This window comes from Camelina sativa, chromosome 9, assembly GCF_030686135.1.
Source record: "Camelina sativa cultivar CO46 ecotype springtype chromosome 9, ASM3068613v1".
Taxonomy (NCBI): domain Eukaryota; kingdom Viridiplantae; phylum Streptophyta; class Magnoliopsida; order Brassicales; family Brassicaceae; genus Camelina; species Camelina sativa.
The window spans coordinates 721,109-782,876 of NC_141888.1; the positions used below are offsets into that span (position 1 = coordinate 721,109).

The 61,768-nt window shown below is 36.3% G+C and overlaps 7 protein-coding genes, 1 long non-coding RNA gene and 2 pseudogenes across 11 annotated transcripts; 5 read left to right on the forward strand and 5 right to left on the reverse strand.

Moving 5' to 3' along the window:
* Window positions 1-11,572: 11,572 nt before the first annotated feature.
* LOC147937535 (uncharacterized) lies at window positions 11,573-11,920 on the reverse strand. Its single transcript, XR_015566627.1, has 3 exons — window positions 11,865-11,920; window positions 11,705-11,772; window positions 11,573-11,640 (listed from the first exon to the last, which is right to left on the reverse strand). It is a non-coding gene; the product is annotated as an uncharacterized LOC147937535 (long non-coding RNA).
* A 623-nt stretch (window positions 11,921-12,543) lies between these two features.
* LOC104714870 (putative clathrin assembly protein At2g01600) lies at window positions 12,544-17,012 on the reverse strand (annotated as a pseudogene). The gene is made up of 22 exons (XR_015565569.1): window positions 16,923-17,012; window positions 16,757-16,821; window positions 16,579-16,676; window positions 16,355-16,493; window positions 16,121-16,248; window positions 15,939-16,022; window positions 15,790-15,840; window positions 15,629-15,694; window positions 15,469-15,534; window positions 15,303-15,383; window positions 15,130-15,210; window positions 14,847-15,023; window positions 14,669-14,747; window positions 14,454-14,569; window positions 14,125-14,215; window positions 13,930-13,994; window positions 13,724-13,806; window positions 13,591-13,628; window positions 13,288-13,343; window positions 13,131-13,205; window positions 12,954-13,046; window positions 12,544-12,804 (listed from the first exon to the last, which is right to left on the reverse strand). The product of XR_015565569.1 is annotated as a putative clathrin assembly protein At2g01600 (transcript).
* A 2,293-nt stretch (window positions 17,013-19,305) lies between these two features.
* On the reverse strand, window positions 19,306-20,298 carry LOC104710083 (uncharacterized). The gene has a single exon (XM_010426626.2). It carries the CDS (start codon window positions 20,041-20,043, stop codon window positions 19,468-19,470), a length of 576 nt encoding a protein of 191 aa, XP_010424928.1. The 5' UTR covers window positions 20,044-20,298; the 3' UTR covers window positions 19,306-19,467.
* Window positions 20,299-20,453: 155 nt separating this feature from the next.
* Window positions 20,454-21,527, forward strand: LOC104710084 (putative NAD(P)H dehydrogenase subunit CRR3, chloroplastic). 2 transcript variants are annotated; one of them, XM_010426628.2, is made up of 3 exons: window positions 20,454-20,929; window positions 21,019-21,159; window positions 21,274-21,527. In XM_010426628.2, exons 1-3 carry the CDS (start codon window positions 20,667-20,669, stop codon window positions 21,353-21,355), a joined length of 486 nt encoding a protein of 161 aa, XP_010424930.1. In that variant the 5' UTR covers window positions 20,454-20,666; the 3' UTR covers window positions 21,356-21,527. The 2 variants fall into 2 exon arrangements, with proteins under 2 accessions (XP_010424930.1, XP_010424929.1); XM_010426627.3 differs by having other exon boundaries at window positions 20,485-20,929; window positions 21,019-21,155.
* Window positions 21,528-21,920: 393 nt separating this feature from the next.
* Window positions 21,921-26,079, forward strand: LOC104710086 (putative clathrin assembly protein At2g01600). The gene is made up of 15 exons (XM_087466682.1): window positions 21,921-22,609; window positions 22,713-22,782; window positions 22,881-22,978; window positions 23,088-23,226; window positions 23,352-23,479; window positions 23,578-23,670; window positions 23,768-23,818; window positions 23,914-23,979; window positions 24,076-24,141; window positions 24,226-24,306; window positions 24,405-24,485; window positions 24,594-24,770; window positions 24,870-24,948; window positions 25,051-25,166; window positions 25,488-26,079. Exons 1-15 carry the CDS (start codon window positions 22,520-22,522, stop codon window positions 25,872-25,874), a joined length of 1,722 nt encoding a protein of 573 aa, XP_087322808.1. The 5' UTR covers window positions 21,921-22,519; the 3' UTR covers window positions 25,875-26,079.
* A 265-nt stretch (window positions 26,080-26,344) lies between these two features.
* On the forward strand, window positions 26,345-27,625 carry LOC104714871 (uncharacterized). Its single transcript, XM_087466683.1, has 2 exons — window positions 26,345-26,726; window positions 26,835-27,625. Exons 1-2 carry the CDS (start codon window positions 26,652-26,654, stop codon window positions 27,354-27,356), a joined length of 597 nt encoding a protein of 198 aa, XP_087322809.1. The 5' UTR covers window positions 26,345-26,651; the 3' UTR covers window positions 27,357-27,625.
* A 1,813-nt stretch (window positions 27,626-29,438) lies between these two features.
* LOC104710087 (pectinesterase inhibitor 11 pseudogene) lies at window positions 29,439-30,537 on the reverse strand (annotated as a pseudogene). Its single transcript, XR_015566628.1, has one exon. The product of XR_015566628.1 is annotated as a pectinesterase inhibitor 11 pseudogene (transcript).
* Window positions 30,538-37,572: 7,035 nt separating this feature from the next.
* On the forward strand, window positions 37,573-39,276 carry LOC147937536 (uncharacterized). The gene is made up of 5 exons (XM_087464213.1): window positions 37,573-37,961; window positions 38,069-38,416; window positions 38,538-38,559; window positions 38,630-38,729; window positions 38,819-39,276. Exons 1-5 carry the CDS (start codon window positions 37,573-37,575, stop codon window positions 39,274-39,276), a joined length of 1,317 nt encoding a protein of 438 aa, XP_087320339.1.
* A 711-nt stretch (window positions 39,277-39,987) lies between these two features.
* LOC147937537 (uncharacterized) lies at window positions 39,988-41,601 on the forward strand. Its single transcript, XM_087464215.1, has 4 exons — window positions 39,988-40,156; window positions 40,243-40,485; window positions 40,951-41,168; window positions 41,254-41,601. The coding sequence occupies exons 1-4, from the start codon at window positions 39,988-39,990 to the stop codon at window positions 41,599-41,601; spliced, it is 978 nt and encodes a 325-aa protein (XP_087320341.1).
* Window positions 41,602-42,059: 458 nt separating this feature from the next.
* Window positions 42,060-44,686, reverse strand: LOC147937538 (uncharacterized). Its single transcript, XM_087464216.1, has 7 exons — window positions 44,290-44,686; window positions 44,029-44,107; window positions 43,442-43,571; window positions 43,101-43,356; window positions 42,717-42,853; window positions 42,200-42,518; window positions 42,060-42,064 (listed from the first exon to the last, which is right to left on the reverse strand). The coding sequence occupies exons 1-7, from the start codon at window positions 44,684-44,686 to the stop codon at window positions 42,060-42,062; spliced, it is 1,323 nt and encodes a 440-aa protein (XP_087320342.1).
* Window positions 44,687-61,768: the final 17,082 nt, after the last annotated feature.

Sequence of the window (61,768 nt, forward strand, 5' to 3'; positions counted from 1 at the left end):
TTGTGATTTGCCCCTAATCTCAGTCACAAAGACTAAGATTTCTTTGTGATTTGTCCCTAGTCTCAGTCACAAAGACTGAAATTTCTATGTGATTTGTCCCTAATCTAAGTCACAAAGACTGAGATTTCATTGTTATTTGTCCCTAATCTCAGTCAAAAAGACTGAGATTTCATTGTGATTTGTCCCTATTCTCAGTCACAAAGACTGAGATTTCATTGTGATTTGACCCTAAACTCAGTCACAAAGACTGAGATTTCTTTGTGATTTTTCCCTAATCTCAGTCACAAAGACTGAGATTTATTTGTGATTTGTCCCTAATCTTAGTCACAAAGACTGAGATTTCATTGTGATTTGCCCCTAATCTTTTGCCCCTAATCTCAGTCACAAAGACTAAGATTTCTTTGTGATTTGTCCCTATTCTCAGTCACAAAGACTGAAATTTCTATGTGATTTGTCCCTAATCTAAGTCACAAAGACTGAGATTTTATTGTGATTTGTCCCTAATCTCAGTTAAAAAGACTGAGATTTCATTGTGATTTGTCCCTATTCTCAAACACAAAGACTGAGATTTCATTGTGATTTGTCCCTAATCTCAGTCATAAAGACTGAGATTTCATTGTGATTTGTCCCTATTCTCAGTCACAAAGACTGAGATTTCATTGTGATTTGTCCCTAAACTCAGTCACATAGACTGAGATTTCATTGTGATTTGTCCCTATTCCCAGTCACAAAGACTGAGATTTCTCTATGATTTGTCCCTAATCTTAGTCACAAAGAATAAGATTTCTTTGTGATTTGTCCCTAATCTTAGTCACAAAGACTAAGATTTCTTTGTGAATTGTCCCGAATCTCAGTCACAAAGACTGAGATTTCATTGTGGTTTGTCCCTATTCTCAGTCACAAAGACTGAGATTTATTTGTGATTTGTCTCTAATCTTAGTCACAAGACTGAGATTTCATTGTGATTTGCCCCTAATCTCAGTCACAAAGACTAAGATTTCTTTGTGATTTGTCCCTAGTCTCAGTCACAAAGACTGAAATTTCTATGTGATTTGTCCCTAATCTAAGTCACAAAGACTGAGATTTCATTGTGATTTGTCCCTAATCTCAGTCAAAAAGACTGAGATTTCATTGTGATTTGTCCCTATTCTCAGTCACAAAGACTGAGATTTCATTGTGATTTGACCCTAAACTCAGTCACAAAGACTGAGATTTCTTTGTGATTTTTCCCTAATCTCAGTCACAAAGACTGAGATTTATGTGTGATTTGTCCCTAATCTTAGTCACAAAGACTGAGATTTCATTGTGATTTGCCCCTAATCTCAGTCACAAAGACTAAGATTTCTTTGTGATTTGTCCCTAGTCTCAGTCACAAAGACTTAAATTTCTATGTCATTTGTCCCTAATCTAAGTCACAAAAACTGAGATTTCATTGTGATTTGTCCCTAATCTCAGTCAAAAAGACTGGGATTTCATTGTGATTTGTCCCTATTCTCGGTCACAAAGACTGAGATTTCTTTATGATTTGTCCCTAATCTCAGTCACAAAGACTGAGATTTCTTTGTGATTTGTCCCTAATCTTAGTCACAAAGACTAAGATTTCTTTGTGAATTGTCCCGAATCTCAGTCACAAAGACTGAGATTTCATTGTGGTTTGTCCCTATTCTCAGTCACAAAGACTGAGATTTATTTGTGATTTGTCTCTAATCTTAGTCACAAGACTGAGATTTCATTGTGATTTGCCCCTAATCTCAGTCACAAAGACTAAGATTTCTTTGTGATTTGTCCCTAGTCTCAGTCACAAAGACTGAAATTTCTATGTGATTTGTCCCTAATCTAAGTCACAAAGACTGAGATTTCATTGTGATTTGTCCCTAATCTCAGTCAAAAAGACTGAGATTTCATTGTGATTTGTCCCTATTCTCAGTCACAAAGACTGAGATTTCATTGTGATTTGACCCTAAACTCAGTCACAAAGACTGAGATTTCTTTGTGATTTTTCCCTAATCTCAGTCACAAAGACTGAGATTTATGTGTGATTTGTCCCTAATCTTAGTCACAAAGACTGAGATTTCATTGTGATTTGCCCCTAATCTCAGTCACAAAGACTAAGATTTCTTTGTGATTTGTCCCTAGTCTCAGTCACAAAGACTTAAATTTCTATGTCATTTGTCCCTAATCTAAGTCACAAAAACTGAGATTTCATTGTGATTTGTCCCTAATCTCAGTCAAAAGGACTGAGATTTCATTGTGATTTGTCCCTATTCTCGGTCACAAAGACTGAGATTTCTTTATGATTTGTCCCTAATCTCAGTCACAAAGACTGAGATTTCTTTGTGATTTGTCCCTAATCTTAGTCACAAAGACTAAGATTTCTTTGTGAATTGTCCCGAATCTCAGTCACAAAGACTGAGATTTCATTGTGGTTTGTCCCTATTCTCAGTCACAAAGACTGAGATTTATTTGTGATTTGTCTCTAATCTTAGTCACAAGACTGAGATTTCATTGTGATTTGCCCCTAATCTCAGTCACAAAGACTAAGATTTCTTTGTGATTTGTCCCTAGTCTCAGTCACAAAGACTGAAATTTCTATGTGATTTGTCCCTAATCTAAGTCACAAAGACTGAGATTTCATTGTGATTTGTCCCTAATCTCAGTCAAAAAGACTGAGATTTCATTGTGATTTGTCCCTATTCTCAGTCACAAAGACTGAGATTTCATTGTGATTTGACCCTAAACTCAGTCACAAAGACTGAGATTTCTTTGTGATTTTTCCCTAATCTCAGTCACAAAGACTGAGATTTATGTGTGATTTGTCCCTAATCTTAGTCACAAAGACTGAGATTTCATTGTGATTTGCCCCTAATCTCAGTCACAAAGACTAAGATTTCTTTGTGATTTGTCCCTAGTCTCAGTCACAAAGACTTAAATTTCTATGTCATTTGTCCCTAATCTAAGTCACAAAAACTGAGATTTCATTGTGATTTGTCCCTAATCTCAGTCAAAAGGACTGAGATTTCACAGTGATTTGTCCCTATTCTCAGTCACTAAGACTGAGATTTCATTGTGATTTGTCCCTAATGTCAGTCACAAAGACTGAGATTTCATTGTAAGACTGAGATTTCATTGTGATTTGACCCTAAACTCAGTCACAAAGACTGAGATTTCTTTGTGATTTTTCCCTAATCTCAGTCACAAAGACTGAGATTTATGTGTGATTTGTCCCTAATCTTAGTCACAAAGACTGAGATTTCATTGTGATTTGTCCCTAATCTCAGTCACAAAGACTAAGATTTCTTTGTGATTTGTCCCTAGTCTCAGTCACAAAGACTTAAATTTCTATGTCATTTGTCCCTAATCTAAGTCACAAAAACTGAGATTTCATTGTGATTTGTCCCTAATCTCAGTCAAAAGGACTGAGATTTCATTGTGATTTGTCCCTATTCTTGGTCACAAAGACTGAGATTTCTTTATGATTTGTCCCTAATCTCAGTCACAAAGACTGAGATTTCTTTGTGATTTGTGTCTAATCTTAGTCACAAAGACTAAGATTTCTTTGTGAATTGTCCCGAATCTCAGTCACAAAGACTGAGATTTCATTGTGGTTTGTCCCTATTCTCAGTCACAAAGACTGAGATTTATTTGTGATTTGTCTCTAATCTTAGTCACAAGACTGAGATTTCATTGTGATTTGCCCCTAATCTCAGTCACAAAGACTAAGATTTCTTTGTGATTTGTCCCTAGTCTCAGTCACAAAGACTGAAATTTCTATGTGATTTGTCCCTAATCTAAGTCACAAAGACTGAGATTTCATTGTGATTTGTCCCTAATCTCAGTCAAAAAGACTGAGATTTCATTGTGATTTGTCCCTATTCTCAGTCACAAAGACTGAGATTTCATTGTGATTTGACCCTAAACTCAGTCACAAAGACTGAGATTTCTTTGTGATTTTTCCCTAATCTCAGTCACAAAGACTGAGATTTATGTGTGATTTGTCCCTAATCTTAGTCACAAAGACTGAGATTTCATTGTGATTTGCCCCTAATCTCAGTCACAAAGACTAAGATTTCTTTGTGATTTGTCCCTAGTCTCAGTCACAAAGACTTAAATTTCTATGTCATTTGTCCCTAATCTAAGTCACAAAAACTGAGATTTCATTGTGATTTGTCCCTAATCTCAGTCAAAAGGACTGAGATTTCATTGTGATTTGTCCCTATTCTCGGTCACAAAGACTGAGATTTCTTTATGATTTGTCCCTAATCTCAGTCACAAAGACTGAGATTTCTTTGTGATTTGTCCCTAATCTTAGTCACAAAGACTAAGATTTCTTTGTGAATTGTCCCGAATCTCAGTCACAAAGACTGAGATTTCATTGTGGTTTGTCCCTATTCTCAGTCACAAAGACTGAGATTTATTTGTGATTTGTCTCTAATCTTAGTCACAAGACTGAGATTTCATTGTGATTTGCCCCTAATCTCAGTCACAAAGACTAAGATTTCTTTGTGATTTGTCCCTAGTCTCAGTCACAAAGACTGAAATTTCTATGTGATTTGTCCCTAATCTAAGTCACAAAGACTGAGATTTCATTGTGATTTGTCCCTAATCTCAGTCAAAAAGACTGAGATTTCATTGTGATTTGTCCCTATTCTCAGTCACAAAGACTGAGATTTCATTGTGATTTGACCCTAAACTCAGTCACAAAGACTGAGATTTCTTTGTGATTTTTCCCTAATCTCAGTCACAAAGACTGAGATTTATGTGTGATTTGTCCCTAATCTTAGTCACAAAGACTGAGATTTCGTTGTGATTTGCCCCTAATCTCAGTCACAAAGACTAAGATTTCTTTGTGATTTGTCCCTAGTCTCAGTCACAAAGACTTAAATTTCTATGTCATTTGTCCCTAATCTAAGTCACAAAAACTGAGATTTCATTGTGATTTGTCCCTAATCTCAGTCACAAAGACTCAGATTTCATTGTGATTTGTCCCTATTCTCAGTCACTAAGACTGAGATTTCATTGTGATTTGTCCCTAATGTCAGTCACAAAGACTGAGATTTCATTGTAAGACCAACTCAGTCACAAAGACTGAGATTTCATTGTTATTTGTCCCTATTCCCGGTCACAAAGACTGAGATTTCTCTGTGATTTGTCCCTAATCTTAGTCACAAAGACTAAGATTTCTTTGTGATTTGTTCCTATTCTCAATCACAAAGACTAAGATTTCATTGTGATTTGTCCCTATTCTCAATCACAAAGACTCAGATTCATTGTGATTTGTCCCTATTCTCAGTCACAAATACTGAGATTCATTGTGATTTGTCCCTATTCTCAGTCACAAAAACTGAGATTTCATTGTGATTTGTCCCTATTCTCAGTCACAAAGACTGAGATTTCTTTATTATTTGTCCCTAATCTCAGTCACAAAGACAGAGATTTCTTTGTGATTTGTCCCTAATCTTAGTAACAAAGACTAAGATTTCTTTGTGAATTGTCCCGAATCTCAGTCACAAAGACTGAGATTTCATTGTGGTTTGTCCCTATTCTCAGTCACAAAGACTGAGATTTCATTGTGATTTGTCCCTATTCTCAGTCACAAAGACTGAGATTTCATTGTGAATTGTCCCGAATCTCAGTCACAAAGACTGAGATTTCAATGTGATTTGTCCCTAATCTCAGTCACAAAGACTTAGATTTCATTGTGATTTGTCCCTAATCTCAGTCACAAAGACTGAGATTTCATTGTGATTTGTCCCTATTCTCAGTCACAAAGACTGAGATTTCATTGTGATTTGTCCCTTAACTCAGTCACAAAGACTGACATTTCATTGTGATTTGTCCCTAAACTCAGTCACAAAGACTGAGATTTCATTGTGATTTGTCCCTATTCCCAGTCACAAAGACTGAGATTTCTCTGTGATTTGTCCCTAATCTTAGTCACAAAGACTAAGATTTCTTTGTGATTTGTCCCTATTCTCAATCACAAAGACTGAGATTTCATTGTGATTTGTCCCTATTCTCAGCACAAAGACTGAGATTTCATTGTGATTTGTCCCTAATCTCAGTCACAAAGACTTAGATTTCATTGTTATTTGTCCCTATTCTCAGTCACAAAGACTGAGATTTCATTGTGATTTGTCCCTAAACTCAGTCACAAAGACTAAGATTTCATTGTGATTTGTCCCTATTCCCCGTCACAAAGACTGAGATTTCTCTGTGATTTGTCCGTAATCTTAGTCAAAAAGACTAAGATTTCTTTGTGATTTGTCCCTATTCTCAATCACAAAGACTGAGATATCATTGTGATTTGTCCCTATTCTCAGTCACAAAGACTGAAATTCATTGTGATTTGTCCCTATTCTCAGTCACAAAGACTGAGATTCATTGTGATTTGTCCCTATTCTCAGTCACAAAAACTGAGATTTCATTGTGATTTGTCCCTATTCTCATTCACAAAGACTGAGATTTCTTTATGATTTGCCCCTAATCTCAGTCACAAAGACTGAGATTTCTTTGTGATTTGTCCCCAATCTTAGTCTTAAAGACTAAGATTTCTTTGTGAATTGTCCCGAATCTCAGTCACAAAGACTGAGATTTCATTGTGATTTGTCCCTATTCTCAGTCACAAAGACTGAGATTTCATTGTGATTTGTCCCTAATCTCAGTCACAAAGACTGAGATTTCATTGTAAGACTGAGATTTCATTGTGATTTGTCCCTAAACTCAGTCACAAAGACTGAGATTTCATTGTTATTTGTCCCTATTCCCAGTCACAAAGACAGAGATTTCTCTGTGATTTGTCCCTAATCTTAGTCACAAAGACTAAGATTTCTTTGTGATTTGTTCCTATTCTCAATCACAAAGACTGAGATTTCATTGTGATTTGTCTCTATTCTCAGTCACAAAGACTGAGATTCATTGTGATTTGTCCCTATTCTCAGTCACAAATACTAAGATTCATTGTGATTTGTCCCTATTCTCAGTCACAAAGACTGAGATTTCATTGTGATTTGTCCCTATTCCAAGTCACAAAGACTGAGATTTCTCTGTGATTTGTCGGTAATCTTAGTCAAAAAGACTAAGATTTCTTTGTGATTTGTCCCTATTCTCAATCACAAAGACTGAGATATCATTGTGATTTGTCCCTATTCTCAGTCACAAAGACTGAAATTCATTGTGATTTGTCTCTATTCTCAGTCACAAACACTGAGATTCATTGTGATTTGTCCCTATTCTCAGTCACAAAAACTGAGATTTCATTGTGATTTGTCCCTATTCTCAGTCACAAAGACTGAGATTTCATTATGATTTGTCCCTAATCTCAGTCACAAAGACTGAGATTTCTTTGTGATTTGTCCCTAATCTTAGTCACAAAGACTAAGATTTCTTTGTGAATTGTCCCGAATCTCAGTCACATAGACTGAGATTTCATTGTGGTTTGTCCCAATTCTCAGTCACAAAGACTGAGATTTCATTGTGATTTGTCCATATTCTCAGTCACAAAGACTCAGATTTCATTGTGAATTGTCCCGAATCTCAGTCACAAAGACTGAGATTTCAATGTGATTATTCCTAATCTCAGTCACAAAGACTGAGATTTCATTGTGATTTATCCCTAATCTCAGTCACAAAGACTAAGATTTCATTGTGATTTGTCCCTATTCTCAGTCACAAAGACTGAGATTTCATTGTGATTTGTCCCTAAACTCAGTCACAAAGACTGAGATTTCATTGTGATTTGTCCCTATTCCCAGTCACAAAGACTGAGATTTCTCTGTGATTTGTCCCTAATCTTAGTCACAAAGACTAAGATTTCTTTGTGATTTGTCCCTATTCTCAGTCACAAAAACTGAGATTCATTGTGATTTGTCCCTATTCTCAGTCACAAAGACTTAGATTCATTATGAATAGTCCCTATTCTCAGTCACAAAAACTGAGATTTCATTGTGATTTGCCCCTATTCTCAGTCACAAAGACTGAGATTTCTTTATAATTTGTCCCTAATCTCAGTCACAAAGACTGTGATTTCTTTGTGATTTGTCCCTAATCTTAGTCACAAAGACTAAGATTTCTTTGTGAATTGTCCCGAATCTCAGTCACAAAGACTGAGATTTCATTGTGGTTTGTCCCTATTCTCAGTCACAAAGACTGAAATTTCTTTGTGCTTTGCCCCTAATCTCAGTCATAAAGACTAAGATTTTTTTGTGAATTGTCCCAAGTCTCAATCACAAAGACTGAGATTTCATTGTGAATTGTCCCGAATCTCAGTCACAAAGTCTGAGATTTCATTGTGATTTGTCCCTAATCTCAGTCACAAAGACGGAGATTTCATTGTGATTTGTCCCTATTCTCAGTCACAAAGACTGAGATTTCATTGTGATTTGTCCCTTAACTCAGTCACAAAGACTGAGATTTCATTGTGATTAGTCCCTAATCTTAGTTACAAAGATTGAGATTTCATTGTGATTTGTCCCTAATCTCAGTCACAAAGACTGAGATTTCATTGTGATTTATCCCTATTCTCAGTCACAAAGACTGAGATTTCTTTGTGATTTATCCCTAAACTCAGTCACAAAGACTGAGATTTCATTGTGATTTGCCCCTAATCTCAATCACAAAGACTAAGATTTCTTTGAGATTTATCCCTAGTCTCAGTCACAAAGACTTAGATTTCTTTATGATTTGTCCCTAATCTCAGTCACAAAGACTGAGATTTCATTGTGATTTGACCCTAAACTCAGTCACAAAGACTAAGATTTCTTTGTGATTTTTCCCTAATCTCAGTCAGAAAGACTGAGATTTATTTGTGATTTGTCCCTAATCTTAGTCACAAAGACTGAGATTTCATTGTGATTTGCCCGTAATCTCAGTCACAAAGACTAAGATTTCTTTGTGATTTGTCCCTAGTCTCAGTCACAAAGACTGAAATTTCTATATGATTTGTCCCTAATCTAAGTCACAAAGACTGAGATTTCATTGTGATTTGTCCCTAATCTCAGTCAAAAAGACTGAGATTTCATTGTGATTTGTCCCTATTCTCAGTCACAAAGAATGAGATTTCATTGTGATTTCTCCCTAATCTCAGTCCCAAAGACTGAGATTTCATTGTGATTTGTCCCTATTCTCAGTCACAAAGACTGAGATTTCATTGTGATTTGTCCCTAATCTTAGTCACAAAGACTGAGATTTCATTGTGGTTTGTCCCTATTCTCAGTCACAATGACTGAGATTTCATTGTGATTTGTCCCTATTCTCAGTCACAAAAACTGAGATTTAATTGTGATTTGTCCCTAAACTCAGTCACAAAGACTGAGATTTCATTGTGATTTGTCCCTATTCCCAGTCACAAAAACTGAGATTTCTCTGTGATTTGTCCCTAATCTTAGTCAAAAAGACTAAGATTTCTTTGTGATTTGTCCCTATTCTCAGTCACAAAGACTGAGATTCATTGTGATTTGTCCCTATTCTCAGTCACAAAGACTTAGTTTCATTGTGAATTGTCCCTATTCTCAGTCACAAAAACTGAGATTTCATTGTGATTTGTCCCTATTCTCAGTCACAAAGGCTGAGATTTTTTTATGATTTGTCCCTAATCTCAGTCACAAAGACTGAGCTTTCTTTCTTATTTGTCCCTAATCTCAGTCACAAAGACTGGGATTTCATTGTGATTTGTCCCTATTCTCAGTCACAAAGACTGAGATTTCATTGTAATTTGTCCCTAGTCTCAGTCACAAAGACTGAGATTTCATTGTGATTTGTCCCTATTCCCAGTCACAAAGACTGAGATTTCTCTATGATTTGTCCCTAATCTTAGTCACAAAGACTAAGATTTCTTTGTGAATTGTCCTGAATCTCAGTCACAAAGACTGAGATTTCATTTTTGTTTGTCCCTATTCTCAGTCATAAAGACTGAGATTTCTTTGTGATTTGTCCCTAAACTCAGTCACAAAGACTGAAATTTCTTTGTGATTTGACCCTAAACTCAGTCACGAAGACTGAAATTTCTTTGTGATTTGTCTTTAGTCTCAGTCACAAAGACTGAGATTTCTATGTGATTTGTCCCTAGTCTCAGTCACAAAGACTGAGATTTCTATGTGATTTGTCCCTAATCTCAGTCACAAAGACTGGGATTTTATTGTTATTTGTCCCTGGTCTCAGTCACAAAGACTGAGATTTCTTTGTGATTTGTCCTTAAACTCAGTCACAAAGACTAAGATTTCTTTGTGATTTGTCCCTAGTCTCAATCACAAAGACTGAGATTTCTTTGTGATTTGTCCCTAGTTTCAGTCACAAAGATTGAGATTTCTTTGTGATGTTTCCCTAGTCTCAATCACAAAGACTGAGATTTATATGTGATTTGTCCCTAATCTCAGTTACAAAGACTGAGATTTCTATGTGATTTGTCCCTACTCTCAGTCACAAAGACTGAGATTTCTATATGATTTGTCCTTAGTCTCAGTCAGGGAGACTGAGATTTTTATGTGATTTGTCCTTAGTCTCAGTCACAAAGACTGAGATTTCTATGTGATTTGTCCCTAGTCTCAGTCAGGAGACTGAGATTTCTATGTGATTTGTCCCTAGTCTCAGTCAGGAGACTGAGATTTTCTTTGTGATTTGTCCCTTGTTACAGTCATAAAGACTGAGATTTCTATGTGATTCGTCCCTAGTCTCAGTCAGAAAGACTGAGATTTCTATGTGATTTGTCCCTAGTCTCAGTCAGGAGACTGAGATTTTTATGTGATTTGTCCCTAGTCTCAGTCAGGAGACTGAGATTTTTATGTGATTTGTCCCTAGTCTCTGTCACGAGACTGAAATTTTTATGTGATTTGTGCCTAGTCTCAGTCAGGAGATTGAGATTTCTATGTGATTTGTCCCTAGTCTCAGTCACAAAGACTGAGATTTCTATGTGATTTGTCCCTGGTCTCAGTCAGGAGACTGAAATTTTTATGTGATTTGTCCCTAGTTTCAGTCAGGAGACTGAGATTTTTATGTGATTTGTCCCTAGTCTCAGTCACAAAGACTGAGATTTCTATTTGATTTGTCCCAGTCTCAGTCACAAAGACTGAGATTTCTATGTGATTTATCCCTAGTCTCAGTCAGGAGACTGAGATTTTTTTGTGATTTGTCTCTAGTCTCAGATACAAAAACTGAGATTTCTTTGAGATTTGTATCTAGTTTCAGTCACAAAAACTCTGTTCTACAGTGTGAGAGAGAGAAGAGCATACCGGATCCAATTGCTAGAATTGCTGCTTGTGGTGGAGTAACGACTGCACAGAATTCCTTGATGCCAAACGGTCCTCCCAAGTTAGAAACCGTAAATGTTCCTCCCTGAGAAAGCGAGATTATTAGCCTGTTTATTGAAAGATATGACTAGTGAGTTAAGCTAATAAAATTCTCTCACCTCATAATCTTCTGGCTTTAAGCTGTTCTCTCTTGCTTTTTGAGCCAATTACCGAACTTCTTCTCCAATTGTGGACAGACCCTTCTTGTCTGCATCCTGGAATCAAGAATTTGATATAATTCAGCAATATGAAGTTCGTGCTACAGCGACGGGTTCCACACTATATTGCACACACCTTCACAACAGGGACATATAGCCCGTTTTCTGTCTGCACTGCGACGTTGATGTTCACATTTTTAAACCTGTAGAGAAAGGTTAAGCTGTTTGCTAACCCATTCATATTCAAAAGGTTGTCGATGTACTTACTGGCGGATGTAATCATCAGTCCATGAACTATTGCACTGAGGAACTTTCCTGAGAGCTAATGCAGCAGCCTAAAAAGCATGATGACGGTATGGTTTATTAGAAGATCTGTTGGCTTGCATGTAAAGTATACACATGTAAAGTATACACAAGCAAGATGTACCTTAACAACAAGATCATTGACAGATATCCGTTTCCCACCAGAAGCCTCTTGGAAAGAATTAAGCTGACTCCTCAAACTGCATATACAAAACTCGGTTTGTCTAGCTTACCAATTGACAGCGACTCAAAATATATCATTCAAAACTTTATACTTACCCCATAAGTTTGTCAACACATGTATCTACGGTCAAATAATAGTGAGGGATAGTTTGCTTTGATAATGTCAAACGTGAGGCTGTGACCTGTCAAAATTATAAAGTTAAAGAGGTTTCAGAATCCTTGAACCTTTTGAAACTGGCGTAACAAGGCTGCAAGGGTTATATAGGTTTTGCCTTTCGTATCTGAGAATGAGGGATGTCAACATAGTCCAAAGCTGGGGCCTTAGAATCAGTAGATTTAGATGGCTTCGCAGTAGCTCCTTTACCACCTGAAGCTGCACCATTGGAAGATGTAGTAGGACACAAGGATGAGTGATATACTGTAAACAGAGGCAAGAAAGGTCTGAAAGAGAAAGAAAGGAAACGAAGAGTCAAGGAGTGACTGATACCTAAGTATTCATCGATATCTGCCTTCACTGTGCGTCCTTCAGGACCTGTGCCCTTAATGTGAGGCACCTGATTTTTTTTTAAAGTAAACGAGAAGAAAGTATAAGCTGGAAGATTAGGTAAAAAAAAGAATTCCTAGAACAATGTGATACTGACATTATTATCTTCAGCCAACTTTCTCGCAAGAGGACTAGCAAAAACACGATCTCCTGTGGGAGGTGCGCTAGGCTTGGAAGCCTTCGGTTCAGGAGGCGTTGATGACTGTTCAACCTTCTCTTCCTTTGGTGGGGTAGGAGCTGGTTCTGCTTTAGTAGGAGCGGCATCAGCAGTAGATGATGGGGTGTAATCTTTGAACTTTCCAATGTCCTCTTCATCTTCAACTGTAATAGCAATCACCTACTTGAAGGCAAAAGAAATTTGACATGATCCAAATAATTCCATTAAACATTTCCACAAATGAACTGTGGATCCTAAAACAAATACCCCGAGTCCCATGAGAAACCACGGTAATACATAACTCTACAGAAACCAGACAATTTTCATACCTCGCCGACTTGAATTTCTTTTGAACCCTGCTCCTTTACAATCTTGGCGAGATAGCCCTCTTCCATGCATTCCATTTCGACGGTTGCTTTGTCCTACAGAAGATAACCTAGTTAGAATTATTTCCAAAACATGAACATAAAAATACGGAGAGTAGAATCAATCAAGATCGACATTACAGTTTCAACTTCACAGAATACTTCCCCAGGAGCAACTTTATCACCTTCTTTTTTCAGCCACCTGGCAATGTTACCCTGGAAATTAGGAAAACAGCTTATTAGAACGTAAAGATAAACGAAAGTAAGTTTTGATCAAGAGGTAAACAAAGGTCCATACCTCAGTCATTGTTGGCGAGAGAGAAGGCATCCCGATCTCTTGATGAGGAGGCAGATCTAAAACACGTTTTCAGAAATTCTAGGTAAATTGAACCAATGTAAAGCTCATACCATTTAGAATTCTCAATTACACAATTGTTTAAGCAATGCAACTGTCTTAGCAGGGATTTTGCAATAAAGCCCTTAAACCGTTTCCAAGATACAGAATTAGTATATACAAGCTGACTGTGTATGTAAGAGCAAGGTGGAAACTACAAGAGTAAAGTGAAGAAAAGCTCATAAAACAAATTTAAAGGCTGACTACCTGAACCCGATGAAAATCCTCTAGCTGATTGCGTTGAACTGGTATGCAGAAAAAAGTAAGCTTATAGTTAGGAATAAAAAGAATCTATACAAGCAGACAGCTAAGGCCACATAGTAAGAGAATGAGACTGAACCATGAAAAATCTTTTCCAAACATTGGCCTTCCCATTGCACTGCTTAGATTAGTTGTCGCAGTTGAAAAACTGGACACTGGTACCTACACAATGAAAATAACGACATCAAGGCCACATAAAACTCGTAAGGTTTCTGCTAACTAGTAAACATGATTCAATGAGAAGAGACACTGCAACACAGCTACATAGAAGAGCAACAAACTTACAGTGCTGGTGATACATTTGGTAATCCTCTCCAGTGGGGAATGGCCAAGAAGGGCATTAACGGTATCTGAAGACCATAACAAAAAAAAAAAGAAAAAAAGCTGAAGCAACAAGCAGAGAGTCTCACAGATACTAACCAAAGAACCATACAAAAGAGCAATACGAAAAATTTCTACATCAGGAGGATCAAAAGTTACCTTCTCTGTTCAGAGGAGCTCGATTAGTGTTAGAGAAATAGCGAACTGTTGAAGCATGTTCCCGGCGCAGTAAAATCGAAACATCCTTCAACTGTTCAAAGAAAAAAAACAAGTGGCGGCGTTACAGATCTCAATCATCTCGCAGAAGCAAGGTTACAATTTTAATAATAAAATGCATGTGATGACTCTTTCATTACTAATTTGCTTGTAACAGGGTTCCTAGTCTAAAGATTTATAAACTGAGCTACCAACTACTAACTGGTGTTCATTTTTGTGATCTACTGTTTTAGCATATGGCATTATGAATAACAAAAGGGAATAATGCTTACCAATTTCCTCTCAGTGGCTGCAGAGATATCACTGCTAGGTGCTATCACCAAGGCAAGCTCCCATCCTGTAGGATCGTAATCAATTGCTTGACCAAAACGAGGCATTGAAGGATTAGCTGGAAATAGAGAGAACAAAAATGAATTAGCGAAATAAAGAAAAAAAAAGACAGTTACACCCTCTCCAGACTGGCAGATGGTCTAACAAGAAAGCTCACCATCAGTTGAAATAATGGCTAACGCAAGTGCATTTCTGTCTTCGATCACAGATGCATCAGGAGCAGCACTGTTCAGACCCTATGGTAAAAGTTGAACAAAGAGAAGTTGAGAATAAGAATCGCAGTAAGAAACAGAATTGAAACTAAAATTATAAAGCCATCATGATAGAAATTTCACCAGTAGATCATCAGTATCAATGAAGTTATGAGTGCTGGCTGAAGGAGGAGGCGGGGGAGAAGGTTCTGTCTCTTCAGATACAACAACCACATCATCTGAAGGTAACATTTCACGTTCTTCATGTGACGGTTCAGTATCTTCGGCAGTCAGTCCATCATCCGGCCTATACGTTAGAAGCTGAATGTAGAAAACTCCATTAGCACATAAGACACAGAAAGAAAAGAAAAAAAGGCGAAAAGACCAAAAATATTGAATCACTAATATGAGAAATACGAATACATACCAGTGGTTCGGCTGGGACATCAACAACCCATGGTGCTTCTTTAATATACTTCTCCATTGTTGTCAGAAAAGATTGTGGAGGCTGAGAAAATAACATAAAATAATGTATTAAGTAATAGAAACAAGCAATGGCTGTCAACTAACTTTATCAGAAGTTATCTCATTCGGTAGTACCTCTCTTAGAACAGGAAACTGAAAAGTCCTCGCAAGTTCCAATCCTTTGCAGGCTTCATAGAAATCAGAAAGGCTTCGTGCCTGAAAAAAAAAAACATGTATCCTGTCATACAAAAAAGTGTGACAAGTGAAAATATATACCAACAAATACAGTCCAACAACACACCTGCTGACCCGCACGCTTGTATATATCAAGGGAATTGATGGCTTCATGTTTTGGCATTTCAAAGAACTGTAATATATATATATACATACAAAGTAAGCAGGGAAAAAGGAAGGCAGATAGAGAGACGTAATAACTATGATGGTAGACAAACTAGACCTACCTTGTCAATGAGATTGATGATTCCATCATTGATAGCACAATAGACTTTAAAACTCTCTTTCAACACCTATCATACGATAAAATAAAAAGTTTAGAAATTTTCAAGTGTTATTTTTCTATATGGAACAGAAAGCTTTTGCAGAGCAAGACATTGTTACGTACCAGAGCAAGTGCATATTGTATAACATGATTGTGGTTAGCAGCGCCTTCTGGCTGAAAAAAAAAGAAACAAAGGGACAAGACAGTCCATTGATCATCAAGTGCCGCAACATAATATCAACAACAGAAACAAATAAGATCAGAAACAGTACCCTGCAACCAATGAGACGATATAGAAGCTACTGCAAAGCTGGCAAGAGTTCTTCACCGTCTAAATCCTTGGTTCTACTGTACCCCTGGCCATCTTGCAATATGCAAAACCGAAACCATCAGAAAAGAAAAGGAGGTAGGAACACAAATGATAAAAAAGAGAGAGTTAACGAAAGATTGATACCTTATCCTGGCCTGGGGTAGATTTAGGAAGACGTTCTGCTTCAGTATCATATTTTAAAACCCTGAAGCATTCAAGCCGTTCCTCGAGGAATAATGCATAAGTACGTACCCAAGCTGAACAATCCCAGGCTGTAAAAGAAACCTTCCAATTAACCTTAACACTCTATTAGGAACCACTTATGATTCCAACACATATACACACAAACGAAGCAGAAACGCTAAAATTTTAGTTTACCAATAGGGCTTGAATCATCCTTGAAGTTAGAAAGCTGCAGAATTCGTCCTCTCTACGAAAAGTTTAATAGCTCCTCTCTGAATGTTGGATCACCTTCCCTTAGAAGCCGATGAATAACAATTAGTGTTTTCAGGGCAACCTGATGCCCAAACAACCCAATAGAGATCAGTTCATGAACTTAAGCCAAATCACACGATTTCAAGAACTAAGGATGAAATAAGTACCGTCCAATTTCTGGTTTTATGTAAACGGCAAGAAAGGGCGTGAATGCAATAAGCAACATCTGCTCGAGCACGAGTCACTGATGTTGCCGCGAAGATTTCTGAAACAATCAATCATTCTCAGAGAAGAATTCCCAATTGGAAAAAAATCAGATCTAAGAAATTATTCCCAATAACTCACTTCTGAGATGGCGATCTTTGGGAGGACACTCGATTCGTAGCTTTAACTATGGCAACATCTAATTCCTTAATTCAAGAAACCAAAAACCGAATCCGTCAGAGACTGAAAACAAAATCAATAGTTTAGAGAAGAAGAAGAAAGAGACAAAATCGGAAAGGGAGCGAACGGCGTAATCGCTGTTGACTCGGACTAAGCCGACTTTGGTGGAGTCTTTTAGGGCTCCATAAGCTTTTCTCCATGACTGAAGCGTTCCCATCGAAAGAAAGACGTTAGGAGGAAGACTCGTTCAGATCTCTCTCTCTACGAAACTCGGAAATGACGTGTCGCAATCTAGAACCACCTTCTTAGATAGATTTATATAATTTTTCCCGAGAAAAGCTCCGGGAAAAATCACGAGACTAACCGATGACAGAGAGAAAGAAAGAAAAACAAAGTGAAGAAAGCAAATTAAAAAAAAAGGGGATGCGAGGTTCCGTTCGCGTTTTAATTTTTTTTTCTTTATTTCTTGAATATTAAAAGTCAATTTATTCAGACTTGATAAAATAAAAATAGAGTCAAATTTTGAATTTTCTCTATGTTTATAAAATTTATTGAATATTATTTAACTAGAGGATATAAAATATAACTACTGTAGAAAATCGGAATAATATTGTGTTTGATGAAATGGGGGAATCATAATAAAAGGTCACGCAAAAGCATAAAACGGTAATGATATGTGTATATCTGGAAAAATCTGATAGTACTAATGACCTAACTTCTACTCATCAATAAAACAATTCGAATCTGCTCCTTTGGATTATCCCATCTGTTAATATCAACCCTTTTTTATACATAAAATCCCAAAGCCATGTGTTCTATACTTTTATTTAGTTATTTCAATAATACATATATAGTCTAAATATGTTTAATATAATACAGTCATCGGTCATCAGTTTTAAAGATTATTAGATTACTGGATTACAGATGTGAGAGTGAGAAATATTGGCCACCTACCGCTAACTATCTAAAATGGCCAGCTTCATATTCTAAATTTGTTTGACTCAAACGTTCACAAACGTATAGCTGATGGTGTAGAAATGGAAATTCATAAAAAGACCCTATTCGACGTTTTAAAAAAAAGAATTTGCACGAATACTAACATCAACTATTTGTTTTTGGGTTTTGATTTAAAACTTCAAATGGGTAAAAATGCTTTAAAGCCATTTTTTTTCTTTTCAAAAAAGGATTCAATAATCTAATGTTAAACGTATTTTATACCATACTAATATATACTAATTTTCTAGAACATCAAGAATGCACGAAAGTCAAACATGATTTGATTAAGTAGCTTCTTGTTTTGGTAACGTATTTAAAAACTAAAAGAACAAAAAAATCTCTTGGATTTACCAGAAATAGATCATAGTCAATTAGTCATCCATCATTCCAAGTCATCAAGTTGACATCAAATCATATTCTTATATACTATTTGCAGATATAATCATATGTATGTAAATGTAACGTGGACTGAATCTGTAAATGTTAATGCCAAGTCAAGTCTTATGACACGATGTAACGAGTGAATAACCGACGCCGTTTAGCTATCACCGTCCCTTACTTAAAAAGTAAAACGCTGTCGTATAAGCTATTAAAGGACTAAGGGCAGTTTTAATTATAGAAGCAGCACCGCAGAAAGGGTTCAAAGCGAGAGGGGCTCGAGTGAGAGAGAGCTTCGATAACAATGGCGTGATTGGCGTCAAAGAGGGAGTTCCACAAAGTCGCTGAATCTCGTCTCGAATTCTAGCTCAGGTACTCTTAAAATTTGTTTGTGAAGTTTTAGGTTATCGCTGGATCATAGGATTTTGGGAGTTAGAGGGTTACAATTAGCTGAGGATTCCGATTTCAAAATGCCATACTTGTGTTGAAGCTTAGTGGTTCCAAAGATTGTGAAACAAAAGGACTTTTAGAAATAGTTTTGGTTTTTTTTTTTTTTAAACTCTCTCCAGTCCCAGGCTCTGTTTTTGACAAGTGACTTCTTTCTTATTAGAAAATTTTGGAAAATGCTGTTGTGGTCTTTGTCAAAATTCTGTATGATTCTTTGTGTATATTGTGTGTTGCTTTCCTTGTTCTCTTAACCCTTGAATCAATTTGGTATCTTCAATATACTTTGAATGCTAAAGACAAATCACATCTAAGCTCAGATATTGTTCAACCGTAAGGATTACCTCTTTTTTTTTGTTTTTTTATGATCTTGCTGTTTATGTTTGTATTGTATATTACAGTTGACAGAGGTTAACCTAATTACTTCAAATGTTTTGGCCTCCCCATCTGTTTTAGGTTCCTGTATGACTGTATCAAGTTTTTACTAGTATACCACATACTTTAATATGCAGTTATTGGCTTGTCTTCTTTGATAGAATTGGTTATTTCCTTGAAGCCTTGAACCTCAGAGTTTTAGTCAACTCCATTGAGTTTGAACAAGTTGTTATCATGCTCTAATGATCAGATGAGCTATTCCAGAACTTAGTTTTACCTTTGAGCTCTTTTCATTGCTGGTCGCGCTGGCGTTGTGGTTTTGCAAAAGAATGACCAGAGATTTACATTCTTGGTAACAATCTTATCAGCACATACATATATGATATATGTTTGCTTTACGTCATTAAACATTAGCGAACAGACATATGTATATACTTATATCGCTTATTCCACCACTATCAGGTTCTTAAAGATCTCAATTATTTCCTGAAAGAGTAGAACACAGTGAAGATATAAATACTGAGAGCAGAAGAGACCAAGACAACAAGCGCCAACACGGTATGTATCGCCAAAGCACTGCCGCAAGAGAGTAGCCCAATACGAAGCTGAATGACATCAACAATTGACAACAGGAGAAATACACATCCCAAGATAGATCCACCAGCTGCACCAAGCACACCGAAGCGAAGCACATCACTATTGATATTTGCTTTAAACACTTCGTCCGTTTCTTTGCTGTTCAAAAGGTTGATGGCTAGCTTCATTCCTTGAGCCACGAGGGAGGAGAAGAGGAAGAAGGCAAATGAGATGACTTCAAACACAACTAGGTCGCGTTCCACGTCTCGTCCTGCACTGCACTCGGTTCTGTCCGTGAGGCTGAGATCCTGTGGTTGGTCGAAGGAGATTCCGACAAAGACTGCAACCGTGAAGAGAGAATTAGCACTTACGATACCGTCGAGGGCTGTAACGTGAATGCTTGTGGTCGATGCAGTTGAATGGCTTGTGTTGCTGTTGCTATTGTGGTTGCTACTCGTCTCTATGTCGGAATCTGCCATTACCAATGGATGTTCTTTTTTTTTTTTTTTGTATTGAATAGCTTCAAAGCTTCTCTCTAGTGGTGGATCACATATATTCTTCTGGTGTGTCTTATATGGTTTCCCTTTTTAATTGATTTGGTAATGTAGTTTAAGAGTGGGTGGTGGTGTTTGGTTTAGAACGATTAGCCTTTGGGAAAATGATTGATGTATGTTAAAAATGAATATTTTAAATCCTTTTCAAGTCATGGAAGGTGGTACACACACACCTTTCTCCTTCTCCTTTTGTTGTGTTAGAAAAAGGCTTCTTCAAGTAACCCAAATCTTCACTCAATTCACATGTAAATCAACACAATGTTGTAACAAACTTACACGTAAACTATTACCTTTTCTAGTTTAAGAAATCGGTTTAGACTTTAATCGTATTTTCTATAGAAAGGGAAGTTGCGTATTTGAAGAGACATGAAATATATCATAACCAAGAATAGAAAGAAAACAAAACTCAAGGTTTGTATTAGCTGACGTGGCATGTTCTCAAGTTTTAATTGGCTGGGGGAATTGAAGAGGATAAATATAGAAACCTTCCTGCTCGTAAAGTAAAAAAAATTCAAACCACACAAGTGAGGACTGAGGAGGAGGGGGCAATGGCGGTCTTATCCACCATCTTCTCCGTTACCACCAGAGCTTCAACGACTCCAATGGCGTCTCTAGCTAATGACTCACCGTCTCCACTTCCTTCTTCTTCATCACCGTCGTCGAAGAAACCGGCAAAACTTATCAAAGTGAGCAAACAAATGGGAAACCAAAACCAGCAATTACGGAAATTACAACGGCGAGGCAACAACAAGCCTTCGATAGCTCAGATCGAGCGAGCGTTCGGTTCTGGATCATATCGTGATTCCGAAGGGTAAAGACAAGTCTTTTATGATTGTACTTATAATCTCGTAACTGTGCCATGTTGATGATATTTGTTATCTTTGTTTTTCTGTCTGAAAGGGAAATGGATATGAATACAGTGTTTGATGAGCTTCTATTAGGCCACACTAATAAATTCGAAGGAAAAATTGAAAAGAAGCTGCGAGAGATCGGCGAAATCTTCGTAGCTCAAACGGAGACTAAGCTTCGTTCCTCCGGTCAGTTAAGTGATTTAAAATATATTAATCTCATGCTGATTAATCATCATCACATCTAAATTCCATATGATAGCGTTGGCTTAATCATATATCAGTAATAGATTGATGTACTTTGCAGGGAAACCAGTATTGATGTTTACAATACAGTGGATTCTTCCCATATGGATTATGTCTCTGCTCGTAGCTTGTGGAGCTATTAAACTCCCTTTTAGCCTCCCGTTACTTGATGACTTGATCATGTGAATTCTACTAGCTACAATCCATGTCTCGTTACTTTTCCTTTTACTGTGATATACAGTATGATGATATAATGGATCATATATGATTGATATCTTGATATATATATAGCTTCTACAAATCTTGGTTAGAAAATGGTGTATGCATAAACAGAAAGTTATAATCTTCTTGCAGCTCTCTGCTTCAGCTATAATTAGAAAGTCGTTACAAAATGGCATTTCACTTCTCATCACCGCCGCTATCAAAACCGGTTTGTAGCTGTGAACTCCACTGATTGTTGACGTTTGAGTCAAACAAATTTAGAATATGAAGCTGGCCATTTTAGATAGTTAGCGGTAGGTGGCCAACACTTCTCACTCTCACATCTGTAATCTAATAATAATCTGATGACTGATGACTGTATTATATAGTTAAACATATTTAGAATATATATATATATATATATGTATTATTGAAATAACTAATAGAACACATGGCTTTGGGATTTTATGTATAAAAAAAGGGTTGATATAACAGATGGGATAATCCAGAGGAGCAGATTCGAATTGTTTTATTGATGAGTAGAAGTTAGGTCATTTAGTACTGTCAGATTTTTCCAGATATACACATATCATTACCGTTTTATGCTTTTGCGTGACCTTTAATTATGATTCCCCCATTTCATCAAACACAATATTATTCGGATTTTCTACTTTAATTATATTTAATTAAAATCCTGCCTTGTTTGTTGTTTCCTTATTTTAGTTTTGTCTAGTCAAATAATACTATTCAATAAATTTTATAAACATAGAGAAAATTCAAAATTTGACTCTATTTATTTTATCAAGTCTGAATAAATTGACTTTAAATAAAGAAAAAAATAAAAGAAAATTAAAATGGAAACGGAGCAAGTAGTGTAAAACCTCGCGTCCCCCTTTTTTTAATTTGCCTTCTTCACTTTGTTTCTCTTTCTTTCTCTCTGTCATCGGTTAGTCTCTCTCTGTGATTTCTCGTGATTTCTTCCGGAGCTTTTCTCGGGAATATTATATAAGAAGGTGGTTCTAGATTGAGACACGTCATCTCCGAGTTTCGTAGAGAGAGAGAGAGAGAGATCTGAACGAGTATCCCTTCTAACGTCTTTTTTTCCGATGGGAACGCTTCAGTCATGGAGAAAAGCTTATGGAGCCCTAAAAGACTCCACCAAAGTCGGCTTAGTCCGAGTCAACAGCGATTACGCCGTACGCTCCCTTCTCCGATTTTGTCTCTTTTTTATTCTTCTCTAAAACTATTGATTTTGTTTTCAGTCTCTGATTGATTCGGTTTTGGTTTCTTGAATTAAAGGAATTAGATGTTGCCATAGTTAAAGCTACGAATCATGTCGAGTGTCCTCCCAAAGATCGCCATCTCAGAAGTGAGTAATTTTTTTTCATTAGGAACTCCTTGGATCTGATTTTTTCAATTCGGAATTCTTCTCTGAGAATGATTGATTTCTTTCTATTGTTGTTGCAGAAATCTTCGCGGCAACATCAGTGACTCGTGCTCGAGCAGATGTTGCTTATTGCATTCACGCCCTTTCTCGCCGTTTGCACAAAACCAGAAATTGGACGGTACTTATTTCCTCCTTAGTTCTTGAAATCGTCTGTTTTAGTAAAGTATCTGGATTAGTTCATGAACTGATCACTTTTATCTCTATTCTCTATTGGGTTGTTTCAATAGGTTGCCCTGAAAACACTAATTGTTATTCATCGGCTTCTAAGGGAAGGAGATCCAACATTCAGAGAGGAGCTATTAAATTTTTCGCAGAGAGGGCGAATTCTGCAGCTTTCTAACTTCAAGGATGATTCAAGCCCTATTGGTAAACTCAAATTTAGTGTTTCTGCTTCATTTGTGTGTATCTGTGTTAGAATCTTAAGTGGTTCCTAATAGAGTGTTAAAGTTAACTGGAAGCTTTTTTTTTTTTTTTTTTGTTTCTTTTTACAGCCTGGGATTGTTCGGCTTGGGTACGTACTTATGCATTATTCCTTGAGGAACGCCTTGAATGCTTCAGGGTTTTAAAATATGATACTGAAGCAGAACGTCTTCCTAAATCTACCCCAGGGCAGGATAAGGTATCAGTCTTTCGTTTATTCTCTCTTTCGTTTCATTTGTGTTCCTATCTCTTTTTCTTTTCTGATGGTTTCGGTTTTGCATATTGCGGGATGGCCAGGGGTATAGTAGAACCAGGGATTTAGATGGTGAAGAACTCTTGGAACAGTTGCCAGCTTTGCAGCAGCTTCTATATCGTCTCATTGGTTGCAGGGTACTGTTTCTGATCTTATTTGTTTCTCTTGTTGATATTATGTTGCGGCACTTGATGATCAATCGACTGTCTTATCCCTTTGTTTCTTTTTTTTCAGCCAGAAGGCGCTGCTAACCACAATCATGTTATACAATATGCACTTGCTCTGGTACGTAACAATGTCTTGCTCTGCAAAAGCTTTCTGCTCCATATGGAAAAATAACGCTTGAAAATTTCTACACTTTTTATTTTATCGTATGATAGGTGTTGAAAGAGAGTTTTAAAGTCTATTGTGCTATCAATGATGGAATCATCAATCTCATTGACAAGGTAGGTCTAGTTTGTCTACCATCATAGTTATTACGTCTCTCTATCTGCCTTCCTTTTTCCCTGCTTACTTTGTATGTATATATATATATATTACAGTTCTTTGAAATGCCAAAACATGAAGCCATCAATTCCCTTGATATATACAAGCGTGCGGGTCAGCAGGTGTGTTGTTGGACTGTATTTGTTGGTATATATTTTCACTTGTCACACTTTTTTGTATGACAGGATACATGTTTTTTTTTTCAGGCACGAAGCCTTTCTGATTTCTATGAAGCCTGCAAAGGATTGGAACTTGCGAGGAATTTTCAGTTTCCTGTTCTAAGAGAGGTACTGTCGGTACCGAATGAGATAACTTCTGATAAAGTTAGTTCACAGCCATTGCTTGTTTCTATTACTTAATACATTATTTTATGTTATTTTCTCAGCCTCCACAATCTTTTCTGACAACAATGGAGGAGTATATTAAAGAAGCACCACGGGTTGTTGATGTCCCAGCCGAACCACTGGTATGTATGCCTATTTCTCATATTAGTGATTCAATATTTTTGGTCTTTTCGCCATATTTTTTCTTTTCTTTCTGGGCCTTATGTGCTAATGGAGTTTTCTACATTCAGCTTCTAACGTATAGGCCGGATGATGGACTGACTGCCGAAGATACTGAACCGTCACATGAAGAACGTGAAGTGTTACCTTCAGATGATGTGGTTGTTGTATCTGAAGAGACAGAACCTTCTCCTCCGCCTCCTCCTTCAGCCAGCACTCAGAACTTCATTGATACTGATGATCTACTGGTGAAATTTCTATCATGATGGCTTTATAATTTTTGTTTCAATTCTGTTTCTTACTGCGATTCTTATTATCAAGTTCTCTTTGTTCAACTTTTACCACAGGGTCTGAACAGTGCTGCTCCTGATGCATCTGTGATCGAAGACCAAAATGCACTTGCGTTAGCCATTATTTCAACTGATGGTGAGCTTTCTTGTTAGACCATCTGCCAGTCTGGAGAGGGTGTAACTGTCTTTTTTTTCTTTCTTTCTTTCGCTAACTCATTTCTGTTCTCTCTATTTCCAGCTAATCCTTCAACGCCTGGTTTTGGTCAAGCAAATGATTACGATCCTACAGGATGGGAGCTTGCCTTGGTGACAGCACCCAGCAGTGATATCTCTGCAGCCACCGAGAGGAAATTGGTAAGCATTATTCCCTTTTGTTATTCATAATGCCATATGCTTAAAACAGTAGATCACAAAAATGAACACCAGTTAGTAGTTGGTAGCTCAGTTTACAAATCTTTAGACTAGGAACCTTGTTACAAGCAAATTAGTAATGAAAGGGTCATCACATGCATTTTATTATTAAAATTGTAACCTTGCTATTAATCTAGTTATGGAACCGTGAGGATGTGAAGTTCATTGTTGGTATAGGTGATCATTTAGGAATAGGAAGATAGTGTGCAAGGCTATAAGCTAATGTTGAAAAAACCATTTAATTTGTGCAACAAAAATGTATAGGCTGGAGGGTTAGACACGCTTACACTTAGCAGTCTATACGATGATGGAGCCTACATAGCTTCTCAACGCCCAGTGTACGGTGCACCGGCTCCCAATCCTTTTGCGTCCCATGACCCATTTGCATCGTCCAATGGCACAACTCCCCCACCTCAGCAACAGCCAGCAGTGAACAACCCCTTTGGTGCGTACCAGCCGACGTATCAGCATCAGCCCCAGCCAACGTATCAGCATCAGTCCAACCCTCCTCCTACCAACAATAGTAATCCATTTGGAAATTTCGGGGAATTCCCGGTAAACCCGGTGTCACAGCAGCCAAATACCACGGGTTATGGTGATTTTGCGGTAAACCAACATAACAACCCATTCCACAGCACAGGCCTCCTGTGATCATGTTTTCTCTATTTACGTATGTATCTTTGATTGGTTTTGGTTGGAGGGAAAGGAGAGAGAGATGGAGGGAATTGGTTTTATTTGTGAGTAATAGAGTCACATGATTGGTTTGATGATCTCTGTTTTTTTATTGTTTGTAGAAATATAAAAATGTCTGGGATATATATATATATATATATATATGCATATATGAGTTAAAATCCCCCCTACACTCTAATTACATACTTAAAAAGTATTTATCTTCTTCAAGTTATATTTTGTGTGCTCTATCATCAGAGAGCAAATGTTTGAGTTCTAAATGGGCCTTATCGACTTCAGTACTTTTAGTCTTACAAACCGAAATAAGGTGTCTCTCTCGTCTTAGGTTCTCAATCCTTTTTCGTCCTTTGCACGAGCCATTGATATATCAACACGTGTCGACTTTTAACAAGCCGCGAATCATCGAATAATTGGCCCCAAATGGTTTTGTTTATTCTTCGATCCGATAATAAAGTTAAAAGATTAGGGAGAATAGGGTAAATTCTCAAAAGGAGTGTGAGTTATCACCTTTAAGCCACGTCAGCGATCCGGCGAGGTGTTATTCGGATCGATGCATAGCCGTCAGATCATAAATCGAGTTCCGCATACCCTAACCGTAGGATGAGATAGAAAACCACATTAACCAATTAATTTAATTTTGTTATTTAAAATCCCTAAAGAAGCCACACAGTTTCTTTGCTCCACCGCAACAGTACACCACTCCCTCCTCTCTCTCTCTGTCTATCTATCTCTCTCATGTCGACGGCGGAGAACGAAATCGATCTTCAACAGAATGATCCAATGGCCTTCTCTCTCCCTCCGTATCCTAAGGTATAATATCTCTCACTCAGATTTTGATTCTCATTTGTTTAATGGCGAACCCTTCTCTCCTTTTCCTAGTAGATCTGAGAGATTCTTCTCCTTTGTTACTTGAATTAGATGATAATGGACGCGATTGAAGCATCAAACGACCCGAACGGATGCAACAAAACGGCGATATCGAAACACATCGAATCGACTCAGATCACTCTGCCTCCGTCGCACAACACGCTTCTCAATTACCACCTCAACCATATGAAACAAACAGGCCAGCTCGTGATTGTCAAAAACAATTACATGAAACCAAATCCAAACGGTCCTCCCAAGCGCGGCCGTGGCCGTCCTCCCAAACCTAAACCCGATGTCGATCCTAGCCACGCGGCCGCTGTTCCTGCTCCGCCTGCTTCTCCGCCGAGGCCTCGCGGTCGTCCTCCCAAATCCAAAGAGTCTCAATCAGAGACTAAAGCGAAGGCGGCACCGAGTGGTTCCGGGAGGCCACGTGGACGACCACCGAAGAAGCAGAAGACGGAATCGGAGGAGACGGTTAAGGCGGAAGCACCAAAGGCTCAGCCTGAAGGTGAGCGTAGAGGTCGTGGAAGGCCACCTAAGGTGAAACCAGCCATGGTGCCTGTTGGTTGTTAAGTCTCTCTCTCTCTCTCGAGCTTTTTGATTAAGCCCTCCTTAAGCAAACCGCTCTTTAAAAAACCTTTGGTTCCGGTTCGTTTATGATAATAATTTAGAATTTTATTGTTAAATCGTCTAGTTTAATTTTTAATTGCTGTCTTCCGTTATTGTTTAGAGTGGGGTTGATGAGTAGAGAAGATAAATGTTGTAATTCGACTTTGCAATTGTGTGTGTTGTAAAAAAATTTCGGGTCTTAACCCTTTTCAAAAAGTAACGGTTTGGTGAAATAATCTTTTTATGAGTGTGTGTGTGTGTGTGATTCATCAAAGTTGCCATTGGGCTTTTTAGTAAAAAACAAGCGTTACAATTAAAACTTGGTGGCTAAAGTTGGACAAATTAGTGAGACAACATTTCAGAATTAGAAATAGAATTCAGGTATTTTTGAGGTTTTGCTGTTCAAGCGGGAGGTGGGGGTTTTCAAAAGATTGCAAATTTTTCGGAAACATGTTTGGTCCCCAGTTCCTTGTAATCAAATGATGATGGTATTGGTAACACTTCACAGTTCACACTTTTGAGTTTTGATTGATAAAGGTTGTTGTTTTCGGTTTAAAACTTCGATGCCTAAAATCAACTTCATGGACCTATAATGGGCCTAATAAGACTGAAAAGGAAGTTGCTAAATAATACTACGACGACATGTTTGAGCCTCCTTACCAAAAAGGCTCTCGAGTCTCAAGCTAATATATAACTTGTACACTCCCATAAAATATATATAGAGTTGTGTTAGCTTGGAACATAAGAAGTCTTTCCTTATGAAACAGCAGTACCTCTGACCGTCCCTTTTCAGATCTTCACTTTGTGTAGAGTTGTAGCAAAGAAACAACTCAACAAGGTGTTCCATGGAAATGGATTGTGGACTCATGTGTGTGATTCACATATGATATATTCTATTACTCTTAGTATTCAGGTAGTTTGATCAAAGTATTTTTTTTGTAAATCATTAATACATTTTTGGCTAAAAAGTCAACAACACATGGCAATGTATCGTATGGTGTTTTTTGTTCAAAAATCTTTGCCTTGTTGAGAATCTTGCTTAAATAGAAGCTAGGGGTGACATGACTAACTTAAATAAATATCTTTTTTTTATAAGTTACAAACTTACAACCATTCGATGTTACATACTTATTACATGTAAAGAAGCATGACAAACAAAAGAACAATCTTAAGCATACAAATACAATGGTTCACGTTTTTTTTTTGCTATTATGTTTGCTTACTGTTTTTACCAAAAAAAATTTCCTTACTATTTTAGTTTTCAATTCTTGTGAGTATCGATCGCTTTTTTATCACAGTTCATGTTAAAATCCATATACTCTCTTAAATTGATCAGAGTAATTTTGACAACACCGGTGTAGAACTCTAACAAATTAAGTTTAACAATATATATATATATATATATATATATATATATATATATATATAACTATATAAGCTCTCTAAGTTCCAATGATTTAAATATCTTTCTTCAGGTGATGTACACAAAAACCAGTGTGAGTTTGGACACAGTGCAATCTCGTGAGTAAAAGACCGACGTTTTCTTTGTTTGTTTGGAAGGGCTTGAGTGGGACCATTAACAGAAACTAAGACACACAGAAGTGTGGGAAATGAGTATCTATATATGAACACATTTATATTAATTGGTCTATTGGATATATATGGTGATATGTCCTACTCATTTCACGGGTCGAGAAAGAAGAATAAACACAACAAAACTTATAACCACTCCATGTGATTGTGATCTATATCTACTATATTCATACATACATATTCTTACAATAATCTTATATATATTTATACGATCATGTAATTTAGTTAGTAAATCAAATATGTAACACCATCTTCGAGACTGCGTGATAATTATACACTAGTAAAGACAGCGATTCAACGTTAGTCGGTCCTTCAATGTATAAGGAAGTCTTATTATCTTACAGTATGATTTTTTTTTTTCAAACACGCAAAGCTGGTGATGTAATTAACATCTCCTTGAAGTGACCTTAACCCATACCCGTTAAACATACACAAATCTCTCAGTCAGCTCGGTTTAAAATAGAAACCAAATCAGTAATTATAATCATTTCCACATAATAGAGACAAAGCATATATATTTAGAAGCTTGCACTTAACATTCAGTTTCCTTCCACACAAAAACTAATTTTAAAATTTATAACTTAAACCCATAATGTATTAAATTATCAAAACATACACTTAATCAAAGTTAAAAAATCCTCATGGGGGCTCTCATGGTCATGGAGCTCCATTGTTGGCATAAGTGTTGACAAGGGCAAGAGCATTACTCGTTAACCTCTTCACTTCCTCAAGCCGGTCACAAACGGTCGTCTTAATCAATCCTCCTTCGTCCATATCTTCAAATCCATCCGTACACGTGTCCTCATCCGTCAATGCTGCACTCATCCACGTCTGCACGTTACTCATCTGAAACCTAAACGTTTCCACCGACCTCCGAGCCGCCGGGACTCCACCTTTGCCGTTCATGTCGCGTAGCTGTCGGAGAGACCCTCTCATCTCGTCCACCGCGTCTTCAACGTTCGAAACGCAGTCGCGGATTACGGAGGAAGCAGTTTGGTGGCCATCACCGGCAGAGGTTACGGCGGCGGAGCGTGAGAGTTTGGAAAGATAAGCCGCCGCGGACTTGGCTTGCGAAAGTGAAACGCCAATTGCGAGCTTGGCTAGCCTCGCCGGACTGTCTTTAACGGCGGAGGCGTAGCTGGCGAGTGACGTGAAGCATACGTCTGGATATAGGGTGGCGTTACAGCTTGTTCGGATGAAATCAAGATCGTTGGTTGTTGTAGTGTTTGGTCGCGGAGGCAAACGGACGGCTGAGATTGATATGGAAATGAAGAGAAAGGTAGTGATGAAGAAGAGAAACGTCGTCGTGTGACTTTGGCTTACCATTTTCACTGTTTTTCGAAATTGCTTTTTTTTCTTCTCGTGTAAGATTATAGAGGAGTGATTGGCGGTTTATGTAGGCCTTAGGAATGAGTTTTCATTTTACAATCTTACCCATCATTGTTACGAGGATTTACTAGATTGCCACTAATCATATTGTCTGATATGTGTGAAATCACGGATTATGTTTTGGGTTGTAGTTTACAAGTATATATAAAATAATAAATCAAGAGAGTAATAAGACCTATGTATATAGAGTTTCACATTACGATGAGCCATGTCGTTTATAGAACTTACATATTACTTTGTTGTCCTATATATTTCTCATAATTTCCAAAGAACTACATTTGTTTAAATGTATTTCTACCTCTGTGTAAACCGGCTAAGTTTCAGTACTCGTATCGAACAATACTGTCCATCACATATGGTCGATGGTATTATATTATACAACTAGATTTAGATTTAGATCCGTGCTAGAGCACGGATTGAAATTCTTTTTATTTATATTATAATTTAAAAATAAAGATTAATTTATAAGACGGTTTAGTATTGTAAACTGAGAAACGATTGTCATTTTTTTTTTTTGTATGAATATGAGAGATGTATTTTAGTGAATGGAGATCTGAATGATTTCTATCAATGTTTTTTAACCAGGACCAGACCGGCCAATCGGCCGGTCTAACCGCAACCCGATAGGTATTCCGGTCCGGGTAACCTCTAAAAACCGAACAAATATATAAAACCCGCAAAAAACCAAAAAAACCAGCTAAAAACCCGTGAACCGGTGGGTTGGACCGGGTTGTCGGTCTTAAATTAAAATATTTTATTTTGGTCACACTTCAAACTCAAACTAAATTAAAAATAAATGTTGTTATTTATAAAAGAATCACTTAGTTATTCTATCTAATCATTTAAAAGTTTAATTTTAGTTGTTTAGTATTTACCTATGTATGTTTTGTTCATATATTTATAGAAAAGTAGATGTTATATTCATAATATAATCAAACTAATAAACTAATTGACCCGTAATTCAATCAGTCTGACTAATTGACCTAGTGACCTGAAAAACTTCCGGTTCACCTTCCGGTCCGGTTTTAAAGACATTGATTTATATTAAAATGTTGGAAGGGTGTTAGGTCAGATTTTATTTTGAACTGAACAATAAAATCTCGGAAATCACGATTAAGTGTGATTAATTGTCAAGATTTTATTCCTTTTTTTGCCTAACAGTATATTTTTATGCCTAATACTATATATGGTGTCACAAAATATGGAATAATCAAGAATTTTTTTTGGAAATTGTATAAATCATTGGAATATTTTATTTTAAGAGGATTATTTGAGATATTCTTAAGTATATCCGTAATTTTATATAGCCCACAGATTAACCAATTAATCTATAATTTTTTTTTTGTAAACAACATATATTTAATATATTATCTATTTTGTAACCAACTTATAAAAATTATATAGTATAAAAAAAAGTTGTGTACGTCTATTTTATTATACAAAAAAAGTTGTGTACTTTTTTTTTATGATTGAGAGTATAGTTTTATCTCCTTTAATAACTTGATGAACGTTGTGGTCTATCAATAAAATCTGTGGAAAATAAATTGGTAATATTGTGACTGTAGATCTTTGGAAACAACGTGATCTTCCAAAAATAAAGTTTGGAATATCCATAAACTATCAATTTAGAATATCTCGTTTTAGATTTTCGGTTACAATTAAAGTTTTATTTGTTACCATTAATATATGAACTATCAACTTGTAACCAACTAATATATGGATTAATCTATAACCTATGTATAACCTATTTGTAACAATTTATTAAAATTATAAAGTCTATCAAAACAATGTTGTGTACTTCCCTTTTATTAAAAAGGGAATGAATTTGTAATTAGAGTTTTTTTAGGGGATAGTTAGAAAAGATAAATACTTTTTTGCGAAGAATTATACTATTCTAATTAATTTCGAAGTTTTTAATATATATAATTAACTTAGGTGTTCAAAGCTAGGTGGTGGTGGATATAAACAATTTATGAGGTGACAAAAAAACCCCCTTAATATTCAAATGGGAGCCACCCAAAGTTGATAGATTCCTTGGAGATGCGCCTACCTTCTTTAATTTGCGATTCTGGGATGGTGCTTTCATCTGCCGTACCAAAGTTATTGATACGTTAGAGAAATGTTCGATCACGCAATAGATAAACACCATTCAACTCCAAAAACGTTAGTGCGTACATATGATGTGAAGGTTAAGAGGTTACATATCCAAAAATGTTAACGATCATTCAAATTAGTGCGGAGATACGCTATCTATCTTCATTTTAACATAGATTCATTACATTATATACAGAAACTAGTAATGGATCCACGCTACGCGCGGTAGTTAGATTAAAATGTATTACTAGTTTTCTTGTATATACTATTATGTTGGTCTAGTAATTTTATTTTTTTCTTCTCTTTTTTTTGTTAGATCTTGCTTCCTTATGTTTTTTTGTTGGCCTTTTTTTTTATTAAAAAAAAGGTCTTGCAGAAAGTTTAGAGGGGGTTATTGGTTCTATGATTTTAATGGATTTAGAAATCCAACCAAAAATCATGTGTTATTCAATCATTGATTTTAAAATACTTATCAAAATTATGTGTTATTGGTTCTATGATTTATAAATACTTGTTCAAATCCCATGTTATTCATTTAATGATTTGTTTTTGGATTTCAAAATCCACATTATGTTTTAAATGGATTTGTATGGATTTGAAAGTATAAAATAGAAGGATCCAAATCCAAAGATAAAACATGTTATTTCAAAATCCATGTATTTTGATTCTAGAATTTACAATTCCATATAGAATTAGAAATCATCTATCCAATAACAGCCCCTTAGTTTGTTGTTTATATTAAAACAATTAAGTTCATCTTCTTTGTTTTTAAATGTATTTTTAAAAATATTTAATTTGAAATTAATATTTGCTAGTTGATGTTGTTGTTTTTCTTTTGTTGTTAGCTGTGATTACTTAATTATTATTTGTCATTTTGTGGTTGGATTGTTTATTAATATTTTCATATGTATTTTGTAAACTGTTGGACACTATGAGGATTTAAATTATGTGTTTCATTCTCGTAATTGTTTTTTGGTCATCTAAAGGTAAATGTGAATTGGGTTGCAACTTTGTTTATACGAAAATGTGTTGGCTTCTTTAGGGTTCCTAACTATCTTCTTAGTTGTTTTTGTGTTTAGTTGTAATTGTTTTTTTTTCCGGCTGAGTGATTTTTTTGGATTCAATGTGAGTTGTGTTTTATGGTTTTCTTATGTTGTCCTTATCATTAGTATTTCTTAATCTCTTTAGTTGAGTAAAGGTGTGTTCATCTATGTCCTTTAATATTTGGCGACTTTATTTTTGAGATCGATTGTCAGAAGTTTGTTCATTATAAGACTTGAAGACTCTTGAAGGAGAGTTCTCGTTATGTGTAGGCCTCATATTTTGGGCGTTGATACACAATTTGTCTACTTAATTCTCATGTCCTAATATGTTATGTGATTTTAAGACAATGAGATCCGAAAATATTAAAAGATAAAGTCTAAACATACATGTGGAAAGTTAACAAAGTTTACAAAATAACAAAGACAATAAATTGTAGCAGTACAATCTTCAAGGAGCGTTACCAGATCGTGAGGATCCTTCTACTTTTGGGCGTTTTTTTGGATGTCTCGGATAATTCTCATGTACAGTGGGTCAATGTCTTCTTCGTCTTCCTCGATGCGTATTAAGTAGCCTAGGTGAGCAAGAGATTTTCTGCATTGTAGCCTTGTTATCTCCTTCACATCATCATCCTCGGGACTTCCTTCACCTTGCTCACCTTTTTGTTTGATTTTCGGTATCACGTTCTTTGTTGGGAGGCCACATATGATTCCTTTTGCTTCCATTGAAATACTTTCTGTATTGATAACACTGATTCGTTTAGTTTCGTTTTTTTTTCTATCAACAATCAATTAAAGAAATTAAATACAAACAAAATTAAGAAACTTAATACAATAAAAAATTACATACTTTTACAATCGATTCACCAAAAGAGAAGATCGAAAACCTGAAAATGATAAGAGAAGATCGATTACAATCAATTGACCAAATGAGTTAAAAAAAGAGAAACCTGGTACATGATATTTCTATTGAACATAAGATTTATAGATCCAAAACCTGAAAAGGAGAAGAGAAGCAAAAGGGAAATGAGGCAATCGTTAGATTTGGAACAGTCAAGAATTTGTACCCGCGCAAGCGCGGGATTTTGATTTAATTTTTTTTCTATTAATATCAATTCTTGAGCTCGAATATAATCATTCAAAATTTTAAGGGAAAATCGTTATAAATATATGTCATGTGGTAATATTAGGATAAATAAACAATATTGATGACTACTTGAAGATCTTTTATCATTAAGAGAGTTTATTTCTATTTATATTTTTTAAAGGTTTTGATGCTGATCCATTTGTTGATCTAATTGTATATATTATTTATGATTAGATGTTGATACTAACATAACATTATTCTGTATAAATTTGAATATACGAAATCTCATGAATATTGCTTAGCGTAAAGGTAAAATATAATATCATATCGTTATAACATCTTTACCGAGCTTGCTTTACCCATCGAAGTAATTGCAACGTCCCATAAACAACCAATTCATGAATGTGCCTATCTTATCCCACTTTTCATGATTATATGGTTAAACTGTTAAAGACGACTTGAAATGATAATCTATTTAATAATGTATGTCATTTATTTTTCTACAAACTCATTCGTTTCACACAATTAATGAGTTGTCAGAGATTTTAATTTAGTCATGTGTAGTTGTGTATTATTATCTTTTCAAGTTTTAATAATTTATTTTCAAACACTTTTAACTATAATTCTTTCGTCATTATTGATGATGCACTCCTTTTGAAATCTACTTTTTTCTACCTTCTATCGGCTAACATATAACACATATTAGACTGTAAAATGATTTTCAAGATAAATTATAACTATTTTTTTAACTACTATCTTTCAATACTTCAATTTGGATTAAAAGCATTTGATTCAATTTATGAAATATCAAATTTGTTTTCCTTTTTGATCATGTTATAAAATAATATTTCACTTTTAATTTTATTTTTCCTGTTTAAAATCTTATAAATAAAATTACAGAATTTTTTTATTCTACCATAATTTTAAATTTTACTTCCATTCTAAAACTTAATAATATATAATTACATTAAAAAATATTCTACCATAAATTTAAATTTTACTTTTATTCTAAAACTTATTAATACGGAATTACATAATTTTTTTTATTATACCATAAATTTAATATTTACTTCCATTCTAAAACTCAATAATACATTTGAAATTTTAAATTATGATGAGTTTAATAGAAAATTTAATTATATTATTACCGCTAATAAAAATTATAGTATTGTTTTCTTATTTTAACATTTTAATTATTTTACATAATTTTTTATTATTTAAACTTTCTATTAATTATAATTAACCTAAATATGCACTAAATAAATATTTTAAATTTACTTTAAAGTAAAAAAAAATATTGCTTAGGTGGATGTTTTTGTAGATAGAAATGATGATATATAATTACAAGATCAATGGAGATTCTAGTCATAGTTCTTTTCTTCTTGACCTAGGAAAATATTTTATTTGTCTCTTATAATTATGTGTCTTAACCATATGATGCATGTATATGTAAAAGAACTAAGCATAAACGATACATGAAAGAAAGTTAGGTACGAATAGATAATAATATTATTCCAAATTCAGTGTTTTACTTCATATATATCGGGTATATGCTCTATTCTTTTCTTTCTTTTTTACTTTTTTTTATGGTTGAATAATAAAATTAGAGTCTCGTTAATCCCTATTTTGTTCGCTCCTTGCTTAATGCTTTTTTGAATTATGATCGAGGGGTAGATGTTCTCTATAGATAGAATATTTGATTTTGGAACAATATAATTAGCCATTACAAACGAAGCCGTTGCACTGGTGACGTAAGACATGAAAGGATGTGTGAAAGTTTAGAGGAGTGGAGAAATTAAAATTGAATGGTATGCATTATAACATCGGATGGTGAAACGACATGGATCGAGGGTTAAGGAGGAGAGAAACGTGTGAAGGTGGACCGTCAACACTGTCGTCGCTAAGATTTATCAGGTTGAATCAATATGATTTAGATATAGTGCTGGATATAGAGACTTTGGATGAAATAGTGTTGGGCCTACAAAATTTGGATGAAATCTAATGGATCAGTTTATCATTTTTGTAATTGTTTAAAAGGCTTATTAAAATCTATAAGGCCCACAAGATTAAATAAGAAGTAGCTGATGTGGCAGCACCAGGAGTGAGTAAAGTTAACTTTTCATTTGTTTTTTTTTGGGCTCTAATAATAAATAGAAGTTTACTTTGGTTGTACATCCCGTAATATATGAATAACAAGCAAAGTAACCGATCGTATTTCCATACCAAAAATAGGGTTTGTATATATTAGTATAGAATTTTGAACGTATACGATGATAATTATCTAGATCTACAGATTATAAACCATTTGCATACTTAATTCAGAATCCCAGTGGATGGTACACCAGTTGTCCAAGCAGAGCCGGCCATGACTACAAGCAAGTCAAGCACCAGCTTGCGGCCGCTCAGCTCTATATTAAGGTAAACGGCCGACTATTTGGAAGAAATGTCTTTAGTTTTACTAGTAAGTGTATGTTTGCCTTGAGATTAGAGGTTATGGGTTCGATTCCTCTAAAGACCTTTTCAGTTTCTTTCTTTTTCTTTTTGATTACTTTTTCAGTTTTTTTTTTTCCTTTTTGATGAATAAACAATTTTTTTTTGGCTTGTGGCCACCAAATATCTAGCGCCGGCTCTGGGTCCAAGCCCTTGCTACTGTTTTTCTCCATACGGCCACAATGTGAAAGGGCTATATTATTGCCCATTTCCATAGATTAGCTCCTCCACCGGCGAAAATCTATGCTGACCTTAATACAGCTTGGGGTAATAAGTTCGGCAATATTGTCGTAAGACCAATGACCGATACCTCATGTATGATTATGATATCCTGTGTGTCGACTCGTGATTGGGTTCTCTAAGTTGGGTATTGGCAAGCTGGTAATTGTGCTTTTATGTCTATCCTTGGTCTGAGGATGGGCTGCTTGTGTTACTGGAGCTTGAATCTGCTCCCACCTGGGCGGTTTTGAAGAGTGTTCCTCCCCAAATGTACTCTCTTGATGGTATCAGTGTAATAGCTAGCGCAATTGGAGAGCCCCTCCATACAGAAAAGTCGAGATTGCCTCCATATCATTTTGGCGATACTAAAGTTAAAGTTGAGATTTCTTTGGATTCGTCCCCGCCCTCAGTCATTGTGGTTCGTGATACTCTAGGTAACTCTACTCGGGTTAATGTTGAATATCCTAGGCTGCCCCCTAAATGTTGTAATTGTCAAAGGTTTGGACACCTTCTAAATCGCTGCCCCAAACCATTGATGAAGAAGAAGGGCCCTGATCCTACATCTAAAATCTTCGTAGCAGGGGGTGTAGCTCTCAAAGAGACAGAGATCTCCTTGACCACAGTCGACAATAACTTTCGTCGGAGCTGGTCGAGAAAGTTAAATCACTACCTCAAATTTCGATGGCTAAAGAGGACAAGTTAATTGGTTCGTCAACTGTAGAATCTAGACCCAGGTCTCGGAGTAAGTCAAGATCTTGAGGCAGAAGTGTTCCAAAAAGTATTGATGTCAAGTTAGTCAAGGATGTTCTATCTGTTCAAGAAAAGGATAACACTGGGGGCGTAGGGGTTTCTCATGAAAAGGTATCGTACCCTCCTGTTGCTGTTAAGTCAGTGGCGATGAATGACAATTCCCTCTGCAAGAAGTTGTCTAGTGATAAGACTATGCTTCCTCCTTCTTCGGATGAGGATGGTTTTATTAAGGTCAAACAGAAATCTCTCAAGAGAGTAACTGCTACTAACTCTCATACTATGAGATTTGTTGTTAAGGCTGCTGGCAAGAAAAGGGTCGGGAATTTGAAGTCTTCTCTTCCGGGTTCGTTTGCTGCTGCAAAGTAATGTCCAGAATTTTTGTTTGGTTCAACTTCCTCGAATTCTACTCAAGGTGATTCCTTGGGTAGTTTCACCAACCTTTAAGAGCATAGCTCTCTTCCCCTTTTGTCTGTGAATATGAAGATCTTCTGCTGGAATGTTAGAGGTATGAATAACTAGGCTAGTCAAAGAGTGATCATAAGTTGGGTTGGTGTAAATAAGCCATTGATTGGCAGCCTTTAGAGACGCATGTATCTGAGGATAATGCGGCTAGTATTTTGGATTCTACCTTTCCAGGCTGGAGATGTGAGAATAACTACTCACATTCGAGTGGAGGTAGAATTTGGTTGTTTGGGACCCTTCCATCTCGGTGATTTGCCTTCACAAGTCAGCACATATGGTTTTTTGTGGTGTATTTAATCCAGCTACTCAGGATTCTTTTTCAGTAGCTTTTGTTTACGCTCATAATACGGTTACAGAAAGGAGACCTCTTTGGGATGAGGTGAAGTATATCATTCATGATTCTCCAGCTCGTTCCAATCCTTGCCTTATGTTAGGTGACTTTAACCAAATTGTCTCTGCCGACGAACACTACTCAATTCTTCCTCATGATCTTCCCTTAAGAGGTATATCATACTTCCAAACCTGTTTAATTGAGAATGAGCTTTCTGATTTGGCCAGCAGGGGTGTGTTCTATACTTGGTCGAATGGTTGGCCTGAAGACCTGATTCTAAGAAAGCTTGACAGGGCAGTAGTTAATGAAGATTGGCTAAGTGTGTTTCCTGATTCGGTGGCTTTTTTTGACCGTCCTGGTGATTTTGACCATTCTCCATGCTTAGTGGATACTGATGCTTCAATTGAACGATCCAAAAAGTCTTTTTAGTACATTTCTTTTCTCTCATCCCATCCAAAATTCAAGGAATCCATGTTGGAGGCTTGGTCTAAGGAAGTCTGCTATGGATCAAAGCTGTTCATGTTAGGCCAGAGAATGAAGGAAGTTAAAAGCTCTTGTAGAACGTTGAACAGGGTTGGGTTTGGCAATATTCCGCAAAAGACAAAGGATGCCCTACAGCATCAGGAATATGTTCAATCGTCCCTTTTGACTAATCCTTCTCCTGCTTTGTTTAGAGAGGAGTTTGTTGCTAGGATAAAATGGGACTTATTTTCATTGGCTTTAGGGGAGTTCTATAAAAGAAAGTCTCGCATCCGATGATATAATGAAGGTGATGATAATATAGCTTTCTTCCACAGAGCGGTATTGGCTAATTATGCGAAGAATTGTATCAAGGTTCTGAGGGGCTCAGATGGTCAAAGAGTGGAGAATCAGGCTCAAATTAAGGATATGACAATCTTAATTTCTAGAATCTCCTAGGTTCTGATAGTGTGGGAGTAGTTCCTCCCTCAGTCGATGAAATCAAAAGTTTGGTGACCTTCAGGTGTTCTTCTCTACTTGCGTCTCAACTTGTTGCTATACCTTCGGATTCAGAGATTATAGAAACCTTGTTCAAGATGGAAAAAAAACAAAGCTCCTGGTCATGATGGGTTTCCTAAGGAATTCTATCTAGAAGCTTGGGAGAATGTGGGTTCAGACACGATGTCAGCAGTTAAAGAGTTCTTCTCCTCAGGGTCTCTTCCAAGAAGGTTCAACGCCACAACCTTAGCTCTCATACCCAAAACTCAAGCTGCCGATACTCTCAATCAATTCAGACCAGTCTCTTGTTGTACTACATTGTACAAAGTGATTGCAAGGATTCTCAAGAAACGTTTACAACTCTTTGTCTCAGAGACAGTCCAGGAGAATCAGGTTGGGTTTGTCAAGGGAAGGCTGTTGTGTGAAAATGTGTTGTAGCACCAGAGCTTGTCTCAGGGTTTCATGAGAAGGGTGATGTTAGGAGGGGCTGCCTACAAATTGACCTCTCTAAAGCCTATGATAGTCTCAACTCGAATTTCCTCTTTAACGTTCTCAAAGCTTTTGACTTGCCAGAGTTGTTTGTAAGATGGATCAAAGAGTGTGTTAGAACCACATCCTTCAGTATTGACTTCAGTGGAGAGTTAATCGGTTACTTTCTAGGAAAGAAGGGGCTAAGACAGGGTGATCCAATCTCCTCCTTGTTATTTGTATTAACATTGGACGTTCTCTCAAAAAAGCTTGATAAAGGAGGAATGTCACAACAATTTGTTCCTCATCCAATGTGCAATGCTCCTTTGGTTACTCATATGAGCTTTGCTGATGATATGCTCATTTTCTTTGATGGATCGGTCGCAGGCCCGACCCACCCCTGAAGCAGCTAAAGCATGTGCTTTAGGCCACATAATATATTCTGTTATGTAGGCATCTTAACAAAAATATTTCTTAGCTGAGTTGGTTGTGTTGTATGGGAAACAGTTTCTTGTCATGGTTTCAAACCTCCAAATGGGCAGTTTTAGCAGTTTTTATTTTTATAAAATATCACATATAAAAAATGCTTTACGCCACAACAGCCCTAGGGCCGGTCCTGATCGGTCGCCTCTTTGGATGGTATTCTTTCAATCCTTGATCAGTTCAAAAAAGATTCAGGCTTGGGGCTTAACAAAGACAAAACTGCTTTGTTTTTAGATGGAGGAAATTTTATAGAAATCCAGGAAATTGCTCAGAGAGCAGGCCTGCAATGTGGCTCATTTCCAGTCAAATCTTGGGCTCCCGCTAACTTCAAGGAAATTAAGAAAGCAAGATTACCAGTCTCTTTTGGACAAAATCTCAAAACGCTTCAACTCTTTGGCTGTGAAGAAGCTATCGTTTGCTGGGAGGCTGCAACTGATAAAATCTGTTATTTTCTCCACCATCACTTTTTGGGCCTTAGTATTTTTACTTCCCAACCAGTGTCTTGAGGAGATTCAGCAAATGTGCAATGGTTTTCTTTGGAGAGGCGCTCCGAATTCTTCCCGTGGTGCAAGAATTAGTTGGGATTCAGTTTGTACTTCTAAAGATTGTGGTGGTCTTGATCTAAGGAGACTTACTGCCTGGAACAAAGTTCTAGGTTTGAAACTGATCTGGCTAATTTTTACAGCAGGAGGCTCTCTATGGGTGTCATGGGTTCGATTACACCTAATTGGTTCTTCTTGCTTTTGGGAACTAAATCCTACCGCTGCTGGAAGTTCACTACAAGAAAACAAACGTTTAGCGACTCCAACAATCGTCGCTAAACCGTCGCAAAAACCTACTTTATGACTACTATGCGACTACTTCAGATAGTCGCTAAAAAATGGTCGCAAAATTTAGGTGTCTTAAAATGGTCGCAATTTTACGACGGAATTATGACTGCTCTTATATAGTCGCTAATAAGCGACTCTTTACAGACTCTTTATTTTAGGAAGCTTCGGTCGTAAAGGTAGTTACAAGTTAGTCGCAAGTTAGTGATTAAATTGTGTGACCATTTTCAGACTCCTTTCTGTCATCGCAAAATAGTCCTCGTTCATTAGTAACCATTTTGCCACTAGTCTGATAATTTCATAGAAATAATTTTGGTCGCAATTTGGTGACATTTTAGCATATAATAAACCTGTTTTATCTATCAAATTTGGAATGAATCACAATAAATGAAAATTGAAAACCAAATTACCACAAAAGATATCATAATCATTCATCAAACATAAAGATTAGCATAATCATTGTATTAACCAAAAAGATCATCCTAAAGCAAAAACAAGTAAAAAGTCTCAAACAAGCAATTCATGTTTTTTTAGCAAAGACAATGTTTAGAATTTAGTAAGTGGAGAAAGGGGATGTGGTGGCTGGTGTTGTGTCTAACTCGGTGGCTGGTGAGTACCTGACACGGTGGCTGGTGGTATGTTGTCTTCAGGTGTGGTTGCTGGTGTTGTTGCTGGTACTCTTGGTCGCAAGGAAGCAATAATAGTATCATATGCTGGATCTTTCTCTTTCACGTAGATGAGAAGCTCTTGATGCTCCTGCTCACGTCGGGCATTCTCAGCATCTAGATGAGCTATCTTCTTGCGAAGTTGTTCATGAAGCTCGTGAAGTGATGGTGGAGAAGATTCTGCATAGCTCTCCTTCCTTTTCCCTTTCCTTAGTGTCTCAACAAGAGATCCAAGACCAAAAAGGTTTCCCTTCTCATCTGTTTGAGTACACTAAAACAAAGAAAAACATCAAGGTTAGAAACAAGTCTTAAGAAATCAAAATGCTCAGCAAATAAAGAAACCATGCGGATTAAGAAAACTAAAATATGGATTAAGAAAGGAAAATACTCATTCTTTTCATCAAAATAAAGAAAGTTACCATTAAGAATAATCATACACACTCATCAAAATAAAGAAACTAAGAGTTACCTTAAGAAAGATATCATTCTTTTCATCAATGCTGAGAGTACGATGAGTTGAACGTTCAGAAGAATTCCCTGAATTTTCTGGACCATCATCGTCCACTTCACACAGTCTCTCCTCTAATGTTTTCTCATAAGTCTCAGCTACTTGTTTAGCTTTTTGATCAACAAACGATCCGTCAACTCGAGTATGTGTCTTCATGAACACTTCAGCAAATGATACCGGACGGCCCAATTCTTCTTCCTACAAAGAAATTGTGAAATGTTAAAATCATGGAAACAAGGTGTTTAGAGTGTTATAATCATGGAAGCAAGGTGTTTAGGGTGTTAAAATCATGGAAGCAATGTTAAATTACCATTTCTTGATGAACTTGCACATATGATTTCTGACCGGCAAGGTGTTTGTGGACTCCTAGACCACCACGATCGGAGTTTCTGCACTGCGAGGCATTTGAGCTCCTCTCCATTACATCAGGTTCGTTCCAATGATCACACATCTCAGCCCACAGTTCTGCACTGGTGATCCAAACAGGTTGTTTACCACTGCTTTTAGCTTGACTAACAATGCCTTTCATTCGTTTCTTGGCTATCTTTAAGAACCCCTCTCTAACAAGCTCAGTAATCCCAGTATCCCAATAGAACTTCCGCTACATATTACAATTGAGTTAAGTTAGTGATGATACTAAGTCAACTATGAGAGATAATAAAACTTTGAAAGCTATAAGACATTACTGCAAATGTCTTGAAATATCTCTCTTGAATGGGTCTAGGAGTAACCTTCCAGCTGTAGTAAGGACCATCGAATTTCCTTCTAAATATTCCAGAGATCACCCGAGAAATTTTTCCTTTGTGTCTGTTAAACCTGTCACAAAACAAACACAATCAGTCTTAACCAATACAAAGTAACACAATCAGTCTTATCGAAACAATCAAACACAACCTCTAACTTAATCAACAAAACAATAAATCTCAACCTTCCACTTAGAGCAAAGACAACAATCTCAATCTCAATCTCAAAACAAAACAAACAATCTCAATCTCAATCTCAACTTAATCAACAAAACAAACAATCTCAAAACAAAACAATCAATCGCAACCTACCAAACAATAAAACACAACCTCTAACTTAATCAAACAAAACAATCAATCTCAACTTAATCAACAAAACAAACAATCTCAATCTCAAAACAAACAGTCAATCGCAACCTACCAAACAATAAAACACAACCTCTAACTTAATCAAACAAAGCAGTCTTTCATTAAACTTAATCAAACAAAAACAAAGTCTCAACCTAACTCTAAGAGCAAAAAGAAATTACCATAGAGTCTCAACGCCGGGGATGGGATCGACAGACAGGACTGAGAGATGTTGTCGGCCTGGAAGAGCTAGCAGAACATCTAACAAAGCTTGGTAGTCTTGTTAGGCCGGATTAGGAATAGGGTTTTCTTCTTCGGCAGGATTTTGGGATTAGGGTTTTCTTCTTCGTAATCCTCTTCCATGTTTAGGTCTGGTTGTTCTTGTATGATTGGAGGAACAGGAGGCGGTGGTTGAGGAGCAAGAACTGGTACTTGAGAACAACCCCGCGGTGGTTGAGAACCAACCCGCGGTGGGGGAGAACCAATCCGCAGTGGTGGAGAAGCAACCCGCGGTGGTTGAGAAGCAGGAGGCGATTGTTGTGTCCTCGGCGGAAACTGGGATGACATAGTTCTATATGAATTAGTCACGGATTGAGAGCCTGATTGATTCGAGGAGTGAGACGATGTTCCGACACCACTTCGACCTCCGCGTGAAGCCGCACCATTCGAGGCGTGATTAACCGCGGCAGAACTGGGTTCCCTCGCACCATTGGAGGCCTGATTAACTGCGGCAGAACTGGGTTCCCTCGCACCATTGTAAACCCTAACACCTCCAGCGGATCTGCCTCCGCGACCCCTAACACCTCCAGCGGATTTGCCTCCGCGACCCCTACCAGCCATTAGAGAAAGTTGAGAAAGAGGAGAGATTTGAGAGAAGAAGAGGAGAGATTTGATCGATTAAGAGGACAAGAGGAGAGATTCGAGAGGAGAAAGAAGAGAGAGTTGAAAGGTTTTCGACACTTAGTGAAAATAGAAAGAGAGAAAGAGAGCTTGTTGTGTTCTTTGCCTAGTAATTAACAAAGAGGAGTCGCAAAGTGGTCGCAAAAGAGACACATACTAAAAAAAGGGGGGAATATTACGCGCCTAAAACTTGGCAAAAAATAATAAAGTGGTCAAATAGAGTAACACAATGGTCACAGAAGGGTAGCGACATCGTCGCAAAATTAGTAGCAAGATAGTCACAAAAAACAAGAGTCGCAAATAGAGTAACAAGTTAGTCGCAACTTGTTACTCTATTGTGACTCTCCGACTTTAGTCACAATACAAATTTTTGGAATCTATCATTTTTGCACAATTCTATTGATATCAATCAACAATATGGACTCATGATTGTCTTCTAGAGTATATGGATTAGTTTATGACCTTTAAATATTGTTTTCATATCTTTGTTTTGCAATTTTCATAAAATTACAAACCTTCTTATGAAATAACATGTATACTCTTTACAATGATTTAGATATTATGAAATTTTTGTGTCTAAATACTAAAATGGAAAGCTTTGACAAAGTTTATATGACTGATATTGATCAATTTAAAGTGGAAATGTGTATAGAAACATGTTAACATTTCTCTAATGTGAAATTTCAAATTCAACAAATCGAGAGTTGCTAAGGAGTCGCAAACCAGTATCTAATTCAGGTGTTAGACGCTAAACAGTCGCAAAAGAGTATCTAGTTCAGGTGTTAGACGCTAAACAGTCGCAAAAGTAGTTGCGACATCATCGCAAATTTAGTAGCAAGGTAGTCGCAAAAAACAGGAGTCGCAAATTGAGTAACAAGTTAGTCGCAACTTGTTACTCTACTGTGACTCTCCGACTTTAGTCACAATACAAATTTTTGGAATCTATCATTTTTGCACAATTCTATTGATATCAATCAACAATATGGACTCATGATTGTCTTATAGAATATATGGAATAGTTTATGACCTTTAAATATTGTTTTCATATCTTTGTTTTGCAATTTTCATAAAATTACAAACCTTCTTATGAAATAACATGTATACTCTTTACAATGATTTAGATATTATAAATTTTTTGTGTCTAAATACTAAAATGGAAAGCTTTGACAAAGTTTATATGACTGATATTGATCAATTTAAAGTGGAAATGTGTATAGAAACATGTTAACATTTCTCTAATGTGAAATTTCAAATTCAACAAATCGAGAGTTGCTAAGGAGTCGCAAACCAGTATCTAATTCAGGTGTTAGACGCTAAACAGTCGCAAAAGAGTATCTAGTTCAGGTGTTAGACGCTAAACAGTCGCAAAAGTAGTTGCGACATCATCGCTAATTTAGTAGCAAGGTAGTCGCAAAAAACAGGAGTCGCAAATTGAGTAACAAGTTAGTCGCAACTTGTTACTCTACTGTGACTCTCCGACTTTAGTCACAATACAAATTTTTGGAATCTATCATTTTTGCACAATTCTATTGATATCAATCAACAATATGGACTCATGATTGTCTTATAGAGTATATGGAATAGTTTATGACCTTTAAATATTGTTTTCATATCTTTGTTTTGCAATTTTCATAAAATTACAAACCTTCTTATGAAATAACATGTATACTCTTTACAATGATTTAGATATTATGAAATTTTTGTGTCTAAATACTAAAATGGAAAGCTTTGACAAAGTTTATATGACTGATATTGATCAATTTACAGTGGAAATGTGTATAGAAACATGTTAACATTTCTCTAATGTGAAATTTCAAATTCAACAAATGGAGAGTTGCTAAGGAGTAGCAAACCAGTATCTAATTCAGGTGTTAGACGCTAAACAGTCGCAAAAGAGTATCTAGTTCAGGTGTTAGACGCTAAACAGTCGCAAAAGTAGTTGCGACATCATCGCTAATTTAGTAGCAAGGTAGTCGCAAAAAACAGGAGTCGCAAATTGAGTAACAAGTTAGTCGCAACTTGTTACTCTACTGTGACTCTCCGACTTTAGTCACAATACAAATTTTTGGAATCTATCATTTTTGCACAATTCTATTGATATCAATAAACAATATGGACTCATGATTGTCTTATAGAGTATATGGAATAGTTTATGACCTTTAAATATTGTTTTCATATCTTTGTTTTGCAATTTTCATAAAATTACAAACCTTCTTATGAAATAACATGTATACTCTTTACAATGATTTAGATATTATAAATTTTTTGTGTCTAAATACTAAAATGGAAAGCTTTGACAAAGTTTATATGACTGATATTGATCAATTTACAGTGGAAATGTGTATAGAAACATGTTAACATTTCTCTAATGTGAAATTTCAAATTCAACAAATCGAGAGTTGCTAAGGAGTAGCAAACCAGTATCTAATTCAGGTGTTAGACGCTAAACAGTCGCAAAAGAGTATCTAGTTCAGGTGTTAGACGCTAAACAGTCGCAAATTTAGTAGCAAGGTAGTCGCAAAAAACAGGAGTCGCAAATTGAGTAACAAGTTAGTCGCAACTTGTTACTCTACTGTGACTCTCCGACTTTAGTCACAATACAAATTTTTGGAATCTATCATTTTTGCACAATTCTATTGATATCAATCAACAATATGGACTCATGATTGTCTTATAGAGTATATGGAATAGTTTATGACCTTTAAATATTGTTTTCATATCTTTGTTTTGCAATTTTCATAAAATTACAAACCTTCTTATGAAATAACATGTATACTCTTTACAATGATTTAGATATTATGAAATTTTTGTGTCTAAATACTAAAATGGAAAGCTTTGACAAAGTTTATATGACTGATATTGATCAATTTACAGTGGAAATGTGTATAGAAACATGTTAACATTTCTCTAATGTGAAATTTCAAATTCAACAAATGGAGAGTTGCTAAGGAGTAGCAAACCAGTATCTAATTCAGGTGTTAGACGCTAAACAGTCGCAAAAGAGTATCTAGTTCAGGTGTTAGACGCTAAACAGTCGCAAAAGTAGTTGCGACATCGTCGCAAATTTAGTAGCAAGGTAGTCGCAAAAAACAAGAGTCGCAAATTGAGTAACAAGTTAGTCGCAACTTGTTACTCTACTGTGACTCTCCGACTTTAGTCACAATACAAATTTTTGGAATCTATCATTTTTGCACAATTCTATTGATATCAATCAACAATATGGACTCATGATTGTCTTATAGAGTATATGGAATAGTTTATGACCTTTAAATATTGTTTTCATATCTTTGTTTTGCAATTTTCATAAAATTACAAACCTTCTTATGAAATAACATGTATACTCTTTACAATGATTTAGATATTATAAATTTTTTGTGTCTAAATACTAAAATGGAAAGCTTTGACAAAGTTTATATGACTGATATTGATCAATTTACAGTGGAAATGTGTATAGAAACATGTTAACATTTCTCTAATGTGAAATTTCAAATTCAACAAATGGAGAGTTGCTAAGGAGTAGCAAACCAGTATCTAATTCAGGTGTTAGACGCTAAACAGTCGCAAAAGAGTATCTAGTTCAGGTGTTAGACGCTAAACAGTCGCAAATTTAGTAGCAAGGTAGTCGCAAAAAACAGGAGTCGCAAATTGAGTAACAAGTTAGTCGCAACTTGTTACTCTACTGTGACTCTCCGACTTTAGTCACAATACAAATTTTTGGAATCTATCATTTTTGCACAATTCTATTGATATCAATCAACAATATGGACTCATGATTGTCTTATAGAGTATATGGAATAGTTTATGACCTTTAAATATTGTTTTCATATCTTTGTTTTGCAATTTTCATAAAATTACAAACCTTCTTATGAAATAACATGTATACTCTTTACAATGATTTAGATATTATGAAATTTTTGTGTCTAAATACTAAAATGGAAAGCTTTGACAAAGTTTATATGACTGATATTGATCAATTTACAGTGGAAATGTGTATAGAAACATGTTAACATTTCTCTAATGTGAAATTTCAAATTCAACAAATGGAGAGTTGCTAAGGAGTAGCAAACCAGTATCTAATTCAGGTGTTAGACGCTAAACAGTCGCAAAAGAGTATCTAGTTCAGGTGTTAGACGCTAAACAGTCGCAAAAGTAGTTGCGACATCGTCGCAAATTTAGTAGCAAGGTAGTCGCAAAAAACAAGAGTCGCAAATTGAGTAACAAGTTAGTCGCAACTTGTTACTCTACTGTGACTCTCCGACTTTAGTCACAATACAAATTTTTGGAATCTATCATTTTTGCACAATTCTATTGATATCAATCAACAATATGGACTCATGATTGTCTTATAGAGTATATGGAATAGTTTATGACCTTTAAATATTGTTTTCATATCTTTGTTTTGCAATTTTCATAAAATTACAAACCTTCTTATGAAATAACATGTATACTCTTTACAATGATTTAGATATTATAAATTTTTTGTGTCTAAATACTAAAATGGAAAGCTTTGACAAAGTTTATATGACTGATATTGATCAATTTACAGTGGAAATGTGTATAGAAACATGTTAACATTTCTCTAATGTGAAATTTCAAATTCAACAAATGGAGAGTTGCTAAGGAGTAGCAAACCAGTATCTAATTCAGGTGTTAGACGCTAAACAGTCGCAAAAGAGTATCTAGTTCAGGTGTTAGACGCTAAACAGTCGCAAATTTAGTAGCAAGGTAGTCGCAAAAAACAGGAGTCGCAAATTGAGTAACAAGTTAGTCGCAACTTGTTACTCTACTGTGACTCTCCGACTTTAGTCACAATACAAATTTTTGGAATCTATCATTTTTGCACAATTCTATTGATATCAATCAACAATATGGACTCATGATTGTCTTATAGAGTATATGGAATAGTTTATGACCTTTAAATATTGTTTTCATATCTTTGTTTTGCAATTTTCATAAAATTACAAACCTTCTTATGAAATAACATGTATACTCTTTACAATGATTTAGATATTATGAAATTTTTGTGTCTAAATACTAAAATGGAAAGCTTTGACAAAGTTTATATGACTGATATTGATCAATTTACAGTGGAAATGTGTATAGAAACATGTTAACATTTCTCTAATGTGAAATTTCAAATTCAACAAATGGAGAGTTGCTAAGGAGTAGCAAACCAGTATCTAATTCAGGTGTTAGACGCTAAACAGTCGCAAAAGAGTATCTAGTTCAGGTGTTAGACGCTAAACAGTCGCAAAAGTAGTTGCGACATCGTCGCAAATTTAGTAGCAAGGTAGTCGCAAAAAACAAGAGTCGCAAATTGAGTAACAAGTTAGTCGCAACTTGTTACTCTACTGTGACTCTCCGACTTTAGTCACAATACAAATTTTTGGAATCTATCATTTTTGCACAATTCTATTGATATCAATCAACAATATGGACTCATGATTGTCTTATAGAGTATATGGAATAGTTTATGACCTTTAAATATTGTTTTCATATCTTTGTTTTGCAATTTTCATAAAATTACAAACCTTCTTATGAAATAACATGTATACTCTTTACAATGATTTAGATATTATGAAATTTTTGTGTCTAAATACTAAAATGGAAAGCTTTGACAAAGTTTATATGACTGATATTGATCAATTTACAGTGGAAATGTGTATAGAAACATGTTAACATTTCTCTAATGTGAAATTTCAAATTCAACAAATGGAGAGTTGCTAAGGAGTAGCAAACCAGTATCTAATTCAGGTGTTAGACGCTAAACAGTCGCAAAAGTGGTTGCAAATAAGTCACACATGTCGTAGCACCTTCGTCGCAAAAAATAGGAGTTAGCAAGTTATCGATAAATAAACTTGTGACCGGAGTATAAGTTGCAAAATCGATGCTAATTTGTGACTCTTTGTTTTTTATAAATTACTGTCACTGAACAGTCTCAAATTGCGATTGTGTTGCGACTATAATGTTTCCGTCGTAAAAGTGCGACTGTTTTGCTTCTTCTGTAAATTTCGTCGGGAAACAGTCGTAAATGAATCGCTAAGTGGTCGCTATTTTTTACGACTGAATGAAGAGTCACAATTGGTAGTCGCTAAACGCAGGTTTTCTTGTAGTGGTTGGATCTGGAGGAATATTTGTAAACTAAGATCTCTGGCTCGTCCTTTTATTTTCTGTGAGATCGGCTGTGGGATTACTTGTAATTTTTGGAGAGATAACTGGACAGGCTTGGGTCCCATTGTTGATATAACAGGAGACTCGGGTCCAAGAATTTCAGGTTTACCTATTACAGCAGTAGTGGCTGATGCTGTAAGGAATGGTCAGTGGTGGCTTTCGGCAAGCAGGAGTAGAAATCCTGTAATCCAATGCTTGCGTCAGTGTTTGCCGGAATCATCGATGGTGGATCCATCATCTATTAATGGTCATTTTCTCTGGAAATTAGGGTATTCCTCGTTGAAGACAAATATCTCAGCCTCTGCTACTTGGCACTACTTACATTCCTTTGGACATCAAGTTGATTGGCATCAGGGAGTGTGGTTCAAATGAAGAATCCCTAAGCATGCATTCATTGCTTGGGTTGTGGCTAGGGAATGACTTCATAGAAGGGATAGGTTGCATAGATGGGGTTTACCTGTTCCTACCGATTGTCTCCTTTGTAATGCTGCCATTGAATCGCATCAACATCTGTTCTTCGACTGTCCTTATTCCTATGATATTTGGTCCTCCTTCACATCTCGAGCTAATGTGATGTGATCACGAGTTCGACCCCCTGACCAAGACGCCCGAGACGTCTCGGACGGCTCCGAGACGCATGACCGAGAAGCTTCGGACATGGACAGAACGCCTATCTCGAACGCGGCCAAGGCACCGGCGACCCTCCCAGGAGCCTCAACGCGACCAAGGGAGCTCCAACAAGGCGACCAAAGAAGAATCAACTTGGAGGAACAAGACAAAGTAACCTCTTGAGTATTTCAAGGCCGAGCTTCAACCTACGCACAAAGGACCCAAGTTTAGCATCACCACTTAGGCACATTGAGCCGCGACCAGCTTTGGGAAGCTTGAATTGAGTGTCTTCACCATCACGCCAGTGTGAAGACATCCCTAAGCCATTAGAAGGAGCTGTACTCTTTTTCCTACTTTGGGTTTGTCCCAATGGGTTTACCAAAGAGGTTTTAACGAGGCAGCAAACTCTAGTGCATCTCCACTTCGATCCCACTTGGCTCATGACTTGGAAACACTTATTGACATGCTTGGGAGCCAAGGAAGTGAAGATCCTATCCACGTTCAGCCAATGACGTGGCCACCCTATCCCCTTCCCTTCTTTTCTTTTGAATTTTCTTCTAGATCCCTCTATGACCGTTAGATTGGTCTTTGCTTTGCTTTATCTTTGCTTTTGCTTTTTGGCCATGTGTATGGTTTAGATCATGGCCACGTCTCTAGGGTTTTAGAGTCTCCTTATGTAAGCCTCACTATATAAAGGCATCAACCCTCATTGTAAAAATCAGACCTGAAGTATTGAATTAAATTTCACAAGAGAGAATCTTGTTCTTATCTCACCTCTCTCCTTAGTCCAAGTCCGGAACTTGACTACCGAGAAACCCTAGCCGATCTCGAACCGGGTTCGACATCGACTAGTTGACCGTATCACGGGCCGAGCCATCTCCCGTGTGTCGTCGCATCAAACCACCTTCGCGTCCATCTCTACCGTATCACGTCGGGTTCCTACCGTTCGTTGTACTTTCGCTTCGACTCCACCTTCTCACCGTATCACCGAGAATCCTTACCGCATCACCAAGGATTCTTACCGCAGCGTTGCCGAGAGCCGTTCCCGCAGTTTACCTTTTAACTCCGGGAACCGATTTCCGCATCGTCCGTACCGCGACCGAGACTGCTCGACCAAAGCCGAGACCAAAGGCCGGATCTCTCGATCCGCTCGTTCGTTTCAGCTCATCTCTCGCTTCCACCGTTTGTTTCCTCACTGGATTCAAATCTCCGAGCCTTGTCCGAGGAAAGCCTCATCTAATTTCCTCGGCTCGAGAGAGTTTCGTTCCATCCGTCCGCAGCGACCGTCCGTCCGTGCGACTCGGTAGACGACCGCGTTCGGCGGTCACATCAGCTTGGTATCAGAGCTTCAAACGCTCCTACAAGGTTGTGTCGATCAAAAACTCTTCTCTTTTGTATAAAGCTTCGATCTTTAGGTTGTTAGTTTCGTTTTGTGTTCTAGGTTGTTAGATTCCATCTCGTTTTTAGTCTGCTCTTGTTCGTTCTTGTAGCTCTTGTGTTCTTGCTGTTCTTGTTTTGTTCTTGAGTGTTCTTAGTTTGTTTGTCTAGATCTTTTAAAGGCTGTATTGCTTTTTGTTTTGTTGTTATAGGGTGTTAGATTCGTGTGCTTTGTTTCTTTTGTTGCTTTTTGTGTTGTGGTCCCAAAAAGTTTTGCTTTTTGTGCTTGAGTTTGCTTTTAGGCGCGTGTAGGTTTTTTTTTGCTTAGTCATAGTTTGTCATCTTGTGTTGCTGTCCTCAATCATTGACTGCCTAGATAAATATCTTATACATCACCTTTTGGACGCGTTTTTGCTCATGAATATTCGTTTTGCTTTGACGAGGTACCATCGCCACGTCACGACCAAGCCACCGATCGAGCAATCCGCGTATCATCGTCCAAGCCCTTATCGCGTATTGTGTATCATCGTCTGATCACTATCGAGCCACCGGACGAGTCATCGACCCAGCTGTCCGTATCAGCCGATCACACCGGCTATCCGTACCGACATCCGATAACCGTTGGCCGTCCGTACCATTATCGCACCAGCCGACTGTATCATCGACCGACCCCCGTCGGCCGACCGTACATCATCAGCCATCCGTATCAGCCGATCGCGCCGGCTATCCGTACCGTCATCCGCACATCGTCAGCTGCCGTACTAGCCGTCCGTCTCAGTCATCCGTGCCGACGTCCGACCATCGTTGGCCGTCCGTACGAACCGTCCGTACCAGCCATCTATATCGTCGTCCGTACCGACGCCGACCACCAATTATCGTCCGTACCGTCGACAAAATCCGACAGTCGTCCGAGTGGTGGCCGGATAGTGTCCGAGGGCTGCGAGTGTTTTTGGCCAAAGGACCGATCCCGTGATCACATCATAATGTCTCCCCACCACCTTCGTTGGAGGCCAGCCTTAGATGGATTAAGGACCCTTGTAGTAATGGGAGCGTTGCTCTCATTTTAAAACTAGCTTATCAAGCTTCTATCTACGCCATCTGGAAAGAAATAAACGGTAGGCTTCATTCTCAGACTGCTAGACCCCACACGATTGTGATCCCCGACATTCAAAATACCATTAGGCTCATGCTAGACCCTCTCTCCAGAACTCAAAGAGTGAATTCTCCTTCTCAGTCCTACTTTGGTTTGGTCTGTTCCACTCTTAGAGATCAGGTTTGTTAGATTCTCAGCTTTTGTAAGAGGAAATGTTTGTTCTCTTGTTTTGGCCTTTGGTCTTAGTTAGACTCGGATTTGTAATTTGTATTGCTTAACGGAAATTTGAATTTAAAAAAAAAAAAATTCAGAATCCCATGATTATCATGTTTTTAGGAGATGATCAAATTGGAAATAAATTCTGATGGTATTAGACCAACCATGCTTTTTAAGGAGAGATATAAAACTCCACATTATAGTACTTTTCTGGAAAGCAAATACTTAGTGATATGATGACTTATATGTATAGTGGGGAGGTAGCCGACTCATTGTTGTTGCGTAAGACATAGAACACTCGTATACATACACGCATTGACGCATACTTGTTATAAATTATTCTTCCCCTTTTTAATAGGTTAAATAAAATTTCCAATTGATGTATTATGTATATAAATATTATTAGATTGACCTTTTGAAGAGTGTTGGTTAAGAATGTGATGGAAATGGATGTAACGACTTGTGTTGTCTTCTTAGAGAAGACGATCATTAACATTTTCTGTGAGGAGGGTCCATTTTGGTTTAGTCAACTTTTCAAGAAACAAACTAAAATCAAATACATAATGATGGTTTTAACTTTTAATTGATTACGGACCTTAACTTTCAAGAAATTCGTGGCGAGATTGGCTCTAAATTTACACTCGATTAGCTAAATTTACAAAAAGGAAAAAAAATTAGATAGGACATATAAAGATAGAGGCCACTTTATTCTATGATGTTATCTTTTGTTCCAAAAGCTTTCTCTTATTAACCAACTACTGTATTCTTTCAACTAACAACCTGTCAACCTCGACCAAATTATTTTTGAGAAAAAAAAGAAACGATTATTTATCGATTACTAAAAATAATAATTTAATGGTTCGAGATTTTGGAGGAGAATATTGGATTATTAATGGTCAAGATAGTGAAAAAGTCAAAAATATTATTGACCAACTATCATCATATATTCATATCCATTCCCAACGTTCGAACGCCGTGGATTATGGCAACATAAATGATTCAATCATGCACGAGTTGTTTAAAAGCTGTACATGTGGTTAGGTTTTGAAACAAAAGTTCTCATGCAATATTACTTTTTCCTTTTGAATTTAGACTCTTTCTGTGACATACTTTTTTTTACCATGGACATGCTTTTGTTGTCTACAATATGATAATTTAAGAAATTTAATTTAAAACTCATTCCATAAAACACATCTCGATATACTTTTTTTTTGTGCAAACCATAATTTCATTAACCAAACTAAACTAGGATCGGTACAAAGATTTTAAGTGATAGCTGAAGATTATAACATCATGTATTTTAACAGGTGTTTTCTTTGAAGAATATTGTGAGTTCTTTTTCTACCTTTAAATAATGGCATATGAATTATTAGGCCAACCAAATATTTCTATAATCCATCTACAAACTATCAAGTGTAGTTGATGAGGCTTTAGATTCGTGTGTAATTGGTTTTCAATATATCATCAGTCCATCACACCCCTCAACTTGGTCACTAAGCAGTCTAAGCTCCATTAAGATTGATACTTCTAAGTAAGTAGTTCAACATAAATGGATGGGGAAACAAATAAGTAAGAAATATAATAGATATTAGTTTATTTTGAATTTGTTTGATATGACATTACCTTGACTCATTTTGTTCACAAAATGTGAGATCATGTGTGCAACTTGAAACTTTTGTACTATACTCGCATAAACTCTCCTTTAAATAGAAAACGTCATGTACTTTTTTGGAATTTTTTTTTTTTTCATTGAACGGATTATATTGATAAAGTTCGGAAAGATTACAAATCACAAGATAAAAGATGAGAGTGAAATTACAGAGACACAAAAATCTTTCCATAACCTACAGAAGAGGAAAGGATTTTACCGATACAATGCTTAAGCCAAAAACATCTTGTCTCGGGACTGAATTAGCTCTCGAAGGACCATAGGATTTTCCGCATACCAAATTGGTGTTTAACGGACTTCAACACAAATGGCCAAAACAAGAGAATGGAACTTGGCTTTCTCCGCATAAGATGCATCTTTATCTATAAGTGCTTTGTCAAGGGTCTCCCGGAATGTAACCGTAAGATAATCGAGACCCACTTGAACCTTTCAACGCCACAGAGAACAAGAGAACAAGTAATTAAGCTAAACAAGCCTTAATTCGAAATGTTCTAAACCAAGCACAAACCAGAGCTCAATCCCCTAACTAACAAAGAGATATAGTTGAGGATGAGAAACTTAGCCCAACCAAGGGAGACTACAGCCCATAAAGGGAATCTACATAACCTGAGCAACTGATGATACCAGACCTTAAGCGGTTACAATCTGATCAGAGCAAACAGGGGACCAAAGAAAGAAGATAGTAGAGACGAACAGGGTACCGAGAATATGAAGAGTCGAGATCCAATGATGCAAAGATATGCTGATGAAGGAAGAGGGAAGAGCCATCACTTGAAGAAAACGGGAGCCTCCAGATTCGCGCAGACTCAAACAAAGAGGAAAACCGCCGTCCTAACTAAGCCCAGCCAAAATTCCCCTCCGTGAATCGCGACCCCAAACGGTTCTCCGAATAACCCAGCAACCATCAGATCCTATGAATCTGGGACCAAAACACACAATCGCTAGATCTGAAACTCCACATCTACAGATCCACTTCGCCAAAAACCTCTACGCTTCCACAACCGCAGGATACTACAACAAGGATTGAAAACGAAACAAGAAACTAAAGGGGGTGACCGATGCCGGCGCTATATGAGCCGCCACGCGCCGGTCAAAAGCTTGACGGAGACTTTTGAAACTAAGAAAGCGGCGAGAGAGAAAAGAAAGAGGGAGCTTTCAGGTTTTCTCAACTGTTTCTAATTTACTTTTTTGGCATCTTAAAAAATTATAAATATTTGCTTAGCAAAATAATAATAAAATATAAAACAACAAAATTAATTTTGCTTTATTGTAGAAAAGATCAGTTAAATCCTTAATTATTTATAGAGCAATTGACAAAAATAGCACCATTTTAACTTTCTCTTCCACAATTAGCACATGTTTTCAAATGTTCCAAAACTAGCACAAATTTATATATTTTTAATTTAGGAAAAAAATCTAAATTATTAATAAAATAGAGTTTGTCGTTTATTCTCTCTGCCTCCACCGAAACGATTTATCTCTTACCCAGATCTCAATCTTAACACAACCTACAAATTCATCACTGGACACGAAGAGCGACATAAAATATGAGTTCTTCTCTGGCGAAGAAAAGAGGAAATTTTGTTTTTGGGTACTAAGTCTTTTCCTTTCTATTGTCGGTTTCATTCTTCTATTTATCACCCTCCATTGCCACAATCCTCTAAACTTTTTTTTGATGTGAGTCTTGGTTTTAGAGCTTTCTCTAGTGGTAATTCTGATATAATCTTCAGATTCAATTGTTCTTGAATCTGTGAAGAACGGGATTGAGTAGATGAGAGTGTAGATGTTAATTGAGGTTCTGGTTTGATTCAATTGTTTATGCCTTTAGAGTTTGCTTTATGATGTTAAATCCATGAAGAACTTGATTAAGTGGATGAATGTGTATATGTAAATTTGCTCTGTAGTCTTAATCTGTGAAGAGGTTGATTAAGTGGATGAGTATGTACGGTGTAGATGTGATATTGGGTTACAGTTTTAAGTTGTTTCTGCTTTGTTGGATTTACTTCTTGATTTTTAATCCGTGATGAACTTGGTCAAGTAAATGAGTGTTGAGATGTTAATTTGAGTTCTGGTTTTGATTCAGTTGTTTCTGATTTTGTAGGATTTGTTTTAGATTGTTAAATCGAAGATGTCGACTGAATCATCAAGGGAAGAGAATGTTTACATGGCGAAATTAGCTGAACAAGCTGAACGTTATGAAGAAATGGTTGAACTCATGGAGAAAGTTGTGAAAACTGTTGATGTTGAGGAACTCTCTGTTGAAGAGACGAACCTTCTCTAAGATATATAGGTTCTTACTTCCATCTTGTGAAAATTCAGGAAGGATTGAACGAAATTCAAGAAAGTTTCCTTGAACTTCAGGATGACCTTCATAAAAAGTTTAGGAAGAATTGAAGCTGCAATAACACTCAGAATCAAAGACGAACGGTGCTCATACAAGATTGAAGGTTTCAATTTCCATATGAGATCGAAGTATTTACAGTTTGATTCTTTGTATTCACATGGTCTTTGTTTTAGCATTAGGATTTTGGTTATGAAAGATAGTTTGGATGGTTTTCACCACAAGACTTGTTTTAAAGTATATTCAGGAAGGTTTTGTATTAATTATCTTGATATTTTTGTAGATAGCTATGTTTTCACCAGTAAACATATAAGAAGGATTTGAATGTAACATTCAAAAAGGATTCTCATATATTTATGAATGATTTCTTGAATTTCAGGAAGACCGTCATGAAAATAAAAAAAGAGCATTAAGAAGGAGTCATTGACGTTTAGGAAGAACTCTTTGAAATTTAGGAAGAAGTCATTGATGTTTAGGAAGATCTTCCTAAAACATCATGTTGGATATTTCTATTTGCTACCTTTATTGTAAAACACCAATATGTGCACATAATCAAATCAATATACATCACTAATGAAGTAATATGTGATACAACAAAGCAAAACACATATAAAGAGATTTAGAAACACATTTTTAAAAAATTTAGGAAGGATTCCATAGCTTTTAGGAAGGTGTTCTTGAATTTTAGGAAGACCTTCCATAATGACGAACTCAACTTCCACTCAAGTGCCCATTTTCCCATCTTCATCATCAACTATCTGCTTTGTTCTTGAAATATTTGTCATCATGTATATCATCAATCACTTGAATTTAGAGCTGAAAACCTTATTCAACAACATGATCAGTCCATGAAATCAATTTTCATTTAAACATATTATTTCAAGAGATATCTTATATATCACCCCACATTTAATCTAGTTCTGCAACACTGCCAGATTGATTAACTTTAAACCCCCAAGAAACACTACCAAGTTGATCTGTACCTTTAGCAAAACAATTCAAAAACTCATAGCAAGCTAGATACCTACCAATTTTCCTACATGTAGTGTAGTCACTGGAGAGAAATAAAGTTTAAGCTTAATCTCAATAGTACATATAAGCCTTACACAAATTTAAAACTCTCACCATGTTCTTAAAGCAAAGGTGCAATAGAGTAATATGTGATACACTCATTTCTTTAGATTTAGGAAGGATTTCATATGTTTAGGAAAATTTCATTGATATTTAAGAAGATTTTCCTAAATATTCAGAAATCCCAGTAATGGTGATGACCAAACTAGATGATCATACTACGCCTCATCAGCACTACTAGTCAACTCCATAACAGACGAAGTATAAGCCGAAGACATCAAAATGATGAACTTTTTACTCTTTACCAACTACTTTGTTCCCAATGACATTATATCAAACACTTGATATGCAACTACTTTGGTATCCAAATAAGAGAGAATAGAACTCAAATACACACTTCAGTTCAAGATTTTACATTCAAACTGGAGCTCAACCCAAACTTAGATACGAAATCTATACGGGAACAGATCTATTTCGCTCATCAAATCTAGTTTAGAGAGAGGGTGGGGGGGAAAGAAAATTACCATGAGAATCGAGACTGGTAAGTATGAGCAGAGCACAAGGAGATACACAACCATGGATTCATCTGAGGTCTCGTTCTTCTGTTCGTTACTCTGGAACATTCTTCTCTTCACTCTAACATCTTCGTCTCTTTGAAGATCTTTCTTATATTCGTTCTTCTACACCAATCGTCTCTTCCGTCCTCCATTGGTATCTCGCTCTGGAGATTTCCTCTTCTATCTATTTTCTTCTTCAACTATTTTTGAAATCTGATAGGAATCTGTGATCGGAAGCTTCACCACAAGCTTCGCCGGAGAAGAAGAAGAAGAAGATTTGAGATTAAAAGCTTAGTTTTGCCGGAAGCTTCGTCGGATATTGTTGTTTCAATTAAAATCATAAGCTTAGATTTAATTTTGAGATAAAATAATAATAATATACTAATGCTAGTTTTAGAACATTCCAGTGTGTGTGCTAGTTTTGGAACAAAAACCCAAATGTGTGCTATTCTAGGGTATTTCTCTTATTTATATTGGTATCCTAGTGATCATGATTAAATTATCATGAATATAGCTTCTTAAACATTAGTAAAACATTACATTAATTATATTGAAGTTTATAATAACCCCTAATAAACCAGCAAACTAAACCGATGAATTTTGACCATCATCTCCGATGGTGGTGCTAATCAAGACATCACCATCCGCAGCATCACTGCAACACCTTTTCACCATCGCCGGAGATGATGGACAAAGTTCGGTCTTGTCGGTTTAGGTGGCCAGTTTATTAAGTATTATTATGAATTTCAATATAATTAATGTAATGTTTTACTATTAGAATGTAATCTTAGAGAATCTAAATATATAGAATATATACATATATCTCATTCTAACTCTTCCTATGAGTTTTGAATATATAATCTAAATGAGTTTTGAATATATACATATATATATATAGAACTCTTCCTATGTTTTGAATATATAGAAGATCGAATCTTCCTATGAGTTTTGAACCCATGCAAGAACATAAACAAAACAAAGAAAATATTTAGAATTTGAGATATGGTAGATGATGATGTGAAAATGATTATTTATAGGATTTCAAGGAATGAAAGTTACATTTATAAAATAAATTATTTAGAGGAGTTATAATTATAATTTATAGTGTGTTTGAATGAAAATGAATGGAAAAATAAAATAGTCAATTCATAATTAATGTAATTTCAGTTACAATTTAGTAGTAAAGTGTATATTTAAAGTATAGATTAATACATTTTTATTTAATTATAAATAAATAATTAAAAGAAAAAAGATAAATGCTAAATTGACTAATAAAAAGAGAGAAGAACCTTACTTCTATTACTATATATATGATTATAGGCCATATGCATAAATATAAAACGCAAAGAAGCAATTGTAACCTTATTGAGGAACCAGAACAAGACTTGGACGGTGCGGTGCCAATGACATTCCCCACGATTTTGACTTTTTGTATTTATCTCAATTGGCTTTTCGAATCGGATAGAATACTTGGGTTCACCCCTAGGGGTGAACCTCTCCATTCACCCCTTATAAAATAAGGAAATAAAATATGTATATATTATTATAAAATTAAAAAATTTAAACCGCTGCTCTTTAATAAACCCAAACCGACACATATAAAATCTAAACTCTAACCATCTCATTTGTGAACCCAAACCGATATATAATTTCGTTCTACCTGTAAAATCTAAACCCTAACCATCTCATTTGTGAACCCAAACCGACATATAATTTCGTTCTAATTGTGAAATCTAAACCCTAACATCTCATTTGTGAACCTAAACCGACATATAATTTTGTTCTACTTGTAAAATCTAAACCCTAACCATCTCATTTGTGAACCCAAACCGACATATAATTTCGTTCTAATTGTGAAATCTAAACCCTAACATCTCATTTGTGAACCCAAACCGACATATAATTTTGTTCTACTTGT

Coding starts and splice junctions, on each gene's coding strand:
- LOC104710083 (XM_010426626.2), bottom strand. CDS start 20,043: ATGGCAGATTCCGACATAGAGACGAGTAGCAACCACAATAGCAACAGC.
- LOC104710084 (XM_010426627.3), top strand. CDS start 20,667: ATGGCGGTCTTATCCACCATCTTCTCCGTTACCACCAGAGCTTCAACG. Junction 20,930..21,018: donor TCATATCGTGATTCCGAAGG/GTAAAGACAAGT, acceptor TCTGTCTGAAAG/GGAAATGGATATGAATACAG. Junction 21,156..21,273: donor GACTAAGCTTCGTTCCTCCG/GTCAGTTAAGTG, acceptor TGTACTTTGCAG/GGAAACCAGTATTGATGTTT.
- LOC104710086 (XM_087466682.1), top strand. CDS start 22,520: ATGGGAACGCTTCAGTCATGGAGAAAAGCTTATGGAGCCCTAAAAGAC. Junction 24,142..24,225: donor ACAAGCGTGCGGGTCAGCAG/GTGTGTTGTTGG, acceptor TTTTTTTTTCAG/GCACGAAGCCTTTCTGATTT. Junction 24,771..24,869: donor TTGATACTGATGATCTACTG/GTGAAATTTCTA, acceptor CTTTTACCACAG/GGTCTGAACAGTGCTGCTCC.
- LOC104714871 (XM_087466683.1), top strand. CDS start 26,652: ATGTCGACGGCGGAGAACGAAATCGATCTTCAACAGAATGATCCAATG. Junction 26,727..26,834: donor CTCTCCCTCCGTATCCTAAG/GTATAATATCTC, acceptor TACTTGAATTAG/ATGATAATGGACGCGATTGA.
- LOC147937536 (XM_087464213.1), top strand. CDS start 37,573: ATGTACTCTCTTGATGGTATCAGTGTAATAGCTAGCGCAATTGGAGAG. Junction 38,417..38,537: donor GGTTCGTTTGCTGCTGCAAA/GTAATGTCCAGA, acceptor GTGAATATGAAG/ATCTTCTGCTGGAATGTTAG. Junction 38,560..38,629: donor CTTCTGCTGGAATGTTAGAG/GTATGAATAACT, acceptor ATTGATTGGCAG/CCTTTAGAGACGCATGTATC.
- LOC147937537 (XM_087464215.1), top strand. CDS start 39,988: ATGTCAGCAGTTAAAGAGTTCTTCTCCTCAGGGTCTCTTCCAAGAAGG. Junction 40,486..40,950: donor AAAGAAGGGGCTAAGACAGG/GTGATCCAATCT, acceptor AAAAAGATTCAG/GCTTGGGGCTTAACAAAGAC. Junction 41,169..41,253: donor TTGGCTGTGAAGAAGCTATC/GTTTGCTGGGAG, acceptor CTTCCCAACCAG/TGTCTTGAGGAGATTCAGCA.
- LOC147937538 (XM_087464216.1), bottom strand. CDS start 44,686: ATGGCTGGTAGGGGTCGCGGAGGCAAATCCGCTGGAGGTGTTAGGGGT. Junction 44,108..44,289: donor TGGTTCTCAACCACCGCGGG/GTTGTTCTCAAG, acceptor AAGCTTTGTTAG/ATGTTCTGCTAGCTCTTCCA. Junction 42,519..42,716: donor AGAATGATATCTTTCTTAAG/GTAACTCTTAGT, acceptor TCTTTGTTTTAG/TGTACTCAAACAGATGAGAA.